This window comes from Capricornis sumatraensis, chromosome X (assembly GCF_032405125.1).
Source record: "Capricornis sumatraensis isolate serow.1 chromosome X, serow.2, whole genome shotgun sequence".
Lineage (NCBI taxonomy): Eukaryota > Metazoa > Chordata > Mammalia > Artiodactyla > Bovidae > Capricornis > Capricornis sumatraensis.
This window is the reverse complement of record NC_091092.1, coordinates 23,648,668-23,717,016: the sequence shown is the minus strand read 5'-3', so window position 1 is coordinate 23,717,016 and position 68,349 is coordinate 23,648,668. Positions and strand designations below refer to the sequence as shown.

Genomic DNA, 68,349 nt, shown 5'->3' with positions numbered 1-68,349 from the left:
GTAGTGAAGTCTGGATTATGCTGTCAGTGATCAATGATCTGTGGTATATTTAACATACCACTCATTTATTTGACCATGGATTGTATGATGTGATTCCAAATGAAAGGAAACTATAATTGAAAAGCACAGAGCAACCAGAAAAGAAAAAATGAAATGAAACAAACCTACCATGCCCTCTGTTGATGAAATGTGTGACTAGAGAATGTATGATTGGAAAGAAAAAATTCAACATATGTTTCTTAGTTCTTATTTTTAAGTTTCTCTAAATTATGTTCTAATTTAATTTCATAAAATAAGCATTTTATATTCTTCTGTTTTTATAGCATTCAGCGCAAAATTATGTCAGTTAAAAAGAAAAAGTATCCATGTATAAATGGTTAATGCAGTAGGCCCAGTCACATGGCCATGAATAGGTGTGATCTACTCTGAACTCGTTCTGAAAGAACAACAATTGGAAGGGAAGAAACATTTTTAGACAATTTCAATTAAGGCAAGGTAGAAAAGGTAGAAGGATGGAATTCTGAACAAGTCAGACTGCTATCCTCCCTCTCCATTTCCCTAATCTTCAAATATCAGCCAAGTCCTTATAAATGATGAAGTTCATGTGCATCTTATGGGTGCAAGGATGGGTTGGTATCCTGAGACAAAATCTAAACCTCCTTCTCTAGAAGGTGTCAGAGAGATTGACAGACATCCTTCAATAACTCCTCATCTTCTTCTCAGTAGCATAACCATAAATTTTGATTTGGCTCAGTACACAGAACAAAAACTATATTTCTCGGCCTCCTTTGTAGCTAGATTTGACCACTTATCTACATTCTGGCCAGTAATGAAAGTGGTAGTATCATGTGCTCCTTAAAAGAGAGGAGACTCATCCTTCTTCACATTTTCCACCAGCCTGGTAACAGAACAATTCAGCAATACAATTTGTCATACTGAAGATGACAAAGCAAAAGAGTATAACAAACCAGGGCTCCCAATATATTTATGAATCTCCCCTGCCCACACTGAATTGCTTGTCTTTTAATCAACTCTGTGTATTTAAGTTATTGTTACAATGAAATATTCTTCAGCTTTAAAAACAAAAGAAATTCTGACAAGGGCTACAACATGGATGAAGCTTAAAGACATTATACTTACATTCTGTAAGCAAGTCACAACACAACATATATTGTATAATTTCACTTATATGAGATACCTAGTATATTCAAATTCATAGAGAAAGACAGTAGAATGGTAGTTTCCAGAGGATGAGTGGAGGGGTGAAAAAGAACTTAGTGTTTAATGAGGACAGATTTTCAGTTGGAAAAGATGAAAAAGTTTTGGAGATGAATGGTTGCACAACAATGCAAATTTACTTACTGCCACAGAAGTGTACACTTAAAATTGGTCAAAATGATAAATTCTATGTTTTATATACTTTACCACAATAAAAAATGCAAAAAATGTCAATGGTTAGCAACAATGTGTGTGATCAGAATATCTTCCAAAATCTCTGAAGTGCTCCCTTGGATACCAGTAGGATCAAAATTCAAAATTCTATTGTTGGAGACAATGTTACTGGGCTTCACTCAATTTTATTTGATGAAACAAGAAATTAAGTGTTAACCACAATTACGTGCCTACACTGACATGAGGGAATTTCTTACACGTCTAGAGCTTCAATTGCTATTTACATGGAGATGCTTCATAAACGTATGTCTTCAATTATTTCCCTGAGATCAATTATTTAATGTTTCAAAGTGTTAGGTTGGAAGTTAGACATGAGCAACCAGAGGAGGCCTGGCTGTAAGGGATGGAAGCCTATCTCTGAACCCCATCCAAGAAACCCCCAGGAGAGCTCGCAGACATGCTACAAAATAACTATACTTTTCAACTCCTGCACATGGGCCCTAGGCACAAGTGGATACAAAATGACCACAGGGGCTTCTCCAAGTAACTTTAGGCAGTTAGGATCTTATTAAGGGCTCATGAATATTCTACATCTAATTATGACAGAATTATGGGAAGACATAAATAATACAACTTGCTGTTATGTAACTTATAATTGTCAATTGGCCTTGAGCATATGCCCATTTGCATTCCCTTTCATTGATTGGTAGTGGGTGCAAGCCCCACTTTGCATCAGGCATAACCAAAAGGAAGAGACTGGAAGTATAGAAGGGGGAAGCCAAGAGGATTTGACAGGAAGGATGAGGGCAACTTTCCTGGGAGTGCTGGACTAAGAAAAGCTCTGTCTGCTTGAGTTGAATGTTCTACATGTTTTGGTTCATCACTCCAATTTTTTGTTGTGACAAAACAAGAACCAGGGAAGAGAAATAAACCAACCTGACAAAAGTCATGTCATACTCAACACGCCCAACACCAAATTCATGATCAGCATCCCCATACTTGGTTATTTGTCATCCATCTGATGGAGTAAGCCATAAAGCCAGGACCTTCACTCTCCTTTACATCTCACATCCTATCATATGCTTCTGTGCCATCATGTACCTCCTGTTATCAGTTATTTCATTAATACTTTTACATTATTTCTGTATTTGATTACTATCTCTCACACAAGAGTGCACATTCTGAGTGAGCAGAGACTTTAGTTTTGCTCATAATCGTATTCCCAGAATATAGCACAGTGCCTGCCCTTTACATGGGTGTTTAATAAATACATGTTAAATAAATCTTTAAGGTTAAACTCATAACTGGGAAAAAAAGTTTGATATAAAAATGCATAAATGTAATTCCTCTCCTTCCTATCTTTATGAAGATGTGAGTTATTCCCCGAGCAGTTAGTGGGTTACAGTTTGACACTTATCTTGAGATTATCCTGGCTATTGCTTTCTTACTGACTTTTAGTTCAGTGTCATCTTGTACATTTATCTGAATTTCTTGAGGACTTCTAACTTGTACAATGATTTCTGTATCTGTCCCTTCTCATTAATTAATCCAAATATACTGTTCCATTCCTTGGGTGGAGAATAGTAAATATTTGAGGCTCACAAGTGTAGGTAGAGGTCCTGAGGATGGGAATGAGGATGAGGGAATGGGAGTTTATCTCAGAACTCAAACTCTGTGGATTCAAGCTGTGCTTTTGCTACTAGTTTCAAATGAGTTTACTTAACACCTGAATCTGTTTCTGCTTTTCCCGAAGTAGACACACCATTAAAGATACCTATAGCACAAAATTCGGAGAAGGCAATGGCACCCCACTCCAGTACTCTTGCCTGGAAAATACCATGGACGGAGGAGCCCGGTGGGCTGCAGTCCATGGGGTCGCCAAGAGTTGGACACGACTGAGCGACTTCACTTTCACTTTTCACTTTCATGCATTGGAGAAGGAAATGGCAACCCACTCCAGTGTTCTTGCCTAAAGAATCCCAGGGACGGGGGAGCCTGGTGGGCTGCTGTCTATGGGGTTGCACAGAATCGGACACTACTGAAGCGACTTAGCAGCATAGCACAAAGTTATTGTGAGAACTATATGGAGAAATGGCCCTGGAATTACTTTTTAAACTGTACAGTGGCACAAACGTACATTATCCCAATGTGAATATAGTTGGAGTGAATCCTAAAATAGCAGCGGGGGTGGTAAGGAGGTATTTGGCCACGACTCACAATATGTAGGTTTTACAGTGTATTTCTACCTTGCTTTTGAACTAGTTTTTGAAATGAATAATGAAGTGGTTGCAGCAAAGAAAAAAAAAATCTTAACAGAAAAAAAGGTGGGGGAAGCACTTCTATAATCTAGCATTTAACCAGTCAATTTGGCGTCTTTGCTTCTACTGTGTTTCAGCTTCCCCAAAATCCCAAACTCTCCCACCATCTCTAACTATCCTAACTGTAATCAGGTGTGCGGTATGTGCTGCCTGGTTTCCCCTCAAGCCGGTGTTACGTCATCAGATTGTGACGTACCGCCCCCTGTGCGTGCTCAATTGTGAGGTCACACGCTCTCTCTGGTATATAAAGCTGGACTCTGCCTAGCATCCCACTTACACCAGGCAGTGAGGGACGCTGAGCGTCCTGGCCCGCTGCTTCCCGGGCGGCTAGCGGCCCCCTGGTTCCCAGCTGCCAGCTGAGTGCCTCAGTGCCCGAGAAGAGGGAAGAGGTTTGAAGAGGCACCATGAGCCCCCTGTTCCTGCTAGTGAGCAGCATTCTGTTTGCCTTCATGTTTGTCTTCTGGAAAACCTGGTTTCAGGTAAAGTGTGTAAGAGAAGTTGGAATTAGATGAAGCTCGACAAATACATGGCTTGGGGAGGGAGGTGTGTTTAAGAGAGTAGATAGTAAAGAGTAAGGCGGGGGTCTCCCCATTCCTTTTTCCTTTGAAAGCACTCAGATGTTGACTCTACCTCACACTTCTCCCATGTTGACCAGTAGTTCCACAGCTGTACTGTGTTGTGAAAAGCCCCAAGTCACTAGGTGATGAGGTCAGTTTTTCATCCACTTGAAAAGTACAGCAGAAAGTGTCCATCTGTCCCCTCCCATTTTAAGAAAGTGTACCTACTCTTCCTCTCTGGCTTTTACTACCCACATGTGATTCTGTTTGCCTCTTCCTCTCTTGTATTTTCATTATCAGTCATCTTTATGACAGCTTTGGGTGGGTGGAGGGGGCATCACAGATAATTAAGGTCAAAATGTGGGTTTCCTGGTGATGTTTAATGTTCCAAGTGAAGTGCTTTTAGATAAGAATCAGGGTCCAAGTATGGACCTACTGGAATGCCTAAGAAATGTAAGCCAAGGCTATGGCATTTTGGCATCAAAAGGCTACTTTCATTTTTTTTTTTTCTCTCACTCTTTGGGAAGGACATATTTCCAAATTAATGTATTCATTCAACAGATTTTTAATCTTGGGGGAGCTCAATCAGTTCATTTTGGTAAACCAAGACTAAGAATGTTATTATTTGGTGGTATTTGGACATTGCTAAAGTCAATAAACTACATATATTTAATTTCCTTCCCTTACAGAGAAACACTGGTGAAATGTCATCAAATTCAACTTCTGTTGCACTAGTAAGATCATACTCTTCTACTCAGTCGACTAAGAGCAATACTGATAAGAGTCTTTCGGTCAACAATCTCTCTCGGGATATCTTAATTAATTTCCCACACTCAATAGCCATGCAGAAGCGAATATTGGTAAACCTCAGGATCGTGGAATACAAGCTGGTTGAACTGGAACAATTCCTAGTTACTAAGGGTTTAAATGGTGCATTAGTTAACCGGAAATCCACTGACAAGCCTACAGAATGTAATAACAATTGAAGCAATCATTAAAGGGACTTTGAGTGGATTCACTTGATTATATGTTTATACCAAATGAATTATTATTTTAAAGGGGAGGGGTGCCAAGTCAGATACAAAATCCAGACATTTGTCAGTTCGCTTACATTTAGAGAGTTGATTATGTTGCTAACATATTTTACTGGAGAAGGAATGAAAGCACAATAGAGAAACAGTTTGAGTTGTTTTCTTTTTAATTAGCTACAGTAAAAAGAATATAGTTGAGATATAGTGATTTTAACTTCAATTGTGAAAGTTTTTTTTTCTAGTGGTTTACAATACAATACTGTAAATGTCGCCAAGTTTGCATTAAAGTACATGAGATTTGATGGAACTTTTTTCCATTATGCAGAATAGTCTAACACTATTGAATCTGTGTAATAATACTAAGAGCTATCATTGAGCACCCTAAAATATGCCAGGGACTCTGTTAAGATCTGTGCTTTACATACTTGTAATGATAGTCACAGAAACTCAACTACTCTTCATAGTCAGCTATTGAAGTAGACTACTTTTCCAGCACCACCTCTGCTACTAATTAGATATTTCAGTAGAAGTGTGCCTAAATCTTCCCTGAATTGCAAGTCACCTGTAGAAAATTATCTGCATTTTATTTGGTGAAAAACCCATACCTCAAATAGCACCAAAATATAATGGTAGAATGTATATAATATAATATGGCTTAAAATTAAAGTATTTATATGCTGTATTTAGCAATCTATTTTAAATATTTTATAAAATCTAGTAATCTGTTGACATTCACTAACAGCATTTGACCTACCCTCAAAGAAAACCCTCAGAATATCTAACAAGTTCATCTTATGTGTATGTTAGTTGCTAAGTCTTGTCTGACTCTTTGCAACCCCATGGACCATAGCCCACCAGGCTTCTCTGTCCATGGAATTCTCCAGGCAAGAATACCGGAGTGCATAGCCATTCCCTTCTCCAGGGGATCTTCTTGACCCAGGGATTGAACTCAGGTCTCCTGCATTGCAAGCAGATGCTTTACCATCTGAACTACCAGGGAAGCCTCAAAGAAAATCCTCAAAATATCTAACACAAGTTCATCATATTTATGTACATAATTCACTGAGATTGCTCAATTACAGGCCTACCTATCTACCTAACTTCATGCCCCCTGCCCCCAAAATAAGTAACCAGTATAAATTAAAGGAAAACCTTAATCCCTTACTCATTTAATCTTCAATCAAAAGGAAAAGGAATTTAAAATGTATAAGAAATTAATGCTTAAATTTATTCTTTTACTCATTTGACAAGAACAAAAAGCCAGCAGTAGTATATGTGGCTCTTAAACATATTTTAGAGTCACAGATTTCTTTTGATAGTCTGATGAAAAATATGGACTCTCGCAGTAGAAAAAAATGCATATATACATACATGTAGAAAAATATTACATGTAATTTCAGCCTCATACAATCTCTGAAGCCCATGTTAAGAACCTTAAGAATAACTGAAAAGTTTCTTCCATAGTTAGGTAATCCTAGATTGTGATGTTAAACCAGTTATAAATGATATATAATCAGTGTATAAATCTATTAGTGATATGATTTCATTATCTTTTGTAAAGAAATTGGCACATAGGACTTTCTAAGTTGGCTGCCCTCATTCTTGATAAGCTTCACAAGTTTATCTCCTATAAGTATGTAAATAAGTTATCAGCTGTAAATAGTAACTTATTCAAGTAAAACAAAGTCATTCTACTTAACTATATGTTATAATCACAAGATCTTAGATTTGATTGAAGCCATTTCCTCATTAGTATTTTGTTCTATGTTCTATTTGAAATTAGACTTCAGGGTGTATAATGAACTACTTTAAATTTTGTGAAACACAGTAGAAATTAGATGGGTCATGTTTTTCTTCTAACCATAACCTACAGAACACATTTTATGGGGAAAGAAAGAACCAAAGCTTCTGGATTCCATTTTCTAGATTTATCACTTACTGGCCATAGTTTTCTGTCTTATTTCACTATTTATAAATAAAGAATAACCATTAAGCTCACCTTAAAAAAGTGAATTATGAGGGCATGAAGTTTTTAGACATGAATCAAAGATATTAAACAATAGTCTTTATATACATAGTTCATTTTTTCCACATATACATATACGTATGGCATTTCTAATATTCAGTTTTACCACTTTCTTTTAAATATATTTTCCCCAGATTTATGGAAAAGAAACATTGTGTGCTAAGAAATATAAGCAAACAGTATTTTAAAACTTTTATAATAGAAAATATAACTATTTTCTAAATAGTCAGCTCAAAATAAAGCCTTCAGTATATTAGAAAAATATTGTAGCGATACAAAATTTTTATTGTGAAATAGAGGCAGCTATGTATGTGTGAACAGATGATAAATCACATTGCTAAACATTAGTAGATTCACATTTTTGTATTACATTCCTGTTGAAATTAGAAAGCTCATAGATCTCACTCTGGTTTTCTGCTGTCACTAATATTAGATATTTCATGGTTAGTCTCTTTTTTAGAATCTAACATGTTTTTGTATCTTCCCCCCCGATGTTTTTCCAAGTATGGCCCCCAGTTAGCAGCTGGTCTGCAGCAGGTTGCAATGCGCTGAGAAGCAAAAAAAAAAAAAAAAAATTCATTATAGAGTGTTATGTCTTCTTGCTAACCAAAATGAAATAACATAGAAAAGTAAAAAAGTGATCATCTAAATTCTTAATTGTCTATAGAGAAAATGATACTCAAATTTAACCAGTTGTTAATAGAACTGTATTAACTACAAAGCCAAAATAACTGAGTATATAAATGAACTCAAAAGGAAGTGTGTGAACCCATTCAAGCAACAGTATCACTTCACATACTTTCATTGAATTTCTATCCTGGCTTTAGAGTAAGGGTTAGGTTAGGATCTAAACCAGTGTATGACTGGGAAGTTTCAAGAATCAGAGGGTAAAGCCATTCATCTAGATCCACTAAACACTGACCTAAATCTTGAATCCAGTCTGACTTCTGAGCCTACCTAGACATTGTCCTACTGAGATATCATAATCAACTCCATTCCCTTAGGCCTCCATGAAAGAGGGATAACTCAGGGTCTAGATTTGGTTCAAGGTAATTTACCAGACTTTTTCCAGTTTTGACATGCTATTATAGTATGTATTATAACCAGATGAAGTTGCTTTGTGTCATCTCAGTTCAATTCAGTCGCTCAGTCATGTCCATCTCTTTTGCAACCCTATGGACTGTAGCCTTCCAGGCTCTTCCATCCATAGGATTCTCCAGGCAAGAATATTGGAGTGGGTTGCCACTTCCTTCTCCAGGGGATCTTCCCGACCCAGGGATAAAACCTGGGTTTCATGTCTCCTGCATTAGCAGGCAGGTTCTTTACCCCTAGCACCAAGATACCATAACTTTTATGTGCTAAGCATTTTAATATGGCCTGAGGATATGATAGTAATCAAGACAAGACCCCTTCTTAAAGAAGCTTATAGCCTAGTACATGGAGACACAAAAATATACATCCAGTATAATACAATGTTATGCACATAGTAACAGATAAATTGTATCAGGTATAAAAGTTACCTGAGAGAGCTATGGTACATATACAGAATGGAGTATTACTCAGCCATTAAAAAGAATACATTTGAATCAGTTCTAATGAGGTGGATGAAACTGGAGCCGATTATACAGAGTGAAGTAAGCCAGAAAGAAAAACACCAATACAGTATACTAATGCATATATATGGAATTTAGAAAGATGGTAACAATAACCCTGTATGCGAGACAGCAAAAGAGACACAGATGTATAGAACAGTCTTTTGGACTCTGTGGGAGAGGGAGAAGGTGGGATGATTTGGGAGAATGGCATTGAAACATGTATAATATCATATAAGAATTGAATCACCAGTCTAGGTTTGATACAGGATGCTTGGGGCTGGTGCACTGGGATGACCCAGAGGGATGGTATGGGGAGGGAGGTGGGAGGGGGGTTCAGGATTGGGAACACATGTACACCCATGAGGAATTCATGTTGATGTATGGCAAAACCAATACAGTATTATAAAGTAAAATAAAGTAAAATTTAGAAAATAAAATGAAGCCTTATAAACAAACAAAAAAAGTTACCTGAGGGAAAGAGTGATTAATTTGATTTCATGTTCAAAATCTCATATTAACCTTCATTTTGATCATAAGTACTTTATATTATAAAGTATAAATAATATTAACATTCTTACTTGAAAGATGTTTCCTTTAGCTTGAATTATGTTTATGACAGCCATGATTGGAATCCAGATAATGCAGAAAGTAATCATACACCAGCCTAGAGCAACTCCCCAGTTAGGGTATGGAATTTGGCCATACTTAGGTCTACGAAACTGTATCACTGACCAGATCAAGATTGACTGTGAAAGTAAAATATGAAAAGAAAATGGTAAAGATTAGACTTTATTGCATTAATGGTTTCAGTGTACTAATTATTACCAGTTGTATTCCATTCCTTAGAAATAACTTATCAAAAACAATTAAGATGAAAATACATTCAAGGTGACTAAGATAATCAGGTAACTAGCAAGAAAATCGAATTCTAAATGAACCAATCTAAATAACTTGTATTTGTCTTACAAAAATTAGCATCAATACAGATACTTGTACAACATGTATTTCAGTAAAATACCTTACCATAAAATTTATCTGTTGAAAGTAAAATAGTGTCTGAAATTTATATTATTGAACTTTCATTTATAATAGCATAATTTTATTCTGTGCTATCTGGAGGAGGAAATATGGCAACCCACTCCAGTATTCTTGCTTGGAGAATTCCATGGACAGAGGAGCCTGGTGGGCTATAGTCCATGGGTTCGCAAAGAGTCAGATATGACTGAAGTGACTTAGTATGCATGCATTCTGTCCTGTAAGCTAGCCAGCATATCAGTTAGTTCAATGAGAATGTAAAATACATTTTAGTGAACATGCCTTGTGTCTTGCTTATCAGTAGTTTCTATTTATTTCCCACAACACAGAGTACCCCTTATTCCACACCCAAAACATACAGGCATTCACACATGGGTACATAGTTACCAAAGCACTTTCTTATTGAAAAAAAAAAAAAAGATGTTCGGGTAACACAGTGAATCTTAAAGACGAAAACATTTTAAGGCCAAGTTTTTTAAAAATGTTTTTTAAAAAAACCTCTACTATACTGTTGCAGCATTAAAACTAATTATATAGAAATCTGTAAAGCAAACAAAATGAAAAAAAAAACACAAAAATTCCTTTAATTTCATTATGCTAAGTTTATTTCAAAATTACCATAATTTCATATAATTACAAGAGAATGGATGAGGGATAGGAGTCTAATATGTATGACTTTATACAAAATAGATGATAATGTATATCATTTAATATTTAATACCTTTGCATTTTAAAGTAAATCTAGTTGTCAAGCCTAGAAATCAATGAAATAAGCTGGCTAAAATGTCTAGTTAGATCTTCTAAGTTGATAAAGGGCTTATTTTATTATGGAAACTTGTCAAATGAGGAAAACAATATTTAGTAGCACTGTCAAAGCCAAATATTAAAAGCACCCTCTAAAATAAAGTGTAGATCAAATTAACATAATACCCTTTTCTAGGGAAATCGTTGAAGCATGGAGGCAATGAGAACCAAAACTCATCCTCAATAAAGTTTCCCCCTGCCCCACCCCCACCATTATCTCTAGCCCATAGTAATTTCCTGTCTCATAAAGTGTTTACTTGGCATTCAGCCTTTTACCGTCCTGAACTGTTATTTAAAGTTATTTTTTGCTTTCCTTCAGCTCCTGCTGCTGCTGCTGCTGCTAAGTCGCTTCAGTCGTTTCTGACTCTGAGCGACCCCATAGACGGCAGCCCACCAGGCTCCTGTGTCCCTGGGATTCTCCAGGCAAGAACACTGGAGTGGGTTTCCATTTCCTTCTCCAATGCATGTGTGCATGCTAAGTCGCTTCCGTCGTGTCCAACTCTGTGCGACCCTATGGACAGCAGCCCACCAGGCTCCTCTGTCCACGGGTTTCTCTAGGCAAGAATACTGGAGTGGGTTGCCATGTCCTTCTCCCTTCAGCTCCTAAATTTCACTAATCTTTAACATAAACTATTGCCTCTATTGACGCACATGAGTTTTTGTAATTTCAGGTACTACTTCCCATAAAAAATATGCATTAATAACTGAGTGTTGTTCTTAGCAGTTAGTATATTTAGATTGAATTTCTTGAAGGCAGAGACTGGGTCTTAAACAGAGGGGTTAAACACATTGTAAGTGGCTCAGCATATGTTTTAGGGAATGAGCAAATGACTGGTTTTTAAAAATTTATTATATTGATAATTTTTAAGTGTCTTGTCCTAGGTACTCTTTAGGATACCTTTAAGTCTCAAATAGTAAATGTTTAAGCCTATGGCCTCAGAAATAATGCAACAAAGAAAGGCACTGTAATTTCAGCAACTTGGAGGCACCAGTCATGAAAAGTTGAAAATCATTGATTTTAAAATGATATTAATTTGCTTTATTGTATTTAATGTAAATATTCAAGTTTATCTTACAAGTGTTTAAATATATATATTATTGATACCAGATTCACGGCATGTTAATACTTACCATTAAAAGGATAGGCGTAATGACAAACCAGCAAGTTCTCCACCATAGCCAGAATATCCACCTTTTTGCTCCAATCATCATTTCTATATCGTCAATAAACCTGTTCCCTCCTAAAAACAGCAATAAAGAGTGCATTCAGCCCTTACTCATACTTTCATTCATTAATCATTCTGGCTCTAAGTTATCTTTCTATGTCGAAACATTTTCCTGTACTATAACAGTGAAGCATATAATACCGTTAACTACATTTTATTCATAATAAATTTTTGCCCAGTATATTATACTTAGTTATTATAGTAAACATAATGAAAAGGAATAAAACTAAGTCATTTTAATAAAATGTGTAGATCATTCTGTAGTCACTATTTACCATAAATCCAGATGACTCCTATTATTTCCAGTATAGCTGCAATCAAAATGCCCCATCCAGCACAGAAGTGGTCAATCAGATTAACCCAGTATATTCCAGCCTACCAAAAAAAAAGTCAATTACTTTTAAATATAGTTTTAATTACTTTTATGATTGATGAGGTACTCAGATTGAATATACTAATTTGATTTTTAACATATGCTCCTTGGTTTCACCTCTGCCAAAAAGTAAAAGGGAATGTTTCAAATGTAAACACAAATGGGCCTTTAAATATTTTAAACAGTCTGTACCTTTTATTCTATTCTGAGTCCCTATTTAAAAAATAAGCATTTAGAATAGTTGATTATAAAAATGAAAGGTAGTGTGCTCTTTTGTAGTTGCCAAGAAATATAGCCTATATTACAGCCTACAAAGAAGTTACAGCCTACAAAGTCTGTAACTTTATTGTAATTGGGGAAATTGTCCACAATTGGGCTCCCCTCCCCAAATTATACATGCTATTGAAATTGTGTTATGATGGGGAAAGAATCTGGGTTAAAACTGAGAAAATCTTGAAGTCTGTACTAAACATGCTCTTAAACCATGGCTTCCTTATTTAGATTATAAAGTACATTCCAACTAATATTTTATCTATGAAAAAATACTGTAGTATACCTGAGTCACACAGATGAGGCCAAGGAAAAACAAAACCAAGCAGCAACCCAAAGTTATGGGAGCCCTCATTTTCTTCATCACTTTGGGAAATAAATCTTGAATTGTCGTGGTAATCGTTTCTTCAGAAGGAAAAAAATGACATGTCAATTTATTTGCCAATAATTTTAATCATAGAAATCAACTTCTATTAATTAAGTTTACAAATATATGTTGAGAATATACTCTGGGCCCAACTTCTTGCTTTTAAAAATCCATAGGGTCCTCTCTCTTGGCAGTCACCACTCATCAGTTCTGATAAAAAAATCAAATACAGCTCTATTTGTTGTTTTTAGTGTGTTTTATAAGGTTTTTCATTGGTAGTAATTATAAGGTAATAGTTTCCTGAGGGCTGAAGAAGTTTGAAAGAGGGTTATAGGGAAGGAAGATTTTAGTAGAACTTTTAAATAAGGTGAATTCACATGGGTACAGAAAGGCCTTCTAGGTTTAAGGAGTAAATATGTTCATTAAACAGGATACTGGCTAAAAGTAGAACTATATATGAGTAAAGGATTAAGAAACATGTTTGAAATTTTTGAAGGGCTTTGAAAGTCAACTGTAGGAGGCTGGACTTTTTCCTATAAATTATTAAAATGTTTTATGTAACAGTGTGATATCACAAAAACTGTTTCAGAATTTTTAGTTGTGTACCCTAGGGCAGGAGGAGAAGAGGACGACAGAGGATGACATGGTTGGATGGCATCACTGACTCAATGGACATGGGTTTGGGTGGACTCCAGGGGTTGGTGATGGACAGGGAGGCCTGGTGTGTTGTGGTTCATGGGGTCGCAAAGAGTCGGATACGACTGAGCGACTGAATTGAACTGAACCATAGGGAAAATTCCTGTGTGTAAAGAGAACCATCAGTCAGTTCAGTTCAGTTCAGTCGCTCAGTCATGTCTGACTCTTTGTGACCCCATGAATCGCAGCACGCCAGGCCTCCCTGTCCATCACCAACTCCCGGAGTTCACTCAGACTCATGTCCATCAAGTCAGTAATGCCATCCAGCCATCTCATCCTCTGTCATCCAGCACTTTGGCCATCTCATGCGAAGAGTTGACTCACTGGAAAAGAGAACCATATATAAGAATAATTACTGCAGCAGTGCATGTAACCACTACAATATTGTAATTAGCCCCCAATTAAAATAAATTAACTTTTTAAAATTGGAAATAATCCAAATGCCCATAATTATGGTAACAGATTGTGAATTAACTTGGTGACTCAGATGGTAAAGAATCTGCCTGCAATTCAGGAGACTCGGGTTCAATCCCTGGGTTGGAAAGAGCCCCTGGAGAAGTGAATGGCTACCCACTCCAGTATTCTTGCCTGGAAAATTCTATGGACAGAGGAGCCTGGCAGGCTAAGTCCATGCACAAAGAGTAGCAAAGAGTCAGACATGACTGAGCAACTAACACATGTCTGTGTATCAACATGGATTCATAATACATATAGAAAGCAACTGTCAGAATGGTATGTATGCTATGAAACTTCACATTTATGTGAAAATTTAAAAAATTTTCTTATTTATGAATATATATACAATGTACACAAATAACATATATAATCCATGGTGACAGTTGCTTTCTAGGAAGGAAGAAATGTGAATTGTATTAGGCAAAGAAACATAAGGGACTTCAAATTTATCTGTAACAGTTTACTTTTCTAAAAAATGTCCGAAGCAAACGTAAAATATTAATATCTGTTCCTTTTGAGTATCTGATACATGAGTATGTTTTCTTTTTCCATATTTAAAATTTAAGTTAAAAAGATTTTTCAGAAAGATCATTCTGAGAGTAAAAGCTAGACAGGGGCAACAAGGGTAAGAAAATAATGTTTTGAAGTAGAGTAAAATATGAGAGGGATATGTTAACATTGGGAGTATTACTTACCAATGGAAGCAAACTGAGAGTCAAGACCCAAAGTCAAAAGCATGAAAAAAAATAATATGGACCAAAATGGCCCGCCTGGGAGTTGAGCTAAAGCTTCTGGATAGGCAATGAATGCCAAATCAAAACCTAGGAAAAATTAATGGAATTTTAATTAAAATTAAGTTAAAGAAAATTAAAGAATTCACATATTTGAACATTTTTCAAAGTAAGATACTAGAAAACTCTCAATTTGACAACTCAATGGATAATATACATTTTTCAGCAACTGTTTCACTATCACTTTTTAAAAGTGTTCATGTAGGTTGTTCTATAATATGATAATGTAAACATGTGTTGTAAATTAAGCTAGTGAGATAAATTTTGTAAGTGGTACATTTCTCACATAAGAAATCTTAACTACACAGTGGAGTATTACTCAGCCGTTAAAAAGAATTCATTTGAATCAGTTCTGATGAGATGGATGAAACTGGAGCCGATTATACAGAGTGAAGTAAGCCAGAAAGAAAAACACCAATACAGTATACTAACACATATATATGGAATTTAGAAAGATGGCAATGACGACCCTGTATGCAAGACAGGAAAAAAGATACAGCTGTGTATAACGGACTTTTGGACTCAGAGGGAGAGGGAGAGGGTGGGATGATTTGGGAGAATGGCATTCTATCATGTATACTATCATGTAAGAATTGAATCGCCAGTCTATGTCTGACGCAGGATACAGCATGCTTGGGGCTGGTGCATGGGGATGACCCACAGAGATGTTATGGGGAGGGAGGTGGGAGGGGGGTTCATGTTTGGGAACACATGTAAGAATTAAAGATTTTAAAATTTAAAAAAATAATAATAATAAAATAAAATAAAATAAAAATAAAAAAGAAATCTTAACTACATCACTGATATTTGGCTGATTTTATTTTTTTTAATTAATGAAGAGCAACTGTCTTAAACTCCAGTCAACTCTCTTTCCAATGTTTACCCAATATCACAATATGTAGTGTCATTTATTTTTTTCACTGTACAATTCACAGCTATGTAGTGCCAACTTATTTTTTTATTGAAGTATAATTGATTTACAACAATATTCTGTTAGTTTTGGTATACAACATAGTGATTCTGTATTTTTGCACATTATATTCCATTATAGGTTATTACAAGATAACAGGTATAATTTTAGTGCCATTTAAATTATTATATGGACCCCTGCAAGATTGTATGTAATAAAACTATAAACTGAATCTTATTTTCCATTTGATGTATGTTGCCTTTAGAGACACTTGTCAACATTTTTTAAATCATATTATATAATACTTAGTTTAAGTATTTTAAGTGTCTCCAACCTCCCAGGGGACTGACCTAGGCTTCAGGAGAATTTGCTTCTAGTCTAGACTCTATCACTTCCTAATTTTTGATCTTCTGCAAGACATAACATTTCTATGCTCAGTCCCGTCCTCTGTAAATGAGAAGTGGGACACTACATGATCTCCAAAGTCCTTTCTAGTCCCAACATTCTATTCTCACTCATCAATCTCTCCACCAAATGATACTAACAATAAATAGAAATTTAGTAAGAAAAACCGACTTAAAAGAACCCTAGACTTCTGTTCCTAAGAGTCTTCAAAAGTGAAAGTGTTAGTTGCTCAGTTGTGTCTTTGCGACCCCATGGACTATAGCCTGCCAGGCTCCTCTATCCATGGAATTTTCTGGGCAAGAATACTGGAGTGGGTAGCCAGTCCCTTCTCGAGAGGATCTTCCCCACCCAGGGATCGAACCTGGGTCTCTTGCATTGCAGGCAGATTCTTTACCATCTGAGCCACCAAGCCAGATAATTAAGCATCTCTAGTTAATGTCTTTAAAGTTAAGACATTCATTAATCAGATTCCTTTAAAGCTGGACACAGCTGTATATGCAAAGTCAGTTGGGTTTCAATCTATATGACATTTGTGCATTTAAAAAATTCAGATGTAATAGTGTAATTGTACATGGATTAATTTTCATATATAGTTTCTCTCACATATTCATATATATATTAATACACACATGTATATATATGTATGTGTCTTTATATACATGCATGCAAATGAAGATAATGAATATAAAGTGCATAGCGTGATGCCTAATACTTGCAACTGTGCAGTAAGTAGTTCATATTAACTGTAAGTAGTTCATATTAAACACTAAACAAAATTTGGAAAAAATTTTAAACAATTGTTCTGTAATATAGTCTTGTTTCTCAGATCATCTAAGAATTATTATATGATTAAAACAACCAAGTTATTTAAGATGAAATGAGAAAGAAAAAATACCCTAAATCTTGAGTGCTTTGGAAAAGAAATGCAGAAAAGCAAACTGTCTGTCTGAGGATGCCTTACAAATAGCTGTGAAAAGAAGAGAAGTGAAAAGCAAAGGAGAAAAGGAAAGATATACCCATCTGAATGCAGAGTTCCAAAGAATAGCGAGAAGAGATAAGAAAGCCTTCTTCAGCGATCAATGCAAAGAAATAGAGGAAAACAACAAAATGGGAAGCACTAGAGATCTCTTCAAGAAAATTAGAGATACCAAGGGAACATTTCATGCAAAGATGAGCTTCATAAGGACAGAAATTGTATGGACCTAAAGAAGCAGAAGATATTAAGAAGAGGTGGCAAGAATACAGAGAAGAACTGTACAAAAAAGATCTTCTCGACCAAGATATACACGATGGAGTGATCACTCACCTAGAGCCAGACATCCTGGAATATGAACTCAAGTGGGCCTTAGAAAGCACTATGAACAAAGCTAGTCGAAGTGATAGAATTCCCGTTGAGCTATTTCAAATCCTGAAAGATGATGCTGTGAAAGTGCTGCACTCAATATGCCAGCAAATTTGGAAAACTCAGCAGTGGCCACAGGACTGGAAAAGGTCAGTTTTCATTCCAATCCCAAAGAAAGGCAATGCCAAAGAATGCTCAAACCACCACACAATTGCACTCATCTCACACACTAGTAAAGTAATGCTCAAAATTCTCCAAGCCAGGCTTCAGCAATATGTGAACTGTGAACTTCCTGATGTTCAAGCTGGTTTTAGAAAAGGCAGACGCACCAGAGATCAAATTGCCAACATCTGCTGGATCATGGAAAAAGCAAGAGAGTTCCAGAAAAACATCTATTTCTGCCTTATTGACTATGCCAAAGCCTGTGACTGTGTGGATCACAACAAACTGGAAAATTCTGAAAGAGATGGCCTGCCTTTTGAGAAACCTATATGCAGGTCAGGAAGCAACAGTTAGAAGTGGACATGGAACAACAGACTGGTTCCAAATAGGAAAAGGAGTCCATCAGGGCTGTATATTGTCACCCTGCTTATTTAACTTCTATGCAGAGTACATCATGAGAAACACTGGACTGGAAGAAACACAAGCTGGAATCAAGATTGCCGGGAGAAATATCAATAACCTCAGATATGCAGATGATACCACCCTTATGGTAGAAAATGAAGAGGAACTAAAAAGCCTCTTGATGAAAGTGAAAAAGGAGAGTGAAAAAGTTGGCTTAAAGCTCAACATTCAGAAAAGGAAGATCATGGCATCTGGTGCCATCACTTCATGGGAAATAGATGGGGAAACAGTGGAGACAGTGTCAGACTTTATTTTGGGGGGCTCCAAAATCACTGCAGATGGTGACTGCAGCCATGAAATTAAAAGACGCTTACTCCTTGGAAGGAAAGTTATGACCAACCTAGATAGCATATTCAAAAGCAGAGACATTACTTTGCCGACTAAGTTCTGCCTAGTCAAGGCTGTGGTTTTCCCAGTGGTCATGTATGGATGTGAGAGTTGGACTGTGAAGAAAGCTGAGCGCCAAAGAATTGATGCTTTTGAACTGTGGTGTTGGAGAAGACTCTTGAGAGTCCCTTGGACTGCAAGGAGATCAACCAGTCCATTCTAAAGGAGACCAGCCCTGGGATTTCTTTGGTGGGAATGATGCTGAAGCTGAAACTCCAGTACTTTGGCCACCTCATGTGAAGAGTTGACTCATTGGAAAAGACTCTGATGCTGGGAGGGATTGGAGACAGGAGGAGAAGGGGACAATAGAGAATGAGATGGCTGGATGGCATCACTGACTCATTGAACGTGAATCTGATTGAACTCCGGGAGTTGGTGATGGAGGGGGAGGCCTAGCGTGCTGCAATTCATGGGGTCGCAAAGAGTCAGACACGACTGAGCGACTGAACTGAACTGATATCAGTGTTTCTTAAATGAGCTATATAGAAGCTATATATAGCATTACATACCTGATTTTACAACTTGTGTGACTTCCTTTCCAGATATATGAGCCATGTGTCCCAATATAGAAAAAATAGCAAATCCAGCAAACACACTAGTAAGGCAATTTGTCACACAAACTACAATGGCATCTGAGTAACAGTTGTTATTGAACTTATTGTAAGATGATAAGGCAACCAAACCACCCCAGGCAACTGACAGAGAATAAAATATCTGTGTGGCAGCATCTTTCCAAACCTATAAAAGAAAATAATATTTTAAAACACACACTTTTAATTTTTCACTTGTATAAAATATTTCATATATGCAAGTCAATAACATAAAAACAAAACAAACATCTAAATACCCACTACTGAGCTTAAGAAATAAAATGTTGCTAGGCTATTAAAGCCTCCCTGTGCTCCTTCCTGATTATATCACACTTCCAACTTCAGTGGTAACTGCTATCCTGACTTCTGTGTTTATCGTTTCTCTGGTTTTCTTCATATTTTTACTATCCTAAACAATATGGCATTTAGCCTTGCATGTTTTTAAGTTTATAGTAAAGTTATCTTAATGCATGTAAACTAATACAATCTGCTTTTTTCATTCAGTAGTATATGAGATTTATCCATTATCAATTTGAACCATATGAAATTTCAATTCAACCTAATATTGCCAAATTGTTCTCTGAAGTGGTTGTATCAGTTTGCACTCCCACCAGATGGTATGAGAGTTCTCACTCCCCCACATCCTTGCCAACATCAGTCAGAATTTTGAATGCTGTCCAAACTAATGGCTGTAAAATGAGTGTTGATAACCTTAAATAATTTATAAGGCTTAGCATGTTTTTATTTGTTTATATTCTATAGTTATTTTTTTTCTGTGAAATTCCTGTTCACATATTTGCCAATGTTTTATTTGGGTTATTTGTCTTATTTGACCTCTAGGAATTCTTTATGTAGTCAGATTCTAATCCTTTATCTGTTATACGTCTTAATTTTTTCTTCCAATTTGTGGCCTTTTCCCCCCTCTTAACACTGTGTCCTTTGATGAACCAAAGATTTTATTTTAATGTAGCTGAAGGTATCTATCTTTGCTTTTATGTATTGTCCTTGATTTCTACGACTGAAAAAAAGAATCCTTAGCCCAAGGTCATAAAGCTACTATCCTATATTTTCTTCTAAAGGACAGTTTTGCTTATATCCTTAAGTTCAATTCACCTGAAATTGAATTTAATGCATATTAAATTAGAAATCCAAATACATTGTTTTCTAAATGAAATATCAATTGAAGATAATTGATATTATCCATTACATTATTTGGATATCAATTGTATCAATTGGATAGTCCATCCCATTCCCATTGATCTATATCCCCACCTCTGCCACATATCAAGTTCCATATGTTCATGAATCTGTTTTTGAGACTACTGTTCTGTTCCACAGGCCTGTACGTGTATACCTATGCAAACACATTATTTTAATACCATTAGCATTATAATACCATTTTACATCTGGTAGGACAAATCTTCCTCATTTCTTATGAAATGCCTTGCTTTATTGCATAAATTTTAGAATAAATTTTCAGGTTCCATGGAAACTGTGCTGGGAATTTGATTGGAATTCTGTTTACTCTGTCTATCAACTTTGGGACAATAAAAACATATTCTTAACAAGGATAGTACTAGGGAGTTTTTAAAGAATGATGACACATTTAGACATCCCTTCAATCATCCAGTTCCCTCATTCCATGTTTTGATTAGAGCCCCATGTAGCTGGCCTTATCTCTTTAAGCAGTGCTCACACTCTTCATCTAATTCAACCCCTTTATCTTTCCCCCTTTTACAATTTACCCCTCCTATGTCTTTGCTAAAGGGAAATAATTAGTCTTAGAAACTAACCTAGGTAAATCCATCTTAATAGTGAAATTCTATAGATATAACATTACTCTGAAGAAAAATCTAATTATGGAGACTTCAAATAATAGGGTTGGCATATAAGTAGGCAAAAGTGTATTTTTAGTCTATCTGGAAATATGATTGGTCAATGGAAGGCAGGCCATGTTAACATGGTGACTTAACAGTTCTAGCTCTGGAATCAAAAAGAATGAAGTCTAAATCCAATACCTCTCACTTTCATTGAATTTGATTTATTTTAACATCTTCAAGCCTGTTTCATCATCTGTAAAATGGAGATGATGATGATAATTATAGTAGTAATAACTATGTGTCCTAAGAATGATGTGAGAATTAAATGAGATAACATATGCAAAGCAATTCATAGGATATTCAATGATAGCTATTATGTTTTTATGGAAAAGAAATATAAACTGATACTCAGTTTCATTTGTGGAAGTTAAAAACAATAATTTTCTGTTTGAAAGGTATATAATCTATTTCCAATTTCAATGGAAATAAAGTTAGGAGTAAATAAATATTTACTAGGTCTTCAGAATATAGCTTGATATTAGATGATTATTATACTAAATTGCTTTATAATGGCAGGAAGCCAGTAGAAAGTAAAATGGATGGATAAATAGATGGGTAGATAGATGCATAGATAGACAGCTAAATCATGGTTATTTCACTTATACATTTAACAATTGGTTATATTTAAGTGGTGACTCAGCAGTAAAGAATCTGCCTGCCAGTGCAGGAAACGCAAGAGACTCAGGTTCGATCCCTGGGTTGGGAAGATCCCCTGGAGAAGGAAATGGCAACCCACTCCAGTATTCTTGCCTGGGAAATCCCATTGACAGAACAGCCTGGAGGACTACAGTCTATGGGGTCACACAGAGGCAGACATGACTTAGTGACTAAACAACAAGAAGATAAGAAAATTATGTGAGAAATAAGATGCACTCATTTCTTAGGCAGTTTTACATATCAGGTTGGCCAGCACAAATGAACTTTTTGGCCAACCCATATTAAGAGATGAACAACATGCTTATGTTAGTCTCTCAGCTGCTTTGACTTGATACATTATGCATGCATATGTGAGTGGGGTGAAGGGTCTGGAGGTGGTGTGGCAGGTCTCGGTTATGTAAGAATGCTCTGCATACCATGAATGATGTAACTAAGCTGCCTAGTTCCAAACATACTTATCGTCTCTATACCTACCCATCTCACAGCTATATAAAAGACTATTAGTTTAGGGATTGCTCCTGCTGCTGCTGCTAAGTCGCTTCAGTCATGTCTGACTCTGTGCAACCCCGTAGATGGCAGCCCACCAGGCTTCTCTGTCCCTAGGATTCTCCAGGCAAGAATACTGGAGTGGGTTGCCATTTCCTTCTCTAAGTTTAGGGATTAGGATATCTTAATTCAAGATGCACAAACAGGCGATATAAATTTAACTAAATGTGAATCTTCCTGGATCTCAACTTTTATCACTGTAAAATGAAGGAATTAGTAAAACAATCACTGGAGACCCCTCTAGCTATCAATTTGTATGGTTCTCTACTCTCCTAGAGATATCAATAGAGTTCAAATATTTAAAGAAAAGGAAAAATACATACTTGTGATTGCATGCTTAGAATATAAATTGGAGAGGAATAAAAAAATATCTAAGAAAATATTTTCATTGCCAGCACACCCAAAGAAGGGGTGAGGGTAGTGTTTGTGTTGGGATGGGGAGGTAGGAGAATTAAATTGTATGTTTCACACAGAACTTTAGGCTTAGCTCTGATGTTTTAAAGATAATATACACCAAAACATAGACCAATATAAAACAGTCACATAAAAATTGCAGGATAGTCTCATGGAGCTATAAAGCCTAGGTTTCTGAGGCTTTAAAAGCCACTTAGAGGAATATCAAAGGAGCTTTTCCACTGTGCTCAAAGTTATGAGGTTTAAAGAAAATGTAGGGTTCATTTCTTAGGAAAAATGCTACATTCTACAATTATTTAGTATTACATAACAGCAATAATTAAAATTCTTGTGTGATCATTTATATAACAGTTTACCATTTTTTCAAAGTATATTAACATATTTTATCTTGTTTAATAACCTAACAGAGAGAAGATGATGAATCCCAACTTCCATTTTATTTGTTTCTTATCCATCATCAAAAATGGTCATCTAGTTGGGAAGAGATTAACACACAAGGTTAAAAAATGTGAGGCCCAACAAAAATGAAGAAATAAGCAGTGGCCTTTGGATACATCAAAGTACGTTAATCTCCAACCCATAAACAATAAAAGTTCATAGTTCTAAAATGATTTAGAGTCATCAATTTAGATCAATGATTTAGAGTGATTTTTTATGATTACTACTGAGTGAAAAAGATTTGGACACACAGAAGGTAACCAAAAGCCGGAGACTGACCTCTCAATTTTCAAAAAGGTAAAGGATGGATTTCCATGACTAAAAATTGATAACTTTGACTTGGTTATCAGAAACATTCTACAAAAAATAATTAAATATCCATATTGTGAGTATTTAGAAAATAGCAACTGCTGAAAGCATGAGTTCCACAAAGAATACCATAGCAAGCTAAAACTAATATCCATTTTGGCTAATACTACTAATATGATATTATAGTGTTTCTTGATTTTAATATAATATTGTGGGATTTTGCCTGACCAGAAGCTTAATGTATTCTAAGAATGTGACATGACTACTAAAAAAGTGAAAGTGTTATTAGGCTGTATCAATAGAAGGAAAGTCTATGGAGTATACTTACTGGCAATGCCCTCTGCAGTTAAAATTCTAAAAGATTTTCTGTACATATGATACACATAGCCATTATCTGAAGACAGACTAATATTAAAAGGGGCTACAAATTCATATTCATGGCACATATTTATGTGTCTTGTATACAAGTAACAGTTTTGTTTATGGAATTCTTCATTTCAAATTTATGTTTTAACTTCAGAATATTAACTTTTGAAGACAAAGTTTATATTAAGCCATTAAACCATCAACTGTAATTTTTAAATCTACTACACATTTATCTGATAAGTCACATGCATGCTAAATCACTTCAGTTGTATCTGACTCTTTGCAACCTCATGGACTGTAGCCCACCAGGCTCCTCTGTCCATGGGATTCTTCAGACAAGAATACTGGAGTGGGTTGCCCCTTCTCCAGGGATCTTCCCAACCCAGGGATTGAACTCATGTCTCTTATGTCTCCTGTATTGGAGGGCAGGTTCTTTACCACTAATGCCACCTGGGAAGCCCTGGTCATCAATTTGTGGGTATTCATGCATGAAATATGCTTTTTCAGATTAATAAGCCCCAAATCCTTTTGATCAAATAGGATCAGTTTGAATAAAATGACTTTGAAAATCCTGTTACTAAAAATGACTGTCTCACTTCTAATAAGACAGCATTAGTGTCATGTTAAACACTTAAAATCAGGCATCCTAGTGGACAGAAACATTAATAACTTTAACTCCATATTCTTTTACAAGATATTACGTTATAACACTCTAGGTAATCAAAGATTTTCAGTATTGACTTTATCTAAGGTTGACCTCCTTAGATATGTGAAATCCAAATTGTCTTACCTCAGCATCCTTAAGTTTTGCAAAATCTGACTGTGCTCCAATATAGTATGAAATGCCTTTTGATGCACCTTCCAGAGTTGCCCCTCGAATCACCAGGATGAGTAGGACAACATAGGGGAAAAGAGCTGTAAAATACACCACCTACCAAGAACAACCAAAAGTTATTATTTTTAAAACTCATGGTATATAATTGTATACAAAGAAAGTTACTAGCCAGTTGAGATGTTTAGCCTATTAATGTCTGATAATACTAATAACAAAGTTGGCATAATTTCCTCTTTCTGTTTTTACCACTCTCCGAATGATCCACTTTCAAAACACTCTGATGTATGTGGCAATGTTTCCCGGGTTTATGTTGTAAACACTATATCAGCAATGGTTATTTGAAATCCAGATGAAGTACTTTCCTAAATGTATCCTAATAAATGTTTGTAATTTCATCTCTGGTTCCTCTGCCTTTTCCAAATCCATCTTGTACATCTAGAAGTTCAAACTACCATACAGTTGCGTTCATTTCACATACTAGCAAGGTAATGTTAAAAATCCTTCAAGCTATCCTTCAACAGTACATGAACCAAGAACTTTCAGATGTACAAGCTGGATTTAGAAAAGGCAGAGGAACCAGAAAAAATTGCCAATATCTATTGCATAATAGTAAAAGCAAGGGAATTCAAGAAAAACGATCTGCTTCACTGACTACACTAAAGCCTTTGACTGTGTGGATCACAATAAATTGTGGAAAACTCTTAAAGAGATGGAATACTAGACCAGATTACTTGCCTACTGATAAACCTGTATGCAGGTCAAGAAGCAACAGAACCAGACATGGAACAACGGACTGGTTCAAAATTGGGAAAGGAGTATATCAAGGCTGTATATTGTCACTCTGCTTATTTAACTTCTATGCAGAGTACATCATGCAAAATGCCAGGCTGGATGAAGTACAAGCTGGAATCAAGATTGCCTGAAGAAATATCAACAACCTCAGATATGCAGATGATACCACTCTAATGGCAGAAAAGTGAAGAGGAACTGAAGAGCCTCTTGAGGAAGGTGAAGGAAAAGTGTGAAAAAGCTGGCTTAAAACTCAACGTTCAAAAAATGAAGATCATGTCATCCGGTCCCATCACTTCATGGCAAATAGATGGGAGAAAAGTGGAAACAGTGGCAGATTTTATCATCTTGGGCTCCAAAATCACTGTGGATGGTGCCTGCAGCCATGAAATTAAAAGATGATTGCTCTTTGGAAGAAAAGCTATGACAAACCTAGACAGCATATTCAAAAGCAGAGACGTCACTTTGCCAACAAAGGTCTGTATAGTCAAAGCTATGGTTTTTCCAGTAGTCATGTACAGATGTGAGAGTTGAACCATAAAGAAAGCTGAACGTGAAGAATTGATGATTTTGAATTGTGGACTTTTGAGAGTCCCTTGGACAGCAAGGAGATCAAACCAATCAATCCTAAAGGAAATCAACCCTGAATATTCATTGGAAGGACTGATACTGAAGCTGAAGCTCCAATACTTTGGTCACCTGATGCAAAAAGCCAACTCATTGGAAAAGACCCTGATGCTGGGAAAGATTGAGGGGAGGAGGTGAAGTGGGTGACAAAGGGTAAGATGGTGGATGGCATCACTGACTCAATGGACATGAGTTTGAGCAAACTCCGGGAGATAGTGAAGAACAGGGAAACCTGGCATGCTGAAGTCGATGGGGTCGCAAAAAGTCAGACACAACTTGGTGACTAAACAATAAATGTCTGATAGGAGTGAAAATCACCTCTTGATAAATTAGTGCATTAAGGTGGGAAAGAAAATGACTTTAAAGTAGTTTAAAAAGTAAACTTTTAACTGAAGTAGTTAGTCTATGCTCAATCCCAGAGAAGAAAGAAAATCTCCTAGTAGTTGTCCAAATCCTGTGAAAGTTTTTAAAGTGAGTACTGGACACTTGATATTATTATCCTTAAAGCTACCATTAAAAGTGTTTGAGAGCACACATATATACATGTGAACTGCTTGTATCCTAGCTAACACATGGTTCCAGATGAACAGACTGCCTTTGAGGCTAGCTTTGCATTAATGTGGGTAATTTCTTTGCTCCATAGATGTCCTATGTTTGGTAATATGCCCAAGGAGACGATTTAAACAAACCATCCCAAGACCAGTAAAAATTAATTGCCTGGGTAAATGGATTTTCATGGATTTTTCAATATTAACATCAGAAACAACCAAGGGTTTCAAAAATGTACAATCACAACACTGTTTTGGAAAATTTCCACTGAATTTGTGATGTTCCTGGTATTTTTGTGATCTAACAGTATGTCTCATTAGAATGTAACAGTAACTGTGCTAGATATTGTACCAGGAACACAAAGATAGTATCCACAGTTATTCTTGTTCTCTGTCCTTATGGAAATTTCAGTCTGGTAGTTACAAACACACACACGTTTATTTTTCTGGGTATTGTACAGCTGCTCACAGAGAAAATTTCATGTTCTCTGATACTGCCGCAGTACTCTCTGAGAGTTTAAAAATAAAACAATAACATGGGAAATGTTTTTCAGAAGAGGACTTTCTGCTGAGAGAGGGTTCTGAGTCAGTTTTGGCAAGCTTTAAGAGAACACTTGTATAGCTTTATTTTTTTCTTTCTCTCTCCAACAATGGAATAATGGGAATCCTGACACTATTACCCTATATAACATATATAACAGGGATCTAGACTTTCCAAACCAAAACTTGTAACATATAATTCCACTCAAGATGCTTCTTTATTATAATAGGATGGAAATTTTAAAAATATACTCCCAAGCCTCAGAATGCTGTATCAACTAGAAGGATCCAAGATTAGAGAAATGACACACATCTAGTAATAATTTTTGCTAGTTTTATTTTTAACAATAGCAGTGTTCTTATGTATTTTCTTAGAGTGAGGTTGCCTACTCAGAAAGCTTTTCACACATTCAAAGGATCTCATGATAGAAAAGAACATGCATTTGATACTACTTGGCATTGAACTACGGTGAAATTGGAAAACAGTAACATCACTGTCTAAGGTGTTTTCTAAATTACCTTTCCAGAAGACTTTATTCCTTTAAATAGTGCTGCTCCGACTATGAGCCAAGCCAGAAGAAGACAAAGTGCTAAATACCAAACAATGACTCCAGTCTCATCCAGTCCACTTGACCGTTGGAGTGCTACTTTACTGAAAACACAGATGTCCTTTGATTAACACACAATCATTCATCTTAATACATTGAATTTTGTAATATCTTTCATAGAGGGGAAGCTTCATGAGTATTTTACTAATACTCATACTAATTCATATTTATTCATATTAATACTAATATTAACTAGTATTTATTAATGTTACTATGACGTCAATGTCACATGAGACTTTTACTGATACAGTTGTATGGAGGGGCAAAAATAATTCAGTGATAAGTCAGGCTCAGAACTTTCTGGTTAACTGCAGCCAATCCAAAGTTTCAAATCATAGAATAAAAGATCCACTCATTCTTTTAGCTCCGATTTTCCCCTAATATTTCAAAGCTCCTCTATGGGAAAAAATTAACATCAGATTATTTTACTCATTATGGTATTTTTTTCTCAAGTTAAAATGACAGAGAGGACATTTTAAATTGTATTAAATATTTTTGTATTCATCATAGTGTTAGTCACTCAGTCGTGTCTGACTCTTTGCGACCCCATGGAGTGTAGCCCATCAGGTTCCTTTGTTCATGCAATTTTCCAGGCAAGAATACTGGAGTGGGTTGCCATTCCTTTCTCCAGAGTATCTTCCCGACCCAGGGATCGAACGTAGACCCAGGGATCAAACCCAAGTCTCCTGCATTGCAGGCAGATTCTTTACCACCTGAGCCAGGGAAGCTCTAATTCATCATACTTGTTATTATCAAAGCTAAATGGTCCCATTATTTATACCTTTTTCAAAGGCTTTCTGTAAAATTCCATGATTTCCACTAGGGACATATATAGATATAGGATTTTACTTCTTAGCTTGATGTTTAGAACATTTCAAGGAACAAATTTTAAAAGGGTCACACAGAGCAGTAACATGGAGGTGAGGAAGATTTCGTTACAGCAATAGTCAAAGAAGTTATATAAGGGTAAAGGGCAGGTATACAGTAAGGAGATTAGAGATTATTTAAAATTAATAAAAGCAAATGTAACCCCAAACATCTATTTTGTCATATAATGACAACTATAAACTAAATGAATAATGAAGAATTTCAGCTGTAAATAGCAATTCTGCCCCTAGTATTATTCATCACCCAACTGTTTATCATTAGAACTTTCTCATTATAGTCTAAAAATTGCATATTTTTCTTCAAAGCAATGCCCTAACTTATAAATAATAAGCACTATATAAATCATCACTGATGACCTTGTGCCCCATTTAATAACTAACTTATAAATGACAATCTATTAGCTATGGGCTAATTTTGCAGGCTACTACTATTCACACAGGATAAACATTTGAGTCAAATGAAGTATAATTTGCTCTTATATGAGTTAAGAGCTGATCAATATTTTATTGTTATTTATAAAAAATTTTATTAACATCTGCTTAGGATGTAGATAATGTACTGTACTCACTTCCAATACTGTTCACTGGGAAGCTGCCCTGTCTGATAAACTTCACTTCCATTGATGCAGGTAAGATTGTTGGCATCTACCCAGCTTTTATTCGCTTGAAAGGTTTCATTTATGCTTATACTCACATTACAATGTGTCACTAAAAATTAGAAAAAAAAGAATACACACAGACATGTACTTAGTTTTAGAAGAGTGCTTTCCTGGAAATAAAGTTTAAATGGTGAAATACTTAAGGTACTGTCTAAATTGTTATTTAGTGAATGTGGAGTAGAAATTTCACAAATGGAATAAGCCATGGACACTCAGCAACTTAAATTTTCTCTACTACTAAGCTGAGGGTGAGTATGAAAATATCTGCCCTTTTAAACAGTATGCATTTTTATATTTACAGTATATTTTTATATTTAAAGTATATTTACAGTAACAACAGCTGTAGAGTAATAGTCATTTCAATTGGGATTCAGTACTCTAGGGAAATTTTCATATGTGGACTTATTTAACATATATAGATAAATGATACCTTTAAATTCCTAAGAAGTGTTAAATCTGTATCAATTTATTCTCCAATATACACAGCCAATCCCAGTGGTAATAGTCTACAATATCGATGCTACATTATTCCAAAGACTAGCAATACTCACCATCTCCTGAACACTACTATGTATCATAAACAGTGATTTTCTCTCTTACCACTTTCCCATTTTCTTCCTTGTCTACCACCCACAACCTAGGTCTGCAAGAAGTACTCCAAGTAGTGGTTTAGCTTTACTGGCTGCCCTCAGAAATTAACATATTGCATTAATCAAATTTCAGGTTATACATGATTTATTCTGATTTCACCAGTAGCCTGTGGTTCACTTAAAGTTGAACCTAAATTTGTTAGGAAATGATTTAGGCCTTTAATCTTGTTAGAAAATGTTAAAGAATGAATGATTCAGAGTTCAGTTCAGTTCAGTTCAGTTCAGTCGCTCAGTCGTGTCCGACTTTTTGTGATCCCATGAATCGCAGCACACCAGGCCTCCCTGTCCATCACCAACTCCCAGAGTTCACTCAGATTCACGTCCATTGAGGCAGTGATGCCATCCAGCCATCTCATCCTCTGTCGTCCCCTTCTCCTCCTGCCCCCAATCCCTCCCAGCATCAAAGTCTTTTCCAACAATAAGTAAATGAATTTTACCGAAAGGAGATCTGCTACAGTTTCCATCAGCCCAACTGATGGAACATTTTGACCATGGTAGTTCACGTTGAAAAGAAGCAAACAGGTAGTAAAGACTATAGGCAATTATGACATTATAATAGATTGTCACAAAAAGGGATATCAGGACCATTGTAATCCCCACACCTGGAAAAGAGAACAATTTAAAAAAAATAAGTGAAATTTCTTTTGCTAATTCATACAGCTGCATTCTCAATTTCCACAAAATCTATTTTAAACTGAGAAAACTGTTTCAATGTTTCCTCTTTATTGGAGAGGTGGAAGACAGTACTGTTGTCTGAATACCTTCTCAAAATTATTTTGATGATTGACTTTTCGAGACAGATTTTGAGTTGATCAGGAAAAGGTGCTAAGATTAAAGATCTAGATTAAGCCACTGAATTCACATAAAGAAAAACCATGTTTATTACTCATTCTTATTAAGTCTGTAAATTCTTGTCAGAGTGGATACTATTAAAAAAAAAAAACTATTCAAAGCTTATATCCTATCGATTCAGTGACCAATACTCCCATCTTCATCTATAAACAAGCATTTTGACAATTAGAAGATAAAGCCTCTGAATGAATGTCCTAAGAGGAAAACGTACAGCATTTCTACAAGTGTGTGTAAAGAAAATTCAGTAAATTGGTAATTATCTGAATTTAAACTTCTGAAACTTCTTTAACTCTCTAGTTTCAAAATGCAGCTTAGCATACTGACTATAACCCCTTGTTAAGACTAACTTTTGAGGTAGCTTCCTTCATATTCCAGCATGATAGTCTCTTCACCTCACTATAAATGTATTTTTGATGTTACATTGAAACTTTTACAAGTAGCTTTCAGCAGCTAGCACATACCAAAAATGATATATAATCTTCAAACAGAAAGGCTGTTTGATGTTTAATAACAATCAAAGCATTTTCAAAAAAAACGTTCCCAGTGTCCTATTCCATTAAGATCATCCAAGAAAAAAATAGTGACCTGCCCTTCAACTTTCCTGAATGAGGCATTGTAAAAGATATGCAAAAGCAAGAAGACAGAGACCACAGAGGAAGTAGAAGAAAAGACAGAGCCATAAAGTTAACACACAAGACTGTTTGCCAAGAGAATTCAAAAGGTGAAAATAGGAAAATAGTAACAACTTCCTCATATCCTTCTTAACCCTAACCATATCTGCAGCCCAAGATAAAGAGAAATACATATTAACATTTGATTTCTAAATTTGATGGTGTCAAATAGAAAAACAATGTATGTCTCTGCCTTTGAAAGTTAGTTGCTCAGTTGTGTCCAATTCTTTGCTGCCCCATGGACTATATAGCCCACCAGGCTCCTCTGTCCGTGGATTTCCCAGGCAAGAATACTGGAGTGGGTGCCATTTTCTTCTCCAGGGGTTTTTCCTGACCCAGGGATCAAACCCGCGTTTCCTGCATTGCAGGCAGATTCTTAACCACCTGGGCCATCATGTCCAAATGTTAAATGCTTTCATCCACGCAGTGAGGACAGCTATATGCAGGAACAAACCAATAAGCACAATAAGGAAAACATTTTAATACCAACCTTGAAACAATGGAAGAATCCTCCAAATTGAAACTGGACCTAAGCTAGAAAATTGTCCCATGGAGCACTCTAAGAAGAACAAAGGTAAACCAGCCAGGGCTAGCATAATCACATATGGTATCAAGAAGGCACCTAGAAAAGGCAAAAAAAGAACAAAAGTACTATTATATGCCCAAATCTTGATGGCACTTTGACAACCAATACAACATTTTGAAAGCACTCTGATATAGTGGAGTCAGAGAGAACTGAGTCTGAGCTTAAAATCTGTGAGAAGGTAGTTGATTCTCTAAATCATGGATTCCTCATGCATGAAATGGTGATGCTGGTATTACCTAATGAGGTTGTTGTGATTATTAAAAACAATAACCCATAAAAAGCAATTCAAAGAAGTTGAATGATCATAGGCTTTGGAGACAGATAGACCTAGGTTTATATCCTGGCTTCATCATGTACTAGTGATGTGACCTGGGGCAGTTTATCTAACCTCTCAATCTTGGGTTCCTCATAAATGGGAAGAGCAATGCCAACTCATCAGTTTGTGGTAAGGGTTTGATCACAGAGCCTATGTGAAAACACTTCACAAAATGGGCAGGCACATAGTATATGTTCAAAGCTAGTTTCCCTCCTCTCTCCTTAAAAAAAAAAAAATCTGCTTTTAAGACTTAGGGTTTAAATGTTAAATGTGGTTCAAAGTAGAAGCTATTGCAGTTAAGTTCATTATTCTCCAAATAGTCATGTGTCTTCACTCAATGTTAATAAGAAACATTATTTTTGGTAGAATAATCTTGAACCCTTGAGATGCATTCAGAATTAACATTCAATTTCATAAGGACTAATTTTCCTACATTTGGATTATTTAGTCCCATTTTTGTTTTTTGGGTTTTTTTTTGTTAAACCTTTTATTATTTTACGTTTATCCTGTCTACTTTTAGGGCATACAATTCATTAAAACTTAGACCAGATTTTTGGTAGAAGCAGGGACAGAATATTAAATTTGTTGTTTAAGTAGTCTAGAAGTCTTAAATTAACAATGTTTAATAAGAAATTGAGATAAGTGAGTAAAATAGACTTTGGGTTGGATTATGTACGTTTTTTTCTTCATATAGTTTTCCCATTATGATACTGTAACATCATACCTGGGGATTACATTTTTTTCTAACCCTAAAAATATATTTTACTAAAAATAAGACAATAAAGTACTTGTTGCATACAAATCACTAGTCACCAGAACATAGGGACAAATATGTTTTTACAGATGTTGCAATGTACATACCATCATTACTATGACTAATAGAAGTTTAATTCCCACCAATGGTAAATATGAATAAAAAGTAATACAAAATATCTGTTTGAAAAACAATATGCAATGTTTTGCTAGCCCAGTGTAAACAGTTTTTTAGACACATACAGAAAACAATTTCCCTCAGTGTTATTGATGGCTTTTCTCCCATTATATTATTTCATTATTAATAACAACCATAACTGGTAGATTAGCAATACAAACTAGTGGTCAAATTGTTAACACTACTGACCTAGACCCTAAGGTAGTCTGATACTTCTCTTTCTTATAGTGTTAAAAAGCATCTAAAGATAAAAATGATTCCAGATTTTAGCAACAGTTTTTTAAGCCTGACCATAATTTTAAATCTAATCTATTAACATTTGACAAATTTAAATTTCATATTCCTGTTCTACCCTTGGGCAAAAAAGAGAAGCGACTGAGAGAGAGTAGATCATCCACTACTCAAATGATGTGATCTTTAAAAAATGAAAGCCAATATGATAAGCTAATTTTTAGAGGAAACAGTGAGAGAGGTAATAGCATACAATAAAATAATGCCATTTTGTTTCAGCTAAGTTTAAAAATTCTATATTAAACTTAGTCTGATATAGTTCCTAGAAATCTATAGTAAGTACTGGCCCTTTATGACATCAACTCCCAGGGTATTTCTTAATTTAAACCTGAACATAAGGGGCTGAAAAGGAACCTAAATGCTTTTCTCTACTACACTGACTCATCTTCCAGCCCAAATGTATACTAAACTCTTGATTAAATAATGTTGGCTCTAGTTGGTAATTTATATTGGTAATTTATGGTACCAACACTTAAAGTGTTTGATAAACAGAGCTCCTTTCTTAAATCTTTGAAGGGTAACATGAATGTTTTAATATAACTAATTAATAAGGAATGTAAGATTGAAATATCACCACACAAAATCCTATTGTACCAAGAAAAATAATTACAATGGCATAGTTTCACTGGTATCCAATTTTGAAATATAAGGGAATGTCACCTCTACACTTCTAATAGGACTTATAATTACAAGTTAATAAATATGGTGTAAGTGAAAAGTTGTTTTAACATTACTAGAGGATTGTGCAATTCATTCTGTTTCCTTTTGGGTGTCACTTCAGAGTTATTTTTTTCTCCTTGTTCTAGTTGAGTCTTCTTTAGTGATCTATGAGGTATAAACCATATTGTTTTACAGAAACTAAACACCTAGCCTTGAATTAAATTCTGTTGCATTTTAAAAGGATCTTCTACCTGGCCAATCCAATTTGGAGTATATGTAACTGATATTGCAGCTTAAAGTACAAAACCTTTAATTACTTTTTAATCAATTCTTTCCACGATTAAGTTTCCAGAATGTAATGCCTTATTTTATTTAAGCAAATGATTTATTTGAATTTCTTATTAGAATGAGAATTCCCTGCATTTTGCTTAGATTCAGCAATAAATTAGGCAAAACACAACTTGAGTCTGAACACATTATCATAGGAACATGTATAAATTAAGAAGAGTAAGTCATATGATGATTGCTTGGGATTTCAAATGAGAAATCAGAAGTGCTAAATATGCAACTTTCATCAAGTTTATATCTGAAGATCTTATGAAACTAGCTTTCCAAATTGAGCTAGAAAACCATGGTCTAATAAAATGCAGTATGCTCATTTCCCATCCTCCCACTAACCCATATTATCATATACCTTTCCTTAGGTCTTAAAATATCATCAGAGGCCATACAGCACCTCCCTTAAAACTGAAGGGTAAATAAACTGGGGAGAGGGGGGTAGTACCTCCGCCATTGTTGTAGGTCAAATAGGGGAATCGCCACACGTTCCCCAGTCCCACTGCATATCCAATCATAGATAAAAGATAATCTGATTTTTTGGACCAGTTACCACGCTCCTGATTCTCATCATTTTCATTAACATGAAGATTCTTGGGTGCAACCTCAGCATTCTACAAAAAGAAAAATATCATCAGCTTATTTTTCTATTAAAAATTACACAGAAGCATAATTTCAAAAATTCATACAGTGACAGTGAGAGAGAGAAAGACATACAGAGACAGGCAGACAGAGACAGAGAGAAACGAACCCTGAAAAACATAGCCAAAGAGAATGCTTTCCAAAGCTAGTGACACCTCTGTGCATGGCTGCTTTTAAAATGAAAAAAAAAAAAAAAACTCTGTAGGTGGATATTTTTACTAGTTCTTTGGGTTATGTCATCCAAATTTTAGTAAAAAGGTTACATGTGGCACCCAGTATAAAAGGCAAATGAAGATGGGCAAATAAAACTTCAAGTACAAAAGTTTTAAAGATGAGTTAGGTAAAATCAACACTCCTGAAATTGGAGGAGCTCTTTGAAAAAAAGGTTCAAATATAGTTTCTGCTTTTTTAAAAAAAATCATTGACTCTTTTTCATACTGGCTGATAGTTTTGATGTTTGGAGCTGTCAGGGAAGTTTGAGTTCCTTTCCATAACTTGGAGAGTAAAACTAGTGCATTTCTGAAAGCCACAAAATAATACAGACAAATTCTCATGTCCCATCAGGTGGAACAGCACTCTCTCCACTTCAGAGAAGAGGGAAGGGTTCCCTCAGGTCAAGTCATTTTCTTATTTCCCTCCAACCTGGACACAGTCCAGAGAGGAACAGAACACAGAAGGTGGTGAGCATACCCAAGGCAGAAGATGAGGCGATCATAAGTCTTCTCGCTACCAGAGTAAGAGCTGTCCTGTTTCCTCTCCTCTATGGGGACATCTCAGCCACACTTGAAGGCAGTTGAACAGAAATGTGGTAAACGGAATAGCCAAAGAGAGCGAAAGCTGAGATTTGCCTCTCCTTAAGTTTTCCCTTCCCAAGCCCTCCACAGGTCCGCAGCTCACAGACTCCTACCTCCTTCCTTCTGCACTTGAAGAAGCTCAGACACTTGAACTTGTCCATGGTTCACTGGCTCCCTGGGCTGCTCTGCCTGTCTCTCAGTCTGGCTGAGCTTGACTGGTGACGGATACACACTCCCCGGTCACTAGCTGCCAGAGTGAGCCACCTTGCCCAGGGGTGGGACCATTTATGGAGGGAAGCTCCCTCCTCCCCCGCCTGGTTGCCCTGTCGTGTCAATTACCGGAAGGGACTAAAGTGAGGCTCTGGTTTTTCCCCAGGTAAGCTGGCATGTAGCAATCCCCTGCCCTGGCCCCGGGAAAGGGCTGGGCTGTGAGAGAGCGGAGCAGTCGGAGCCGAGATGACTGATAGCCTTTGACTCAGAGCCTGGCAGCTGCCTTTGCAGTCTCTCCTCCTTTCCCGGGTTCCCTGCTTCCTTGTAACCTCTCAGTCTGGTCTCTGTCCTGGGGCCAAGTGCTGATCTCTACCAGTGCCTGAGGCAGAGGACATGGTCTGTGGGGTTCATTCCATTCCCCAAGATTCTCCTGAACAGACTGTACTGTCCTGGGCTCTGGGATTTCCCAAAGTTTTGCCCTTCACTAGAAAGCACTTGATCCCCTGGGGCTAACACTGCTCCCAGAAAGGAAAGCTCGTGAATTGGGCACCTTGAAAAGCAGCCAGTTGAGATAAGATTACTCAGCTGGCTCTGCCTGAAAAGAGCAATTTTGAGCCTGTGTCTCAAGCGCCTTTCTCAGCCTTCAGGACAGTGTTGCCCTTTACAGGGAATGCTTTGTGTAAATTTCAAAGAGGCCAAACAAAAACAAATTATTGAGCAGGTTCATGGGAAATTCTAACCCTAACAAAGGACTCCACTCTGCAAGAAAGGCGAGGCCTGGAAAGTAAACTATGAGGAAGCATCCTGGTTGGGCCAGGGAGGAAAGTACTATTATAATGCTGTTTACCAAGGTAACATCTTTTCTTCAGAAAACTCAAAGGATTTAAACTCGATCATACCAGGCAAAAGATGGTGTCAGTTATATGAGGCACAGTACAAATAGCTGCACACAGATGAACCAGCCATAAGCCAAGTCCTGGGTATCCTACATCCAGTGTCCAGCTCCTCTGCTCTCCACTGACTGACGAGAATCTTCCATTTGCAATAGAAATATGCCCTGGGGAACCTGAGCAGGTAAGGCAGAAGAAAGTCCATGAGGGAAGTGGGAAGGTAGTCAGGAGAAAATATCAGTAAGTTTCATCTAATTTTGTCTTGAATATAGCACAGGTTGCTGTGTATGTCTGTGCATGTTTGGGTCTGTGTGTGCATGCACATGCACGTGTATGTGAATGTATTAGTGTTAAATGCTACTGGTGTGACCTAAAGGCTAAAATGAAGGAATTATATTAACCTGTTGCAGACATAAAAGAGAGGAGGGGAAGGAAGACTTATAAACCTCTTTATGAAAGAATGAGCTGAAAAGCAAACCTAATAGCATTTACAAAACTATCAAAGTCGCATATCAAAGTTCTATTTACATGGAGCACTGAAAATAGATTGTAACCAAAATCACTGCAGATGGTGACTGCAGCCATGAAATTAAGAGAAGAAAAGCTATGACCAACCTAGACAGCATATTAAAAAGCAGAGACATCACTTTGCTAACAAAGGTCAATCCAGTCAGAGCTATGGTTTTTCCCAGTAGTCATATGTGGATGTGAGAGTTGGACTATAAAGAAAGCTGAGCACTGAAGAATTGATGCTTTTGAACCATGGTATTGGAGAAGACTCATGAGAGTCCCTTGGACTGCAAGGAGATCCAACCAGTCCATCCTAAACGAAATCAGTCCTGAATATTCATTGGAAGGATTGATGCTGAAGCTGAAACTCCAATACTTTGGCCACCTGATGCAAAGAACTGACTCACTGGGAAAGACCCTGATGCTGAGAAAGAATAAAGGCAGGAGGAGAAGGGGACGACAGAGGATGAGATGGTTGGATGACACCACCGACTTGATGGACATGAGTTTGAGCAAGCCCTGGGAGTTGGTGATGGACAGGGAAGCCTGGCGTGCTGCAGTCCATGGGATCGAAAAGAGTCAGACACGACTGAGTGACTGAACTGAACTGATGGGAAAAGTGATGACCTAGAGGGATGGGGACTCCCCTGATGGCTCAGACGGTAAAGTGTCTGTCTACAATGAGGGAGACCCGGGTTTGATCCCTGGGTTGGGAAGATCCTCTGGAGAAGGAAATAGCAACCCACTCCAGTATTCTTGCCTGGAGAATCCCATGGACAGAGGAGACTGGTGGGCTACAGTTCATGGGGTTTGCAAAGAGTCAGACTTAGGTCATGACTTAGTGACCAAACAGCAGCAACAGAGGGGTGGATGCGAGGGTGGGAAGGAGGCTCAAGAGGGAGGGGATGTATGTATACATATAGCTGATTCACTTTGTTGTACATCAGAAACTAACACACTATTGTAAAGCAACTATACTCCAATAATAAAAGTTAAAAAAAAAAAACAAAACATTTTTTCAAGAGACTAGGAATCTATCTATTCCAGGGATAAGTGGTAAGCAGAGGAAACAATCAGCAATTTTCCCTGCCTGTTATACAGTAGAGAACCTTCTAACAACTTGGAAAGTTTGAAAGTGAAAGTGTTAGTTACTCAGTCCTGTCTGACTCTGTGACCCCATGGACTGTAACCCACCAGGTTCCTCTGTCCATAGAATTCTCCATGGACAAGAATACAGGAGTGGGTTGCCATATCCTTCTCCAGGGGATCTTCCCAACCCAGGGATCGAACCTGAGTCTCCTAGTTTGAAGGCAGATTCTTTACCATCTGAACCACCAGAGTTTAGAGGCGTAAAATTTAAGATAGAAGGTACTTTAAAGAATGTAGTGTTTGCTTATTTGCTTGCTTTAGGTATATTATTCCCATCGCCGTGCATGGCTTTCCATGATATGGCTTCTTTCTAACTTTTCAGTGTCATCTCTTGCCAGTCTCTGCCTCAAACTCGTGAGCTTGTGTGTCCTTTCCAGCATATGCACATAACATGTTGTTACTCACCTCTGTGCCTTTGCTCATGCTGTTTCTTCTTCTGGAAATTCCTGCCTTCCTCATTTGGCTGACTACTACCCATCTTTTAAGACTCTGCTTAGGTATTACCTCTTCCAGATCTTTCCACAATAGTTGTGCCTCTATTACTAAAAACTAGGTTTAGATGCCTCTCCTCTGGATTCCTATGCTATTCAATACTCATTTTACATTGTGTGAAATTACTTGCCTAAAGTCCTTTAGACTGCAAACTCTCTGTGGGTAGGGAAACTGTCTTAATCATTCCTGTATTTCTGATACCTGGCACAAATCCTGACAGACACAAAACAGGCACTCAGGAAATGTTTATTAGGAAATTTTACTCAGAAAGGGACATTTAGAACTTTGTGGTCAGAGAAGGGAAAGGAAAACTGGTCTAGAATCCATCTCCAAAAGATCATAAAATATCAGAAGCTCATTTTCTCTTTCTGGGGGTCTGACTTATTAACTGATGAACAAATTGTGTTTGTGAATTTTTTAATTTATTTGGGACTTGAAAGAAGGATAGAAATTGAGTGGGCATGTTAGAGCAAGTTCGTGTGCCCAATGTAGAGTGAAGCCAAACTGAACCATCAAAGTTTGGACCAGAGAAAGGTTCATTGCAGGGCCAAGCAAGGAGACAGGTGGCTCATGCCCTAAAAAACCCTGAGCTCCCTGAAGGGTTTCAGCAAAGCATTTTTAAAGGACAGGGTACAAACGTGATCAGTCTGTGCCCAATTCTCTGATTGGCTGATGGTTAGGGAACAGGCAGTGTCACAGGGGTTAACATTATCAGTCCTTAGGCTCCAGGAGGCCTGGGGCTATGCGCTCATGGTCAACAAGTAGTTGACATCTTCAATTTGTTGGGGAGGGGGAGTTTTTTAACATCTGTAAAACAACTCAGGAAATGTGCATCAAATACTGTTATCTAGGTACTTCAGAGAGGAGCTAAAGCAGAGGATATGGGGGAGAACTCTGTCCAGGAAGCCCCCTTGGGTCCTGCTTGGTTACAAGTCCCCCCTTTTCTTTATACTCCTCAATTTTGAGGAAACAAGGTCTGAACAAGAAAAAGAATAAAGGTTCAGATAAGGAGATCAATCATAAACTTGACAGAGGTACCCATAGGGTCCTGGTCAGATACAATGCCAGCAGATACCACTTTGAAAATGGCTGGTGGCATCAGAGTCTGACAGTTACTCCATTTTTACTTCCAAATGCATTTCTCTCCTCAATAGCCAAAGGAAATGTCACCATTAGTGGTTTTAATGCTTTCCTAGATTTCATTTCCTTGAGAAAATGCAAGAATTTGAGCTCATAAAATCTTCTGAACGTATCTTACTATCTGAAAGCCTGTTGTGCCAGTTGTTCCCAGAGTATAGGGAACCTGATCCCTGATCTCCACCTTGAACTCCTTTCAGGGGGTGTTGAAAGTTAGCAGGAGCAGTGGCTCGTGACTTAACCCTTGTAGAGGTAGATGGCAAGTGCCAATGTTTAGTTGGCAGAGCCCTTTCATCATCAATTTGACCATGGCTTTGAGGGCATTTCATCCCATGTGCTCATTCCCAGGTCTGGCGAATATTGCATTGATAGGCTACTCAGTGTGCTATCACTGGACTAGGACTTATTAACAGTGCCAAAAGTCTCTGGACCCCTTATCTTACTAGTTTCTTATGGTCCAGGAAAGTAAGTATTCCCTCTTGTTGCTTATTCCCATATCTAGAGTTACACTATTACAATCATTTATCTCATATGGGACTATATGTCATCATTTTATCAAAGGTTCAGTCACACATTTGTTAATGCAAGAAACAATTTTGTAAAAAAGCCATTCACTGGTGGGTTAGGTCAGAATGTTCCTTGTGAACTGAACAGAGATATTTTTGTTTAACATTTAAACATGGGGGAGAGTTCTCTGAGATGGCCCACCATGTATACTTTAAACGATAGGCAATGTCCCTTTAGTGATCAACTGGTAGCAAAAGCAATAGAATACAAAGGATAAAGTAAAAGAAACAGATTCAATATGGAGTTAGATTTGTTATTGCCTATTACAATTCCCCACTGTCGATGTCCACTCTACAGTCTTGTGGGAAAGGGATAGCTCTGGTTACTTTCTGCTAAACAGGGTGATAAAAGGAGATTGTAGAAAGGAATTGATCAGCCTTGGGCAGTGAATATTCCTTAGAATCTTTAGTAAATAGCACAATTCTCTTTCCTTCTTTATCTACAATTATTTGAACTGGATGAAACCTCCTAGACTTAACTACTACCTAATTTGTATTTGGACTTATATGTTTTTGCTTCCAGTTCCCATGATGTGAGTGCGTGCTCAGTCATGTCCAACTCTTTGCGACCCTATGGACTATAGCCCACAGGTTGCTCTGTCTATGGGATTTCCCAGGCATGAATACTGGAGTGAGTTGCCACTGCCTCCTCCAGGGAATTTTCTCGCCTTAGATATCGAACGTGCGTCTCTTGAGTCTCCTGCATTGGCAGGCGGATTCTTTACCACTGTGTCACCTGGGAATCCAGTTCCCATACCTATTTATTAATTTTAACTTTCTGTGTCATAACTATACTTAGGGGGGAGGATTTCCTTACATCTGGAAAAACACAGATTAAAAGCCAGTAATATTTCAGGCAAAACTAAAAAATTATAACCATATTCATCAGTTTACTCAGCTGTATATAATTAATCTTTTTTTACTAACAGTTTTATGAAATCAGTTTCCATTAGATTTTTAAAGTATCTTATCTAGCTTAGCACTATGATTTAAGTTATCAGAAACTCGTTTTTGTTAAAACACCCTTTTTATGACTCTTCTTGAAGATGTGGCAGTTTTGCAAAGCATCAGCTTAGCTGCTTATAAATGATAAAAGTCTTAAAAAGTTTTGAAGGTTTTTTTTTTTTAATGTTATTACCACATCCCTTTTTCCTTTAGTTCCAAGCAACACAGATGATTAGATAAGTTCCAGAGAACCCAGGTAGGTCATTTATATCTCACAGGCACAGGAAGAGAAATATAAATTCCTCCTCTAACTACTTATACAAAACCCAGCCATTTGGGGCTATTTTCAGGGAACTTTCTTTTTTTCCCATTACCAAATATCCACTTCAGTTTAAACGAACAAATAACAGTGATAGACAATAACACATATCACCTGCTCACATTCTCATGCCTTATTTTCAGCAAAATCAGGATGAAAAAGGCAGATTTGGACTCAGAACTGAGATACTCGTTCACATATAAACACACACACCCAATAGCACCAACAGCAATACCAAAAGACCCACCTTGATATAATAACCAAGCCATAAGGGGCCTTTGTTCTCCAGATCTTAGAGAGTACTGAGACATTTTCTTTCATTTAGGGAGCATAATTAAAGATCTCCTCATTTTACAAAAATACCCCAGGGAACTATAAGATGGATCAGAGCTCTGATCATCCATACTTAATTATCCATGGCCAGGAGAAGGCAATGGCAACCCACTCCAGTATTCCAGCCTGGAAAATCCCATGGACAGAGGAGCCTCGTAGGCTGAAGTCCACGGGGTCGCTAAGAGTCAGACACGACTGAGCAACTTCACTTTCACTTTTCCTTTCATGCATTGGAGAAGGAAATGGCAACCCACTCCAGTGTTCTTGCCTGGAGAATCCCAGGGATGGGGGAGCCTGGTGGGCTGCCGTCTCTGGGGTCGCACAGAGTCGGACACGACTAAAGTGACTTAGCAGCAGCAGCAGGACCACTGCAATCTGAAACCTCAGGTTCGGGCGATTCTGTAGAACAAATACAAGAACAAATAGAGGAAATGAATTTATATGATAACATAGGTGATGAGGAAGAGAAACAATCCATAAAAATGAAAAATAAAAGCCAAAAGAATGATAGAAGTCAAGAACAGATCTTTCTCTCTCGACCAACTGCACCTTTGGTTGAGCCTCCTCCTTTCAATCCTGAAACCCCTTGGGATGATGGATTTACTTTTAAACCACAGATAACTGGGCCTAATAAAATGACGCCTTTACAAAAGGGAGTTCATATGGCACAATTGCAGGGGATGAAGACGTTTTAGTTCTCCCTGTGACTGTAAATCAAATCCCACCAGATCCTCAATTCTCACAAGGAGGAATGCATTATGATTGTAATGCCATACCATTTAAAACCAAAAAGAGTTTTAAAAAAGAGATAAGACAGGTATGTACCCAATATGGAAATAATTGTCCTTATACCATGGGACTAATTCAGGGACTTTCACAAGCTGAATGGTTAATTCTTTATGATGGGGAAATGATAGCCAGAACTTGCCTATCCATCTCAGAATTTTTACAGTTTAGGACCTGGTGGCAAGATGAGGCAAATCAACAAGCTCGCAGAAATGAGACAGCCAACCTGCCAGTTGATATAACACTTGATCAATTAATGGGTAGTGGGCACATTTTGGCATTCAAGATCAGTTACAACTTGATGATCAATTACTCACTGAAGTGAGAATATGTTTAAAAGCCTGGGAGAGAATAAATCCACCCAGTCAAGCCTCGATTTCATTTACCCAAATTAAACAATCAAATGGGGAACTTGTGTAGATTTTATTGCCAGGCTACATCAAAATTTAAATAAAACAGTCTCACAACCTGGTTTAAGAGATATGCTGATGCAAGTTCTTTCTTTTTACAGTGCTAACTCAGAATGAAAAAAGGTGATTCAGCCTCTCAAAGCACAGGGTCCCCCTCTAGAAGAATATCTTAAAGTTTGCCAGGATATTGGGTCTGAACCATATAAAATGCAGCTTCTGGCTCAAGCATTGTCTAAGGCTAATAAAAACACAGATATGAGATGTCACCAATGTGGAAAATTAGGACACATTAAAATAGACTGTAAAGGAAGAAGAAGGTCAGTTCAGTTCAGTAGCTCAGTTGTGTCCGACTCTTTGCGACCCCATGAATTGCAGCACACAGAATTGCAGCACGCCAGGCCTCCCTGTCCATCACCATCTCCCGGAGTTCACTCAGACTCACATCCATCGAGTTCGTGATGCCATCCAGCCATCTCTTCCTTGGTCGTCCCCTTCTCCTCCTGCCCCCAATCTCTTCCAGCATCAGAGTCTTTTCCAATGAGTCAACACTTCACATGAGGTGGCCAAAGTACTGGAGCTTCAGCTTTAGCATCATTCCTTCCAAAGAAATCCCAGGGCTGATCTCCTTCAGAATGGACTGGTTGGATCTCCTTGCAGTCCAAGGGACTCTCAAGAGGCTTCTTCAACACCACAGTTCAAAAGCATCAATTCTTCGGTGCTCAGCCTTCTTGACAGTCCAACTCTCACATCCATACATGACCACAGGAAAAACCATAGCCTTGACTAGGCAGAACTTAGTCGGCAAAGTAATGTCTCTGCTTTTGAATATACTATCTAGATTGGTCATAACTTTTCTTCCGAGGAGTAAGCGTCTTTTAATTTCATGGCTACAATCACTATCTGCAGTGATTTTGGAGCCCCAAAAAATAAAGTCTGACACTGTTTCCCCATCTATTTCCCATGAAGTGATGGGATCGGATGCCATGATCTTCGTTTTCTGAATGTTGAGCTTTAAGCCAACTTTTTCACTCTCCTCTTTCACTTTCATCAAGAGGCTTTTTAGCTCCTCTTCACTTTCTGCCATAAGGGTGGTGTCATCTGCATATCTGAGGTTATTGATATTTCTCCCGGCAATCTTGATTTCAGCTTGTGTTTCTTCCAGTCCAGCGTTTCTCATGATGTACTCTGCATAGAAGTTAAATAAGCAGGGTGACAATATACAACCTTGACGTACTCCTTTTCCTATTTGGAACCAGTCTGTTCTTCCATGTCCAGTTCTAACTGTTGCTTCCTGGCCTGCATACAGATTTCTCAAGAGGCAGGTTAGGTGGTCTGGTATTCCCATCTCTTCCAGAATTTTCCACAGTTTATTGTGATCCACAGAGTCAAAGGCTTTGGCATAGTCAATAAAGCAGAAATAGATGTTTTTCTGGAACTCTCTTGCTTTTCCCATGATCCAGCGGATGTTGACAATTTGATCTCCGGTTCCTCTGCCTTTTCTAAAACCAGATGAACATCAGGGAGTTCACGGTTCATGTATTGCTGAAGTCTGGCTTGGAGAATTTTGAGCATTACTTTACTAGCGTGTGAGATGAGTGCAATTGTGCGGTAGTTTGAGCATTCTTTGGCATTGCCTTTCTTTGGGATTGGAATGAAAACTGACCTTTTCCAGTCCTGTGGCCACTGCTGAGTTTTCCAAACTTGCTGGCATATTGAGTGCAGCACTTTCAGAGCATCATCTTTCAGGATTTGAAACAGCTCAACTGGAATTCCATCACCTCCACTAGCTTTGTTCGTAGTGATGCTTTCTAAGGCCCACTTGACTTCACATTCCAAGATGTCTGGCTGTAGATGAGTGATCACATCATCATGATTATCTGGGTCGTGAAGAACTTTTTTGTACAGTTCTTCCATGTATTCTTGCCATCTCTTCTGAATATCTTCTGCTTCTGTTAGGTCCAGACCATTGCTGTCCTTTATCGAGCCCATCTTTGCATGAAATGTTCCCGTGGTATCTCTAATTTTCTTGAAGAGATCGCTAGTCTTTCCCATTCTGTTGTTTTCCTCTATTTCTCTGCACTGATCACTGAAGAAGGCTCTCTTATCTCTTCTTGCTATTCTTTGGAACTCTGCATTCAGATGCTTATTCTTCCCTTTTCTCCTTTGCTTTTCACCTCTCTTCTTTTCACAGCTATTTGTAAGGCCTCCCCAGATAGCCATTTTGCTTTTTTATATTTCTTTTCCATGGGGATGGTCTTGATCTCTGTCTCCTGTACAATGTCACGAACCTCATTCCATAGTTCATCTGGCACTCTGTCTATCAGATCTAGACCCTTAAATCTATTTCTCACTTCCACTGTATAATTATAAGGGATTTGATTTAGGTCATACCTGGATGATCTAGTGGTTTTCCCTACTTTCTTCAATTTGAGTCTGAATTTGGCAATAAGGAGTTCATGATCTGAGCCACAGTCAGCTCCTGGTCTTGTTTTTGTTGACTGCATAGAGCTTCTCCATCTTTGGCTGCAAAGAATATAATCAGTCTGATTTTGGTGTTGACCATCTGTTGATGTCCATGTGTAGAGTCTTCTCTTGTGTTGTTGGTGAGGGTGTTTGCTATGACCAGTGCACTCTCTTGGCAAAAGTCTATTAGTCTTTGCCCTGCTTCATTCTGCATTCCAAGGCCAAATTTGCCTGTTACTCCAGGTGTTTCTTGATTTCCTACTTTTGCATTCCAGTCCCCTATAATGGAAAGGACATCTTTTTTGGGTGTTAGTTCTAAAAGATCTTGTAGGTCTTCATAAAACTGTTCAACTTTAGCTTCTTCAGCATTACTGGTTGGGGCATAGACTTGGATAACTGTGATATTGAATGGTTTGCCTTGGAGAGGAACAGAGATCATTCTGTCATTTTTGAGATTGCATCCAAGTACTGCATTTCGGACCCTTTTGTTGACCATGATAGCTACTCCATTTCTTCTGAGGGATTCCTGCCCACAGTAGTAGATGTAATGGTCATCTAAGTTAAATTCACCCATTCCAGTCCATTTTAGTTCGCTGATTCCTAGAATGTCGACATTCACCCTTGCCATCTCTTGTTTGACCACTTCCAATTTGCCTTGATTCATGGACCTGACATTCCCAGTTCCTATGCAATATTGCTCTTTATAGCATTGGATCTTGCTTCTATCACCAGTCACATCCACAACTGGGTATTGTTTTTGCTTTGGCTCCATTCCTTCATTCTTTCTGGAGTTATTTCTCCACTGATCTCCAGTAGCATATTGGGCACCTACTGACCTGGGGAGTTCCTCTTTTGGTATCCTATCATTTTGCCTTTTCATACTGTTCATGGAGTTCTCAAGGCAAGAATACTGAAGTTGCTTGCCATTCCCTTCTCCAGTGGACCACATTCTGTCAGGCCTCTCCACCATGACTCACCCGTCTTGGGTTGCCCCGCAGGCATGGCTTGGTTTCATTAAGTTAGACAAGGCTGTGGTAAGAAGGTAGTCAGTGATAAATTATACTATTGGCTCTGATGCCACTCCTATTTGTATTGGCTTTGGAAGTATATGTCTTAAAACAGTATAACAAAAGTGGCTGTCACTTGTCAAAGAATCAAATGAAGATAAGACTTCCCTCTTTCTGTTAACCGCCCTTACATTTTTAGAAAAAAAAGGAAACCTCCAGCATGATGAATCCACCTGACCTTCCTGATTGTGTTGATGAAAGTAGCCATGGTATTGAAAATTGTTTAAGATGGAAATTATGTAAAGGATCAAAAGGTCACTTATTATTAAATGTTGCAAAAGGCTTCATTATTGTTTGGGGACCCTGAGGAACCCCTAAACTTATAGAATCTAAAGTGTCTTCCCCATGGGTATATAATGAAAAGACAATTAGTACATATGGTAGTCAACCCTTCATATGACATGGGGGGTGGATTAGCTACCCCTGTGCCTCGTCCAGAGCATTATCCTATTCATGATGAATTATGGAAAATACCCATGGCCTTAAAAGAACTAATTGCTTGGAAGGGATGATATACTAAATATATTTTAAATGACCCAAAAGCTACCTTTAATTTTACAAAAAACTCTACCCACGCTATTCAGACTTGTATAAGAATTCCTTTTGTTTTTATTATTGGACCAGCAAAATATGATCCTAATTTGGGATTAGTAACATGTATTAACTGTTCATTTTATAAATGTATAAATAATACCATTCCTTTTGATGAAAGTTGGCAGAGTATTTATGTTCTTAAAACCAGAACTGGCATATGGGTTCCAGTTGATTTACAATGACCTTGGCAAGAAAGCCCTACATTATATGTTATTGAACAAATATTGAAAAATCTTAAACGTGTTAAACATTTCCTGGGATTACTAATTGCTGCCCCCTTAGGCATTATTGCTATTACCACTACGGCAGCCATAGCTGGAATGGCTCCTCATAAATCTGTACAAACAGCTCATTTTGTACAAGAATGGCATAAAGATGCTGATGTCCTTTGGACCATTCAACAAAAATACTGTTGGAAAGTTGGCCTCCCAAGTGGCCGACCTTCAACAATCTGTTATTTTATTAGGAGTTCAATTAGTCAGTTTACAAAAACAGGTGAGACTAAGATGAGATTGGAACTATACTTCCTTTTGTGTAATGGCTTTCAAATACAATAAGACACAATTCAATTGGGATAGAGTTAAACAACACCTATTGAACCAAGGTAATATTTCTGTAGATATTCAAGATCTACAACAAGATATATTAAAAGCTTTTAATAAACATTTTCATGTAATTTCTGGATCAGATTTTCTTGATACTGTTGCTGATAATCTTTCTTCTCTTAATCCCTTAAATTAGATCAAGACATTAGGATATGGAATTGCTCTGGTTATGGAAGTGCTATTAATTATGTGTCTGTGTTTTTGTATAGTCTGGAGAAGAACGATCAAGAGACAATGAAGCCAACAACAGTAACTAGCATTTCTCACCATTTCTCATCACGTGCAAAATCAAAAAGGGGGAGATGTAGGAGACAGGAAGAATAAATGAAAAGCAGTCTCCGCTTGTTTTTTCATTCACGGCTGAAATTATAATAGAGCTGGCTTGGATTCAGTTTTGTCACCTTCACCTTGGAGCGGTGTTGGTCCCCTGATCCTTGCTTTTCTCTGAATTCTTGTGTCTCATTTCTCATTCTCTTGCCGTACTGCTCTTTTAGAAACCCTGTTTGTTGAGCTGGTCTCGACAACCCTCCATATCCAGTAGAATAGTACACATAGGTGAAATTTTGTATAATTTCATCTTCAGTGAGATAGAATAAGCTTACCTGCATTCCCTCCTTGAAGGAGAAGTCACAACTGAGACAACATCTGTGCTTCCTCCCTAGTGGAGTCTCACATTGTCAGTTTGCAAGGGTCATCATTGAGAGATTCAGATTCAACTGACTCACAGTGAGGATGATTAATACTGGGTTCAGGGTGAGGGCTGGATTTCAGTAGTGAGAACTTTGAAACAAAGAGAGACACACATTTTTCTCTAAGGTGCAAAAAACACATAGGATTTAAAGCATATAAAACACTTAGGTGCTCACTAACCATCCTATACAATGTAATTTTTCTTTAAAATATAATTTACCAAAGCACTTGAACCATACTAGACAATGGATCTAACGTGGATTTAAAAAAATAAAATAAAATGAGAATGTTCTCTCCCAGGACAGAGAGTATCTTTCTTCAACATGCCAATATTCATTTTTTCTATAACCCTGAAACTTTGGATCTGTACCCACCAGAGGTACTCTTTAAATTGTTAGTAATAATAAACACATTAATTTGACCTAGTTATCTGATACTATTATAATGATGCTTTAAAGGAGAGAAATATTTAGTCTTCACTCTTGATACACTGGTACATCTCCTTTCAAAAGTATTGCTGCAAAGCATGCTTATTGCTAGTTTGCATTTACAGTAATAAACTGTACCAAAACTATGTGCTGCAGCACTTAAATATTGAGTCGTTTAGAAATCCAGATGTCTAATCTTTTGCTTTCCCACCTAAGGAAATCATTCACTTAACATGAACCACAGAATAATTGATCTTGTGAACTTCTTAAATAAAAGCAAGCATTAAAAAATCATTTCAGTATGAAACCTAATTGAAATTCACCTACTAGGGGCCTTTAAGAAGATGAAATCAACTAAAGAATAGTTACATAAATACTATCTATGTTGATGTGCAGGAATTCTCAATCTCTTATTCTAATTAAGAAAGATCAAGTTGGGAGTTGCCATTACTACATATTCCAGAGAACTGGAAAAAAGGAAGGGCTATGAACAAAACTGATCATGTGTATGAAGTATAGGATTTATTTTTTCTTGCTTGGCCAAAATCCTTTAATGTAAAAGTGATGTGCAGTAGAAAGTCCAATATGTAAACAAAATAATGCAATTCATTCTTCCTTCACCAGGCACAGCAGTGCTCTAGCTTTGTTTGCTCAAACTGACATCTGGAGGGCTATCTGAGGCCTCCTTCATCTGTGCACTTTTGTTTATTGCTGAATCTCATGACAACTGATTTGTTTGTGTTTTTATACAGTCCAGCTCCATAATCAGTACTCTTACAGTTATTAACATCAGTGGGGTGCAGCAACCAGTCACTGATGATCAGGATTTCAGGCTGCCCATGATCCTGTGTTATTGGGATATTGTTGTTTTCAGGCTTAGGAATGGTGATACACCTGTCTTGTAATTACACAACACCAGCTAATGCCTCAGTGTGGGTTATTGACTGACTCATTTGTTTAGATCTTTTGTGTCAAACTGAAATAAGTCAAGCAAAGAAAGACAAATATGACATAATATCACTTATATGTGGAATTTAAAACAAAAACAAACAAAACAAGCTCATGAATACAGAGAAGAAATTGATGGTTGCCAGGGGCATGGGTTGAGAAAGGTGGGCAAAATAGGTGGTCAAAAGTTATAAACATTCAGCTATAACACGATTAAGTTCTGGGGATGTGATGTACAACATGGTGACTATAGTTAATAATACTGTATTGTACATTTGAAAGTTGCCAAGAGAGTAGATCTTAGAAGTACTCATCACAAGAAACAAAATTTAACTATGCCAGGTGACAGACGTTAGCTACAATTATTGTGGTGATCATTTTGCAAAAAATACAAATATGGATCATTATGTTGTACACCTGAAACTAATATAATGTTTGTTAATTATACTTCAATTCTTAAAAAGTAAAGGACACATGAGGAAAAAGAAAAACAGTGCCTCAGGTATATTCCATAGTTCTGGGCTCACTTTTAGGTATTAAAAGTTCAACCTAGTCCAATCCATTTTAAAATTTCAATTTATTATCTACTTACTTTTCATTTTCTTTCTTCCTCTAGTAATAGCCAGACTTCAGCTCAAGAGACCTGGAGTGGTGAGGAAAGACTACTGGCTCTTTTATTTTTTTCTTCTCTTTTTAGACTCCCTTTCTCAGATGGGAAGAACTCCTGGTAAGATACATGTTCAGTTGTCACTGCTTCCCTGACTATGAATGACCAGTCATCAGTGACCTGTGCAAGGCACATATTCAAATATGGGTGCATGTGAAGTCATCTAGAACCATGTGGACATGTGACTGATCTTTGCCCTAGTCTGTGACATCCAGTTGCAACCCCTGCCAAGCTGGCCTTGGTAGTACACCCCAGAGCCTCTGGCTGTTGGGAATATCTTCATCAACAGGCTGTCTTCTTGGGTAGCATCCTAGCAAGATGACTCAATAATGGCTATCTTTGGTGGCATCCATTTGACCAATGGGAAACCCGTACATAATTTCTATGCCACACTGGAAGTTCAGGCTGTTCCACTGACAAATCTTCTTTTTGCCCTGCCATCTCTCTTCTATTATTTTCTCCTGTTGCCCAGAGTCATAAGGGACAGACCAGATGGTCTACTAGATAAGCAGAGAAGAAAACAAAAAATGATATACCATCATCCTCCTTTTGCCAAGTCTTGCAGTTTCTGGCAAGCAGTTATCTTGGAGTCCTTTCCACCTTCATTTGGTAATGGAGTACCCATCCTCTTCCCCTTTAAGAAGAAAGAGCACTTATTGTGATAATAATTTTGCAATATATACAAATATTAAGTGTTTGTGTTGCACACCTGAAACTAACATAATGTTATATTTCAATTATATCTCAAAAATAAAATTTAAAAAGAGGAAAATAAACACTCCACATGTATGAAGTGAAGTGAAGTTAAAGTCGCTCAGTTATGTCCGACTTTTTGCTACTCCATGGACTCCATGGAATTCTCCAAGCCAGAATACTGGAGTGGGTAGCCATTCCCTTCTCAAGGGGATCTTCCCAACCCAGGGATCAAACCCAGGTTTCCCACAATGCAGGCAGATTCTTTACCAGCTGAGCCACAAGGGAAGCCCCTCCATGTGTATAACTTTTTACATATAACTTCACTTATCATCTTCCCAATAACACTATGAAATAGGTAGCAAATGTATCATTGACCCATTTTACAAAAGAATCGAAAACACAAAGAAGTATATGATTGTCCCTAAACGTTGTGTTTTCAAAGACCCCCTGTGTGAGTGGCAGAGCCAGGAATGAACTCTGGTTCCCTGCTTCCCAGGCTTGTGCTCTTTGCTGGAGCTCCACTCTAAGCCTCACTATAAGCAGGCACTCTGCTTTATCCTTGCAACTAAACTGACATGAAGATCTTTGGGACTTAACTAATGACATCTCCTTGGGCAGGTTGTTGCAAGACAGAGAGGCCTTATTCACAGTCTCATTGTAATATATTAAAGCAATGTTCTGGTAAAGGAAGGGCCATTTTGTATATATACATCACTAGGTGCTTTGGGGAAGCTGTGGTAAGGAGTCTTTTTCAGGAGAATGCTAGAGTTCAAGAAGACAATGAACAATCATGTGCTAAATGATCTAAGTGCTTGGATAACTGGGTTAGCCAGGGAGAGTGTCACAGGAGATGTAGGATAAGCCTTGACTGAAAAGCTTTGGGCTTATGGGACAAGATAACTAATCAGGCAGCAATGAGCATAAAGCAGCACAATACAGGTGATACTAAAGCAAACAATTTTGTGTGAGGGAGGGGGAGTAGACAAAATGTTTGGCTCAAAGCAGTGGGATTACCATACTGCAAGGTTCAAGAAGGGGCCTTGTCTTGTTCACCACTGGATCCCTGGTGCCTTGAAGAAGGCCTGGAGAATAGCAGGCTCAATAAATATTTGTTGCTTGCTGAGCCTAAGAATAGAGATGCTTGCATCTGGATTCCACCTTGTAGGTAAGAGGGAGCCTTTGGAGTTATTATCAAGAATAGAATCACTTGAGCATTTCACAAAGTGCCTCTAGAAATATTTCAAATTTTATTTTGTATCCAGGCTTCATCCTACATCCTTATCCTATCTAAGGAAATCTCAAAGTAGATAAGGGTAAAAACAGCAGTCCCAGTCTGTGAAATGAAGCTGAGTAATGGTCAAAGTAGCATTCACTTTTCTTTATTTGGCTGACATTAGAATCAAATTTATGGTAATATTTGTATAATTTCTTATGGTTTGAAAAATCTAGATTTACATTTATTTGCACATTTAATAAGATGGTGAATTAGTATAAATTTCCAGAGGGCAGTTTGGCAACATGTATCAAAAATTTGGAAAATGTTCATACCCTCTGACCTGGTACTTCTTACTGCTAGAAATGTAGTCTAAGAAAACAAAGATATGAACAAAAATTTAGCATAATCAAGAAAAACTAATAACACACTGAATAAACATTTTGTGAATGTTTCAGTTAATTTTATATTATTCAACCAAGAAAATTTCTGTTGTAGAATAATTACATACAAAAATAAGCATGTACCAAATAGACTGGAAAGTCTGGAGGAAATTATGCTAAAATATTAGGGATGGGGGCTCTCCAGGTGATGAGATAATAGTTTATATTTCCAATTACCACGAGTATTTTTTATAATCAAAGAAAAACTATACTTTCTGAATTTGTTTTTTAAAATCTATCTTCTCATCCTTTCTGCAGAGGCAAAAAAAAAGAAAGAAAGCGGACAGAGAAATGGAAGTGACAATAAATTTAATGTAATTGAGGAACATATCATAGGTATTTATGAACTATGCCTAGGTACCCTAAGTCCATTCTTGGGGTAATCCTGCAAATTACTTTTTAACATTCTTGCCCCAGTATGACTATCCATGAAAATGACAACAGAACAACAACAACAAAAAAGTTAGTTTAATTTTGATAGTTCTCTATTTTCTGGTATTCCAAGGAGGAAAAAGTGATATATCTAGTTCTAAGCCTAGGATTCTCTTTGAATTCTAGTATAAACCTCTATTCTTCTGCTTCTTGCCCTTAAAGTTGGTATAAAATTTAAACAGAAAATGAAGGAAATGGACTCTAGCAGCTTTGACAGTGTTTACTCTACTTCCTCCCAACTTTGTAGTAATTGGGAGTATTAAGAAATATGACTACTAACCTCAAACAGGCAGTTTCCTGCTAGCTAACTTTCTGCTGACATCATCCAAGGTAATGCCTGGGTAGCAGATATGAGGGGAGGGTGGTTCTTTTTTTTTTTTTTTTTTTTAACTCTGTGGCCTATGGCCCATCAGCTTTCCTCTTTCTTTCTCTCTTGTCTCCTTCATCTGCCCCATGTCCACTACCGACACGTGCTCAGTGAGTCAGTTGGAGTGAAAACACTACTGACAGACCATGGCAGTTTCAAATTATAAACCATTCACAGACTAGGTAAATTGCAGGTACACAGGTTTATTATTTAAATTAGCTCAACACAGCTTGCTTGTTAATTAGGCACTTAAAGACGCTGTTGCTCTAGATTTTTCTCCAAAGCGGAACAGCTCACTTACTTGGCCTTCTTCTTTCCTCGCAGACCAGCAGTCCCACCCCCAAGGCTGAGGTAAAACAGTGCCTTCTTTAAGTGCTCCAAAATGGCATAGCGTATATTATAATAAGTGAAAAATCACTGGGATAAAATATAAGTGAACATTTCAGAAAATATACGTTGAGCATAAAAGCAATATTTTGGGGGAAGTTGTGTACATAATACTGTGTTTAAAATGGATAACAAATGCCTATTGTATAGCACATGGAACTCTAGTCAATGTTACATGCTAGCCTGGATGGAGTGGGGTTTGGGGGAGAATGGATACATGTATAGGTATGGCTGTCCCTTTTTTGTTCACCTGAAACTACCACAACATTGTTAATCAGGTATACCCCAATACAAAACAAAGAGTTTATAGTTAAATAAATAAATATTTTTTTAATCGCAAAATAAGAAAAGTATAAAGTAAAAACAAAAATCATTCATAATACCTCCACCCAGATACAATCACTGTTTTTCAGACATATATTTTATACCTATGTATGTGTTTATATGTATATATGTATATATATATATAAATAAATATAATCAGTTTCATGTTGCTAAAAAAAGTTTTACACACTTTTTTTTGCCCCTAGTATTATATTTTGAGCATCTTCCTAGGTCAACATTCAAAAAAAAAATGACTTCATAGCATCTCTTTACAATAGGTATGACAATTTACTTGATCTACTGGTAATTTATAATTTTTCAAGTTTTCATTGCTATAAATAATGTTTAGATAATAATCTTTATCTATAAACTATTATGGATTATTTCCTTGGTATAAAAGTGTGATTTGAACTCAGAAGGAATGACTGTTTAAAGGTTTAAGACATATTTTTAAATTACCATCCAAAATTGTACCAATTCACATTAACTCCAGAAGTATATCAGAGAACCTTGGCAATTCTTGGAAATATTTTCAGTATGGTTTGAGAATCCTGACCCAGTCCCAGATATGCAAAGTTCTTATCTAATTATTTGCATATCAGATTTACTGCAATTTCCTACCTATAAACAGAAAGACTCTCCATTGACCTTTATGAAAAATCACTTTTTAAAATGAGCATGAAGTCAAATTAGTGGGTTTGCTGTCTTATACCTCTTAGTCACATTTCTCTGTGGATTTCACTTACATCCTAAATCCCACCAGAATGTAATAAAAATTATAGGACAAATATCCATGTGAAAATTTCACTGACTGATTTCAGATGACTGAACAAGTCACCAAATAAATGTAAAATGCAATTCCCTAATGTTTTGGGTAATTTTAATTTATTTCAGTCAATTTCTGTGAAAATTATGAGTGAAGCCTTACATTTTATGAACAGTAACATGTGCCAGAAGTGTATACTTCTCACCTTACACTAATAATCTCATTTAATTTTCACAAAACTCTTAGGTGAAGTTCTGATGAGGAAACGTAGGCTTAGAGAGTGTAAGTAACTCTACTCCAACCACTAGAAAATGGCAGAACCACATATTAGGCCCTAGTATATTTGATAGTACAGCTAGAGCACATTCCACTTCCCCACTTGACATTCTGAAAGGTAAACTGAAACAGAAATATCATCTCTGATGATCAATAATTTTCATCTTTTTGCTATTTTTACATGTCTTTTACTATGTTTGATTCTATTTGATTTTTAATTACTATGTTTGATTACTATTCTATTCCATAAACTAGTACTACCCCAGGAATATTCTGAAAATGAATCAATAAGTGATTGCAGAGCCCATTAGAAGTCTAAATACAGCCACTCAATTTAACAACACATCTATATAAAGTATGTGACATTGAAGCTGCTGTAAAAATGACTGAAACCCAGTGGCTCCAATTCTAATGTTGTCTATTAGTTTATGCGTAGATTTACACTTTATTATTTAACAATATTGGGAAAGAATATTTATCCTCAGATACCTTCATTGTATTCATCAGAGACAGACAGAATGAAAACAACAATCACAGAAAACTAACCAACCTGATCACATGGACCACAGCCTTGTCTAACTCAATGAAACTATAAGCCATGACGTGTAGGGCCACCCAAGATGGACGGATCATGCTGGAGAGTTCTGACAAAACGTGGTGCACTGGAGAAGGGAAAGGCAAACCACTTCAGTATTCTTGCCTTGAGAATCCCATTAACAGTATGAAAAGGCAAAAAGATATGACACTGAAAGATGAACTCCTCAGGTCAGTAGGTGCCCAATATGCTACTGGAGAAGAGTGGAGAAATAACTCCAGAAAGAATGAAGAGATTGAGCCAAAGTGAAAACAACACCCAGTTGTGGATGTGACTAGTGATGGAAGTAAAATCCGATGCTGTCAAGAGCTATACTGCATAGGAACCTGGAATGTTAGGTCTATGAATCAAGGTAAACTGGAAGTGGTCAAACAGTAGATGGCAAGAGTGAACATTGACATTTTAGGAGTCAGTGAAGTAAAATGGACTGGAATGAGTAAATTTAACTCAGGTGACCATTATATCTACTACTGTGGGCAAGAATCCCTTAAAAGGAATGGAGTAGCCCTCATAGTCAAAAAAGAGTCCAAAATGCAGTACTTCGGTGCAATCTCATAAATGACAGAATGATCTCTGTCCATTTCCAAGGAAACCATTCAATATCACAGTAATCCATGTCTATGCCTCAACCAGTAATGCTGAAGAAGCTGAAGTTGAATGGTTCTATAAAGATCTATAAGACTTCTGGAACTAACACCAAAAAAGATGTCCTTTTCATCATAGGGGACTGGAATGCAAAAGTAGGAAGTCAGATACCTGGAGTAACAGGTAAGTTTGGCCTTGGAGTACAAAATGAAGTGGGCAAAAGCTAACAGTTCTGCCAAGAGAATGCACTGGTTATAGCAAACACCCTCTTCCAACAATACCAGAGACGCTACATATGGACATCACCAGATGATCAATACTGAAATCAGATTGATTATATTCTCTGCAGCTGAAGATGGAGAACCTCTATACAGTCAGCAAAAACAAGACTGGGAGCTGACTGTGGCTCAGATCATGAACTGCTAATTGCCAAATTCAGACTTAAATTGAAGAAAGTAGGGAAAACTACTAGACCATGCAGGTATGACCTAAATCAAATCACTTATGATTTACAGTGGAAGTGACAGATTCAAGGGATTAGATCTGATAGACAGTGTGTCTGAAGAACTATGGACGGATATTCATGACATTGTACAGGAGGGAGTGATCAAGACCATCCTCAAGAAAAAGAAATGCAAAAAGGCAAAATGGTTGTCTGAGGAGGCCTTAAAAATAGGTGAGAAAAGAAGAGAAGTGAGAGGCAAAGGAGAAAAGGAAAGATATACCCATCTGAATGCAGAGTTCCAAAGAATAGCAAGGAGAGATAAGAAAGCCTTCCTCAGTGATCAGTGCAAAGAAATAGAGGAAAAGAACAGAATGGGAAAGACTAGAGATCTCTTCAAGAAAATTAGAGATACCAAGGGAACATTTCATGCAAAGATGGGCACAATAAAGGATAGAAACAGTATGGACCTAACAGAAGAAGATATGAAGAAGAGGTGGCAATAATACACAGAAGAACTATACAAAAAAAAATATCTTCATGACCCAGATAACCATGATGGTGTGATCACTCACCTAGAGCCAGACATCCTGGAGTCCAAAGTCAAGTGGGCCTTAGGAAGCATCACTACAAACAAAGCTAGTGGAGGTGATGGAATTCCAGCTGAGCTATTTCAAGTCCTAAAAGATGATGCTGTTAAAGGGCTGACTCAATATGCCAGCAAATTTGGAAAACTCAACAGTGGACATAGGACTGGAAAAGGTCAGTTTTCATTCCCATCCCAAAGAAAGGCAATGTTAAAGAATGTTCAAACTACTGCACAATAGCACTCATCTCACATGCTAGCAAAGGAATCCTCAAAATTCTCCAAGTGAGGCTTCAACAGTACATGAACTGTGAACTTCAAGATGTTCAAGCTGGATTTAGAAAAGGCAGAGGAACCAGAAATCAAATTGCCAACATCTGTTGGATCATAAAAAAGCAAGAGAGTTCCAGAAAAACATCTGGTTCTGCTTTATTGACTACACCAAAGCTTTTGACTGTGTGGATCACAACAAACTGTGGAAAATTTTTAAAGAGATGGGAATACCAGATCACCTGACCTGCCTCCTGAGAAATCTGTATGCAGGTCTGGAAGCAACAGTTAGAACCAGACATGCAACAACAGACTGGTTCCAAACTGGGAAAGGAGTATGTCAAGGCTATATATTGTCACCCTGCTTATTTAACTTATATGCAGAGTACATCAAGTAAAGTGCCAGGCTGGATGAAGCACAAGCTGGAATCAAGATTGCTGGGAGAAATATCAATAACGTTAGATATGCAGATGACACCACGCTTATGGCAGAAAGTGAAGAAGAACTGAAGAGCCTCTTGATGAAAGTGAAAGAGGAGAGTGAAAAAGTTGGCTTAAAACTCAGCATTCAGAAAACTAAGATCATGGCATCCGGTCTCATCTCTTCATGGGAATTAGATGGGAAAACAATGGAAACAGTGACAGACTTTATTTTCCTTTCTTTTTTTATTTTTTTTAATTTTATTTTTACTTTATTTTACTTTACAATACTGTATTGGTATTGCCATACATTGACATGAATCCACCACAGGTGTATATCCCGTATCATCTCTCTGGATCATCCCCATGCACCAGCCCCAAGCATCCTGTATCCTGTATCGAACATAGATTGGCACTTCGTTTCTTACATGGTAGTATACATGTTTCAATGCCATTCTCCTAAATCATCCCACCCTCTCCCTCTCCCTCAGAGTCCAAAAGTCCGTTTTTACATCTGTGTCTCTTTTGCTGTCTCGCACTGCAGATGGTGACTGCAGCCATGAAATTTAAAAAATGCTTGCTCCTTGGAAGAAAAGCTGTGACAAACCTAGAGAGCATATTAAAAAGCAGAGACATTACTTCGTTGACAAAGGTCCTTCTGGTCGAAGCTATGGTTTTTCCAGTAATCATGTATGGATATGAGAGTTGGGCCATAAAGAAAGCTGAGCAACAAAGAACAGATGCTTTTGAACTGTAGTGTTGGACAAGACTCTTGAAAGTCCCTTGGACTACAAGGAGATCAAACCAGTCAATCCTAAAGGAAATCAGTCCTGAATATTCATTGGAAGGACTGATGCTGAAGCTGAAACTCCAATATTTTGGCCACCTGATGCAAAGAACTGAGTCATTGGAAAAGACCCTGATGCTGGGAAAGATTGAAGGCAGGAGGAGTAGGGGATGACAGAGGATGAGATGGTTGGATGGCATTACCGACTCAATGGACATGAGTATGAGCATGCTCTGGGATTTAGTGATGGACAGGGGGCCTGGCATGCTGCAGTACCTTGGGTCACAAAGTGTTGGACATGACCAAGTGACTGAACTGTACTGACCTTCATTGTAACTCTTGCTGACACCTACAAAATGCCACACAAATATCTGGGGGCAGAATTTGACTGTCTTTACATCAATATATGTTACTAAATATGAGGTAAGGACTAATCTAATGTATGAATCAACTTCTTTCAGAGCATCTTGCTCCCTCCTCTTCCCTTAAAAGGAGTGGCTTGCTTGTCAAGTGTCTATTTCTTGTTCCTTTCAATAAATTATTAACCACTTGTATGAGAATCCTATAAACATTTGGGAAACAATCTCTGAGACAATTCTTTTGTCCACAGGAGCCATCTTGAGTACATTAAAACTGTTGGAATTTACAAGATAGCACCAAGTTACAGCACTGGTATTGTCTTAGATAAACTCATCCAACAAACCTTGTAAGGCAATTTATGATTATCCTCCCAGTCAGTGTTTCTCAGACTCAACATTACTGACATTTTGGGCCAGATGGTTCTCTTTTGTTTGGAGGGATTCCTGTATTCATAGGGTGTTCAGTGGCATGCATGCGTGCTAACTCACTTCAGTCATCTCTGACTCTTTGCACTGACCTCTATCCAGTAGGTGCCATAAGCAACGCCTTCCCCACAAGTTGTGATCATCAAAAATGTCTCAAGACACTGATTAGTGTGCCTGAGGGTGGAAGATCAGTTCAGTTCAGTCACTCAGTCGTGTCTGACTCTGCGACCCCATGAATTGCAGCACGCCAGGCCTCCCTGTCCATCACCATCTCCCGGAGTTCACTCAGATTCACATCCATAGAGTCAGTGATGCCATCCAGCCATCTCATCCTCCGTTGTCCCCTTCTCCTCCTGTCCCCATTCCCTCCCAGCATCAGAGTCTTTTCCAATGAGTCAACTCTTCTCATGAGGTGGCCAAAGTACTGGAGCTTCAGCTTTAGCATCATTCCTTCCAAAGAAATCCCAGGGTTGATCTCCTTCAGAATGGACTGGTTGGATCTCCTTGCAGTCCAAGGGACTCTCAAGAGTCTTCTCCAACACCACAGTTCAAAAGCATCAATTCTTTGGTGCTCAGCCTTCTTCACAGTCCAACTCTCACATCCATACATGACCACAGGACAAACCATAGCCTTGACTAGACGGACCTTAGTTGGCAAAGTAATGTCTCTGCTTTTGAATATGCTATCTAGGTTGGTCATAACTTTTCTTCCGAGGAGTAAGCGTCTCTTAACTTCATGGCTGGAGTCACAATCTGCAGTGATTTTGGAGCCCCAAAAAATAGTCTGACACTGTTTCCCCTGTTTCCCCATCTATTTCCCATGAAGTGATGGGACCAGATGCCATGATCTTCGATTTCTGAATGTTGAGCTTTAAGCCAGCTTTTTCACTCTCCACTTTCACTTTCATCAAGAGGCTTTTTAGCTCCTCTTCACTTTCTGCCATAAGGGTGGTGTCATCTGCATATCTGAGCTTATTGATATTTCTCCCGGCAATCTTGATTCCAGCTTGTGCTTCTTCCAGCCCAGCGTTTCTCATGATATACTCTGCATAGAAGTTAAATAAGCAGGGTGACAATATACAGCCTTGACGTATTCCTTTTTGTATTTGGAACCAGTCTGTTGTTCCATGTCCAATTCTAACTATTGTTGAGGGTGGAAGATAGTAGACAAAATCTTGCCAGTTGAAAACCACTGCTCTCACTACAGTGTCCCCAACTTCTTTGTAGCAAGGTGTTATTTCTGATTTCCCCTCAGAGCTTAAGATTAAGGTAAAGAAGAAAGAAATGGCTGTAGAGAGGAAAATGCTTGAGTTGGGCAAAGATGGTCAAGAGGGTAGGGTATATCTGTAAGGACATAAAATATTAACTTCTTCCCTTCCCTACTTCCCATACTTCCCTCTTTCTTATTTTAAAGAAGAATCAAGAAAGGTATATTTGCACTATTAGATAGCACATATATTTGGGAACTATACTGGAATGTTTAAGAATGTGATCGCTCTAATAGTATGAATCTTTATGAAAATTCTAGCTCTGCCACTTCCAAGCTGAATGACTTTGGACAAGTTTCTTAAGCATCTTATGTCTCAGTTTCTTCATTTGTAAAATGGGGATAATAATATAGTACTTTTTTCACCAGACTTTTGTGATTCAATAATAGAATGCAAATAAACTGCTATTAGGAATAAACAAGGAAAGCACCCCAAAAGGTAACTCCTTTTATGTAAGCAACATAAAAAGGTTCTTGGAAAGTTGTTTAGGGGAATTCCTTGGGGGTCCAGTGGCTGACTCAGTGCCTTTACTACAGGCAGCAGGGGTTCGATCCCTGGTCAAGGAAATAAGATCCCGCATACCAAGGCCCTTCCCTCAACAAAAAGAAAGAAAGTTGTTTGACAAGTTCTTTTTCTACCTTGATGTTTTTTATTTTGGAAATTAAAAAAAGTACTATATCTATTTTTGGAGCTAACATATAGAAAATTTCCTGAATAATTTCCTGCTTAAATGGAATTTTAGCTTTCTTAATTTTAATAGGAAAACAATTTCTTAAATTTTTAATCCAAACCTGATAATTAAAGAATAGGCTAGAACAATGGTGGAACCACCAAAACTGCCCAAAGGACCTGTATTTATGCACCCATGCACCCAGAACTAGAGAGCCCCAGCCACTCTGGAACCACTACAAGGATTATTAAAAACTTGTAAAGTAAGAGACAGTGCAGCAGAGGCTGGCCGGATTTTGCCTAGTAAAATCATGTTAGACCTGTTTGGTCCATCTGTGATTGACTTGGCTTGTGACAAAACATTTAACTATGAGGCTAAAACTTTGACCTCTTCTATATCCCATGGACGGAGGAGCCAAGTGGGCTGCAGTCCATGGGGTCGCTAAGAGTCGGACACGACTGAGCACTTGACTTTCACTTTTCACTTTCATGCATTGGAGAAGGAAATGGCAACCCACTCCAGTGTTCTTGCCTGGAGAATCCCAGAGACAGGGGAGCCTGGTGGGCTGCCGTCTATGGGGTTGCACAGAGTCGGACACGACTGAAGTGACTTAGCAATATGCTAAGAAAAATGTAGCAATTAAATTGAAAACATCGAAGTCCAAGCTCACGTACCCCCCCTTAAATCATAACAAACTTAATATCTAAAGTCCAACTACAAAGTAGGCAGCTATGCATTTGAAGAGAAAATAAAGAAGAAAATTGATTTCAATATGCATAGAGATTTACTAGTCAAAAGTTGTGTCATAAATATCTCCTATATTTTTCAGCCCCTCCCTTAGGTATCAAGTCTAAGATCCCTTAAGAGCCATGGAAATAATGTCAAAAATGTTCTGTTCTTGTCACCCTCCCTAAATCTCCTTTAAGTTTTAGCATCAATAATAACCAACTACATCAGTGCTTCAAGAAAGAGAAGTGTTTACTGGCAGAGAGGAGATCTACACTGAGCCTTTGACAACTACCTCTTGCACAGACCTTGAAACACAGAAGTTTATTCTGTTGATGTCATGATTGTAACTAAAGAGAACCTGAGTTATTTCTCTAGTATTTGCCTCTCTTGTCAGCCTGATTCAAATCTGTTCAACTTCAAGACATAGTATAGACAGTATAGAAACTCAAGGTTTGGACTATACCTTCACAATGTCCCTGTGTTTCTTTCTATATCACTCCCACACCCAATAAAGAAAAGAAAGCAGAAAATCAAAACCATCAATAATCCCATCCATCAAAATGTAACATTTTGGTAATAAATAATTTAAAACTTTTTCTTTGGAAATAATGTTTTTTTAAAAAGGATCATTTGATGTTTTCTTTTAACAAGTATTTTTCCCTATATATTATTAATATATACATATATGTTATATATTTTGAAGAACAACATGAATGCATGTATGCTAAGTTGCTTCAGTTGTCTCCAACTCTGATCCTTAAGAACAACATACTTATAGACAAATACATAAACTGTAAGTATACAGTTGCCTGATTTTTCACAAAGTGAACATGCCCATGTAATCATCACCCAGGTAAAGAAATAAAATATTACTGGCTTCCCAGTGCCACACCACCCATACCAAAAGTAAAACACTATCCTGTCTTCTTTCATGGTTGACTACTTTTATGTTTCTGAAATTTTTATAAGCGGAATTATAGACTATTCACTTGTTTTCGTATCTGGCTTCCCTCAGGCTGTATTAGAAGATTCATCCAAATGGTTGCATGTGGCAATAATCACTCTTATTATTGTACAGAAGTCCATTGTGTGAGTATACAACGTTATTTATTCGTTCCATACTTGATGAACATTTGGAATGTTTCCAATTCTTGGTTCTTATGAATAATGCTGCTTCTGAATATTCTTGTACATATATTTGGTGTATTTATGTTCATGTTTCTCTTAACATACTTAAAAATGCAATTGCTGAGTCATAGGCTATATTAGCCATTTTCCAAAGTTGTTGTGTAAGTTTACACTCCCACCAGCAGTTCATGGCATTCTAGTCATTTCACATCCTCACCAAAACTATCTCTCTTTTCCATTTTAGCCATGCAAACAGATGCATATTTGTGTCTCACCCTGTTTTCAACTTGCAATTCTTTGATATTGATGATATTTGATGATGCTGAGTAGCTTTTCATAAATTCACTGGTTATCCTTTTTTGTGAGGTGTCTGATCAAGTATATTACCCTTTTGTCTATTGTGTTATCTGTCATTGTTAATGTGTAGAAATCTTTAGATATTCTGGTTACACCAATTCTTTAGATATTCTGGTTACACCAATTCTTTAGATATTCTGGTTACATCTCCCAATCTGTAGTTTGTTTTTTCATTCTTTTAATGATGATTTTGATTAACACCAATCTTACTGCATCTTTTGTAGTTTTTTGTGTCCTGTTTAAGAAATCTTTGCCCAAAGTCAGAAAGATATTGTCCTATTTTTTGCTGGAAACTTTACTGCTTTATCTTTGTCATTTAGATTGGCAGTCCATCTGGAATTGATTTGTATATGGTGATATACAGAGGTTAGAGTTCCTATTTTTTCTATGTGTAACGAAATAAGCTATGAATCTAGCACCATTTTTTGAGGTCATCTTTCCCTACATCAAGTAACTTTATATATATGCAAATCGGTTTCTAAACACTCTATTCTGCTCCATTCCTCTATTTATCTAATTTTGTACCATCATCATGCTATCTTAACTCTTGTAACTTTATAATATCTTGTTATCAGGCAGTCCATGGCAGTCCATGTCCTCTATCTTTATTCTCTTTGTCTTGATTATTCTTGATCATTTCCATTTTCATAAAAACTTTAGAATAAGCATTTCAATTCCCACAAAAACACCTGCTGCAATTTTTATTAAGACTGCTACAGAATTTATAGGTCAGTTTGGAAAAATCGTTACAATAGTGTCTTACAAACTATGTGCATGGCATATACCTCCATCTATTTAGGTATTTTTAATATCTCTTGATTACTCTTTGTAGTTTGTCATAGATTTTGTTTGATTTTTCCTAGATATGTGCTATTTTATGGTATTGTAAATATTCATTTTCTATGATTGTTTCTGGCATATAAACACAGTTGTATATTTGATCTTGTGGTATGACATTAATAATTCACTTATTAATGGCAATAGCTTGTTTACAGAGTCTTTTGGATTCTCTTCATATACAATCTCATCTGTGAATAATGACAGTTTTATTTATTTATTTCCAGCCCTTACACCATTTTTTCCCTATTTTGTTGCATTGGCTAAGACTTTTGGTACAATGTTAAATGTGTATCTGTGTCTCATTCACAATCTTGGTGTACACTAGGGCAAGAGCCTTTCAATATTTTATTGTTAAACATGTTTCCTGTAGGCTTTTGATATATCTTCCTTATCAGACTAAACAATTTCTCCTCTCTTCCTAGTTTCCCATCTTTTATTATTTTTTTAGTCTTGAATGGGCTTTATCAAATGTTGAGTGAGATAAAATATTAATTTCACCTTGATTCTGTTGCTGCTAATTACATGCATTGATTTAAAAGTGTTAAACCACTTTTGCATTTCTGAAATAAAATTAACCTATTTAGGATGTGGGCTACCCTGGTGGCTTAGGGGTAAAGAATCCACCTGCAGTGCAGGAGACACAGGTTCAATCCCTGGGTCTAAAAGATGCCCTGGAGAAGGAAATAGCAACCCACTCCAGTATTCTTGCTTGGGAAATCCTATAGATAGAGGAGCCTGGTGGGGTACATTCCATGGGGTCGAAAAGAGTTGGACATGACTTAGTGACTGAACACAATGATTTGGGATATATTATCTTTTTAAATATAACACTGCATTTTATTAGGTAATGTTAGGATTTTCCATAATAACAAATTTATATGTTGTGAGTATATGATCATGTCAATAAATATGGGTCTATTTTTATCGGTTTTAATGACTGAATTTGTTCCCATATTGATGTACCATAATGACAGTTGTTTATAAAATTTTGCCATCATAAACAGTACTGTGCTTAACACCTTGATCATACATATGTTACTCAAAGTTTTCCAAAGTACTAAGTAGCACTGCCTTCTTGGTGCTATTTGAACTCAGCAGTAGCTTTATAAGTATCAATAATCAAGAGTTAGAACTCAGATTTCATGCTTGCTTTCTACAGGTTTCTTGGATAGCAGAAGTTCCCTAAAGTATAATCTTGAGCTTGCTTGGCCCTGGCTAAAGATTGATATCTACTGCTGCGGGCAGGAATCCCTCAGAAGAAATGGAGTAGCTATCATGGTCAACAAAACAGTCCAAAATGAGGTATTTGGATGCAATCTCAAAAGCAACAGAATGATCTCTGTTCATTTCCAAGGCAAACCATTCAATATCATGGTAATCCAAGTCTATGCCCCAACCATTAATGCTGAAGAAGCTGAAGTTCAACGGTTCTATGAAGACCTACAAGACCTTGTAGAACTAACACCCAAAAAAGATGTCCTTTTCATTATAGGGGACTGGAATGCAAAAGTAGGAAGTCAAGAAACACCTGGAGTAACAGGCAAATTTGGCCTTGGAATGAGGAATGAAGCAGGGCAAAGACTAATAGACTTTTGCCAAGAAAATGCACTGGTCATAGCAAACACCCTCTTCCAACAACAGAAGAGAAGACTCTACACACGGACATCAACAGATGGTCAACACTGAAATCAGATTGATTATATTCTTTGCAGCCAAAGATGGAGAAACTCTATACAGTCAACAAAAACAAGACCAGGAGCTGACTGTGGCTCAGATCATGAACTCCTTATTACCAAATTCAGACTCAAATTGAAGAAAGCAGGGAAAACCGCTAGACCATTCAGGTATGACCTAAATCAAATCCCTTATGATTATACAGTGGAAGTGAGAAATAGATTTAAGGGCCTAGATCTGATAGATAGAGTGCCTGATGAACTATGGACTGAGGTTCATGACATTGTACAGGAGACAGGGATCAAGACCATCCCCATGGAGAAGAAATGCAAAAAAGCAAAATGGCTGCCTGAGGAGGCCTTACAAATAGCTGTGAAAAGAAGAGAGGCAAAAAGCAAAGGAGAAAAGGGAAGAATAAGCATCTGAATGCAGAGTTCCAAAGAATAGCCAGGAGAGATAAGAAAGCCTTCTTCAGCGATCAATGCAAAGAAATAGAGGAAAAGAACAGAATGGGAAAGACTAGAGATCTCTTCAAGAAAATTAGAGAGGCCAAGGGAACATTTCATGCAAAGATGGGCTTGATAAAGGACAGAAATGGTATGGACCTAACAGAAGCAGAAGATATTCAGAAGAGATGGCAAGAATACATGGAAGAACTGTACAAAAAAGATCTTCACAACCTGGATAATCACGATGGTGTGATCACTCATCTAGAGCCAGACATCCTGCAATGTGAAGTCAAGTGGGCCTTAGAAAGCATCACTATGAACAAAGCTAGTGGAGGTGATGGAATTCCAGTGGAGCTATTTCAAATCCTAAAAGATGATGCTGTGAAAGTGCTGCACTCAATATGCCAGCAAGTTTGGAAAACTCAGCAGTGGCCACAGGACTGGAAAAGGTCACTTTTCGTTCCAATCCCAAAGAAAGGCAATGCCAAAGAATGCTCAAACTATTGCACAATTACACTCATCTCACATGCTAGTAAAATAATGCTCAAAATTCTCCAAGCCAGACTTCAGCAATATGTGAACCGTGAACTCCCTGATGTTCAAGCTGGTTTTTGAAAAGGCAGA

General features: G+C 37.3%; 2 protein-coding genes across 2 annotated transcripts; one reads left to right on the top strand and one right to left on the bottom strand.

Moving 5' to 3' along the window:
* The first annotated feature begins 4,114 nt into the window (after nucleotides 1-4,114).
* Nucleotides 4,115-5,253, top strand: CT83 (cancer/testis antigen 83). The gene is made up of 2 exons (XM_068963095.1): nucleotides 4,115-4,189; nucleotides 4,957-5,253. Exons 1-2 carry the CDS (start codon nucleotides 4,115-4,117, stop codon nucleotides 5,251-5,253), a joined length of 372 nt encoding a protein of 123 aa, XP_068819196.1.
* A 2,472-nt stretch (nucleotides 5,254-7,725) lies between these two features.
* Nucleotides 7,726-36,188, bottom strand: SLC6A14 (solute carrier family 6 member 14). The gene is made up of 14 exons (XM_068962913.1): nucleotides 36,141-36,188; nucleotides 35,040-35,205; nucleotides 31,962-32,093; nucleotides 30,386-30,550; nucleotides 29,209-29,347; nucleotides 27,664-27,796; nucleotides 24,596-24,736; nucleotides 19,115-19,343; nucleotides 14,842-14,967; nucleotides 12,914-13,032; nucleotides 12,260-12,359; nucleotides 11,890-11,999; nucleotides 9,498-9,665; nucleotides 7,726-7,872 (listed from the first exon to the last, which is right to left on the bottom strand). The coding sequence occupies exons 1-14, from the start codon at nucleotides 36,186-36,188 to the stop codon at nucleotides 7,726-7,728; spliced, it is 1,923 nt and encodes a 640-aa protein (XP_068819014.1).
* Nucleotides 36,189-68,349: the final 32,161 nt, after the last annotated feature.

What these genes read in the sequence shown, in the direction of transcription:
- SLC6A14 (XM_068962913.1), bottom strand. Translation starts at nt 36,188, where the DNA reads ATGGACAAGTTCAAGTGTCTGAGCTTCTTCAAGTGCAGAAGGAAGGAG. An exon ending in GACCTACAACAATGGCGGAG is followed by an intron (nt 32,094 to 35,039) that starts GTACTACCCCCC and finishes TGCCTTTTCTAG; the next exon opens with GTGCCTTCTTGATACCATAT. An exon ending in CAAAACTTAAGGATGCTGAG is followed by an intron (nt 19,344 to 24,595) that starts GTAAGACAATTT and finishes TTTCTTTTATAG; the next exon opens with GTTTGGAAAGATGCTGCCAC.
- CT83 (XM_068963095.1), top strand. Translation starts at nt 4,115, where the DNA reads ATGAGCCCCCTGTTCCTGCTAGTGAGCAGCATTCTGTTTGCCTTCATG. An exon ending in TCTGGAAAACCTGGTTTCAG is followed by an intron (nt 4,190 to 4,956) that starts GTAAAGTGTGTA and finishes CTTCCCTTACAG; the next exon opens with AGAAACACTGGTGAAATGTC.